The following is a 72089-nucleotide window of genomic DNA, read 5'->3' as shown; positions in this document are numbered from 1 at the left end:
AAAACAATGCAACTGATTCATTTTAACAGAGACATTATCTTAACAATACCTTGGTTAAACATGTAGAAAGAACTACAAAGCAGGATAGTACCATTCCTAACAAGTGTTGCAGTTTTGAACTAAGATTCAGTAGTTAATTAATTCTGAGAGTGGCATTGCTTAATTTTACCAGCGGCATTAGATTAACGAAGAGCATAAACAGTTCCAGGGGAGAGTGGGCACAACAACAGTATGTGCTTCCATCTACTTATAAAGGGGGTCATGCAGAGTTTGTTGTAACAAAGCAACAAGCATCATGTCTGGGTTGGTCCCATTTTTGTTCACTACTTAATGGGAAAAGACAGCAATACAATAGCTTCAATTCAACATTTATTTAAAACAGTACCAATACAAGTAGCACACTACACAATCATGTGGATGAAGGCCTGTACTGACCTTTCATGAGACCGACAAAGGTAAAATACGAATCTCGATCTCCTTTTGTGCAGTTCCACCAAAATTAAGCAAAGTCACCGGTGTGACATTCAAGTTGAACTGCACAAAACACTCTTAAAACATAAGTGTTTCGAGTAGCGAAGCAAAATGGAGCAATAGCAACAAGTTGAATCGATAGCACTGTTTTAACAGAGGCAAAAAAGGAAACAATTACTTGCCGATAAAGGAGGATGAAACAAACGGTGACAGAAAGAAGCATCTAACTTATCTTGGATGGAAAACAAAGTAGGACAGTAGCATTTCTAAAACGGTTGCATTGATTCATATTAACAGAGACATTCTCTTGAAACAACATTCGTTAAAACATGTAATTTACTTTTAACAGTGGCATTGCTTCAATTTTCCGGCGGCATTCTTAGATTAACAACAGCAAAATAGCTGTATGGGACATGCCAGCACCATGTGCGTCCACACGCATAAATGGGTGATGCAGAGTATGTAGCCAAGCAGCATATATGCGCTGGTCCCATATTTGTTCTCTTTGAACCTTCTTCCTATGTGAGGGCAGCAAATCTAGTCCTGCACAAACTACCCGACCCCCCAGTTTCTTTCCCTTTTCAACAAAGAGATCGGTTCCTTACAAATGTGTGTACTGGGTTACCCCCTTTTTCCCTTTTCGACCTACAAAGTGGCTGGATAGCCAGTCTATACTACTTTCCGCCCCTCCTTTCCTCATTGAACCACGTCCTAGATTCTTGCTCCAGCCCACCGCACCCTTCTTTCCTCTTTGAACCAAGACCTAGATTCGACTACAGATCGAAAAAGATCCACATGCAGCTAGAGCAACGATGGTTTCAAAGAAACTTATACCTTAGGGTCGTCGGGATGTGGCAAGGCGTGCGGCGGGAGGCCGGATCTGCCCACACTACGTACGGCAGCAAGGAAGAAGGGGTCGGTGGCCCTCCCGCACAGGCGCTGGGTGAAAGAGAACAGCGCAGCCGGCAGTGGATTGCCTCCCTCGCCGAAGGCGATAGAGTGAACGTTGCACCTCCTCCCCTTCCCGGTGCGATGGGATACGGACGCCTCCTTCACCAGCTGTGAGGGGGGAGAGAGAGACAAGAGGCCAATGCAGTCTTGTTTAGATCTGGTGAAGAGAGGGTGAGAGACTGTGAATATAGCAAACCCTAGCAAATGAACGCTGAGCCTCCAGCGTGTAACATATATGTAGTGCGGCGAGCGTGTGGAGAGTGCAAACCCTAGCGAACAAGCGCTGAGGCTCCCGCTTATATATATACTACTGTAGTACGGACTGAGCTCCGGTGCCTTCACTACACCTGCTTTTGGCTGTATAACAGGTGAGCCAGCCACATTTTGGGCCCACCTGTCATAAATCCAAAGGCAGGTGCACTAAGTCAATGAAGCTGCGTCCATATAGTACTCTCGTGTACTAATATATAGTGGAGTGGTTTTCTTATTCTCTCCATAACAATCGTTTTAAATTGTGTAAGTACGAAACGAAACTCTTTATTTAATGTACAGTGAAGAAAACTAGTATTACTTCCGATGAACTAACGATCCACGCCCATGCATCCTGGTCGCACTTCCTGTCCTTCACGTGTGGTACACTACCCTCCCTTAAGTGAACAACCACACATGCGCCAAATTATCGGAAACGTGTGAGAGTGTGTACAAATAAAGAATTTTAATTTCAATTATCGGAAAGGTTTGAGAGTATTACAAAGTTTGACTTCGGTCAAATCTAATATGCGGAGTAAATAAAAATGGAGGGCTACTACGTCCATCCGGGTTTTTAGTCCACACCATTTTTTAAATCAAAGTTAATAGCTGGACAAATAAAATTACAGGGGAGCTGGAGACAAAGTTGTGAGAAGGCTTAGAAATCAATACAAAACTTATGCTCTTAATACCAACGTCGATCCTTCTTCGAGGAAACATTTGGTTCATAGCCAATTGTGTGATAAAATTGCACCAACGTGAAAGACGACTACGTCTCCAACGCAACCAAGGTGAACTGACGAAGGATATCATCTTTGTGCATAACAAGCAAAGAGCACTGATGGAAGACAGGTTGTTTTTCATTGAAAATAGATCAGCTTCACCAGCCGACGCAACCATGAGGCGCAACCATGAGCATCGATAGGTCATCGTGGTGATGCATCATCCATTTGGCATCAAGTTTGGGTGAGGCACCTATGAAGTTCGACAAATCCTCACTGTGGTCTGTTTCTTCTCAGTAATCAAGCTCGAGGAAGGAAGAACCACGTGGCAGAGGACAGTGAGGCGGAACAACAATGGCCATCCAACTTTGTGCAGTTCCACTAAAATTGAGGAAGACATGCCCGGGTATGGAGACACGCATCACTGTTTCCAAAAATATAAAAAGGGTTAGCAACGACATCTCAATTGTCAATAAGAATTAATGAAAAGTACACCAACAAACAGAAGCATCATAATTATCTTGATGGGAACTAAACCAGGATACCCGAGAAAAAAAGCATTTCTTCATTTAACCAGTGATAGTACTACCACCATATGGACAATGACCGCACAACCACCATGTACTTTTTGTCGAAACAACATGTATACCTCCACCGAGGCATAAATCAGGACAACTTTTCAAGTGGCATTTCCTCTATAATAGTACTAGTATGTGATGTTGGACTAGCCAACGAACCCTAGCTACTATGCATGGGGAGCTGGGGAGTAGTCGCATAGAAGAAAACCCGCACGCAGCTACCTGGGGAGTTGGACCAGTACAAGAAGTTATACCTCAGGCGGGCGAGATGTCGTTTAGGCGGGCGGGATCTGCCTACACGACGGCGGCGAACAAGGGCGCGGAGGATCTTCGTCCGCGCCAGCGCCGGCTCCGAGAGGACGGTGCGCATCGTCTTCCTCCGTCGCCGACAGCGAAAACGTCAACGCTGCACCTCCTCACCTCCCGCAGCGGACGGGATTCGGCCGGATCTGTGACCACCAGTGAGGAGAGAGATAGAGTGGACACTGTCATCTTGTTTTGATATGGAGAGGGTGAGAGAGCGAGGCGCGAGAAACTCTATCAAACAAGAGGCTATAATGGAGTAAAAAAATCTCTCCATAGCAGTGGTTTTAAATAGAATACGCGCGTTCCCGGAAAAAAGAAACGAAAACTGGCGGACAATTTTTCTAACATACCAAGAAAGAAAACTCGACCAAAAACACGCCCCCGCTTCCAGGTCGCGAGAGTCGTCGCGCACACACACAGACATAGACATGCATATCCGTGTTTACGTAAAATTCCATTTCCATCTCCATCTCCAATCACATTTGTCTAACTGGCACATTATTTACGTTGTTAATTATATACGCAGCAATATTAACGTACAGCATCTCTTGTTTGCGCACGTCCGGACCGCTGCCACGGCCGGTCCTAACCAACCCGAACGCTCTTCATCACCCGCGCGTGCTTCCCGCCCGAAACGGTCAGTGCCGCATTCATGCCCGGCCAGAGCGGACGCGACCTCACTGGCGCTGGCATTGAAGTGGCGCGCCGGCCGAGAGAGCGTCACCCGCGCCGCTTCTGGGTGCACGCGGCTGCTCCGCATTCAAAGGTCGCAATAGCCGGCTACAACATGCATGTAAAAAGTTCTTGGGAGTCCGTGCTATAGCTAGCTGTCCTCCCCCAACTCGTCAATCTCTTCCAGTAGTGCTAGTACTCCATGGCGCGATCCATCGACAAGCAGGCGGGAAAGTTATCGTATACTCGGTTTGCGATGAGTGGCATGCCGAGCGACCGTGTGGGGTCGAGCCGTGGAGGAGGGTGAGACACTAACACGACAGACGTGATTTAAACGTTGGTTTTGCTCGATGGCGCAATCCAACAAAACGAAACGTTGGTTTCTCTCCGTTTCCATTTTCTCTCCGGAAAAACCGAAACTTTCCACTCCATTTTCATTCCTATTCCAAGGTTGCCCCGTTACAACATTCCATCAAATACAAAGGAAAACTAACACGCATGCTGATGCATCTCAATGATTCACAGATCATAGCCAATATTTACTTCACAACTAAAGAAAAAAGTTGTGAGAGCGTGTATGAAAGAAAAACTACTGATGGGGTCACTACGACTTAAACCCTAAACCCTAAACATGATTTAATTTCCTGGCCAGGTAGAACCTGTCGAACGAAAGACGGTCGGCACCCTCGGATCATACGATGCTTTTGTGCAGTTCCACTAAAATCGACCTGAGCATCCCTGATGGCAAAGATATTGAAGAAGTGTGATTAGAATAATAGTACTGGCACTAGTTCATGAGACATAAACTCATCACAAGTAGAAGCCGGTAGAAGTAGAGAAAGATCGACATGGAGATGGAGCTACGGCGGTGGAGCAAGCCGGCTCCAAAAGGAAGATGGACTACCTGGGACGTCGGGCTGTAGCTAGAAGGGCGGTTGGGACGCGGCATCGGCCCATACCGCGGTGACCCCCGATTGGGACGCACCGATTGTGGGTTGTCTCCCTCGCCGATGTCGACCGCGTCTACGCAGAACATTGTTCCCTTCCCCCAGCTGCGGGATCAGGCCCGTCATTCTATGCTTGTGAAGAGAGCAACCTAAGCAAGCAGGCTTGTAGCTTAGGCTCCTGCTAGTGTATATATAGTGGTTTTCTTTTTCTCTCCATATCAACCATTTTATATTGCATACGTGTCATTCAAGAGTGAAATGATGGTTGCTTCTTCCGACTAACTTACTGTGTGATTTGACTGCTCCTTAGTGGCCCCTACACGTACTCCCCCTACGTGTATGCAACAATCACACGTACACATGGACGCAAAAACGCGCGCGACGCCCTAATGCATGCATGTCCGAGCACACGACGGAACACACACGGTCACGCTCAAGTGCTCAACCTACACGTGCATGCACACACATACTCAGTCAGGGTGAGCTAGTGACTGTATAAACACCGGAAAATATATATATTGAGCGCAATGAGCGTATTATGAAGTCCACTGACCGTATTTTTACAAATATACAGTGACAGACAATGTATTTATCTCGTTTGAAATTAAGACAATATTAACCGGAGAGGAGGCAGTATGGACTAGCATTACTTTGCTGTGTCCCGTCAACTTGCCGAACGAGGAGAAGGTTGCAGGACGGGAGAAGCTTGCGCGCGGTGGCTCGTAGGACAAGGAGAAACTTTTGACTAATGCAAGCTCTCCCTCGCTCAGGCGGTGGACGTGCAACAATTAATTTGGTGTCAGATTGCCAGAAGCATACACTATACTACTAGTGCTATTATTGTTCGACTTCCCGAATAGGCGAACAGCCAAGCACAAAGTAAACAGGTCAGCAAACCTTGCGGCGCATCTTCGTGCGAACCGTGCTTGCTGCACTTTGAATGTGGCCGAGAGCTAGCTTGATGAAACACCTCGCTTCCTACTTCTTTTTTTGCGGGGTACCTCGCTTCCTAGTGACCAGTGTCTTGGTTGATCGTCCTAAGAATGCTTATATATGAATAAAGCTCTCTCATTTACCCGCAAAAAAGATTAAGCCATATTAACCAGAAAGGAGGGAGTATGGACTAGCACTACTTTTTGGTGTGTCCCGTCAACTCGCAGAACAAGGAGAAGCTTGCAGGACAAGGTGAAGCTCGCTTACGCCTTTTGACTAATGCAACCTACCCTCGGTGGACATGCATCAGTCCATTCGGTGTCAGATTGTCAGAGGCATACACTGTAGTACCCAACATGCGGAGTACCATCATTGTTCGACTTCACGAAGAGGCGAAGAGCCAAGCGCAGTAGTACGAGTAGTACTACTACTAGAACCGCATGGTGGAGCGTCTGTACTCTTTTTTTTAATCTCTGATAAAGTACACGTTTATTCCGGAGAAGGGCGGAAAACGGCAGCCCAACATGTAATGAATGATATCGATCAACCAACCATGCTCGAATATATCTTGGCCTCCGTGCGAGCCCGTCTGTGTGTTCTCGCTCCTCGTCTCCCTCAAGGAACGGCGGGTTGGCTCTTTGCCGTCAATTGAGATCGGTTTGCTCACACTCCTGTCCCACATGTCAGTGATATGCCAAGAGGAGGTGCGTTGACCGACTGGCCATACGCATACTTGGTTTTGCACCTTCATACTACTCCGTCACAGTTTACAGGGCGCGCTTCATTATGATGCATTTCTCTCAATGCATTTCCACCACTAGAGAGACTTTAGACGCGTTTGGTTTAATGCTCAATTAATTAGGGCGTGGTAACCGCAATCAAGTCCACAATTTTCTCTCCATGTACTGTACTACTACGGAGTGGAGTAAGTGCATGCATGTGTGTACCCGGGGTGGAAGCACTGCATGCATGTGTGTACGCATTATTCCCTCTAGTAATAGACGTCGTGCTATAACTACCAGTGCTATTTTTCAGGCCGATCGCTAGTCACCTTGGTCCCACAGATTTTTCTTTTCTTTTTTCTGAAGCGCGCTGTATAAACAGTGACGGATGGAGTAGTATGAGCGGATTCAAAGAAGAGCGTATTGATGGTTGCTTCTTCAGAGCAACTTACAGTGGGAAAGGTGGGGCTTATGATTTGACTGCTCATTACTCACTATTAATGCGGCGCAACGACCGGGCTGAGTCTCCCATGCGGTTGTGCACTACCCCCTCGGTTCTTAAATATACTCCGGAGTATTTGTCTTTCTAGAGATTTCAACGAGTGACTACTCAAATATTTGTCTTTTTAGAGATTTCAAATGGACTGGCACATACGGATGTATATAGACATATTTTAGAGTGTAGATTCACTCATTTTGCTCCGTATGTAGTCACTTGTTGAAATCTCTAGAAAGACTAATCGAATATTTAGGAATGGAGGGAGTACACATACGAAGGAAAATGAGTGAATCTACACTCTAAAATATGCCCGTTTGAAATTTGTAAAAAGACAAATATTTAGGAACGAAGGAGTATAATTTTGTGCATGGCACATGGACCCGGATGATGAAGAGGCTTCTGGCAATGCTATCAAGCTTCCATCATTTGTTTACATAATTGACGTACTATACAAATAATTTTCCAGCGACATGAAATTGTACAATGGTGTGAGCTTTCAGCTTTTGTTTCGCGTGTCTTGCCATCGATGCTCTTTCGGAAACAATAAAAAACTAACTTCCTTGCTAATGCATGTCAATTGTTAGTAGATCAGAGCTAATAATTACATCACAACTGAAGACAGAGTTGTGAGAAGGTGTTAAATTAAAATTGATCCATGCTTTCATTGGCAGCAACGTCCCCCCAGCTCTGTCTAAATCAACAAGGCATGTTGGGGAAAAAAAGTAGCTGTCTGGAGCATGCAACATTCCGATCATTTTGTGCAGTTCCACTAAAATAGAGCTGAGCGTCCCTGTCCAAAGATATTAAGTGTGATTACGATAATAGAGGACTGCTGATGAAACAATAAACACGCAAATAGAAGCCGGTCACCTTTGCAGTCTCTCTTAAGACTAACTAGTTGGAGAAGATTAGGCTCGGAGTTGGATGAGGAGGATAGAGCAAAACCAATCTCCCTTTGTGCAGTCGCACTGAAATGTAGAGACGTTGCCCGTGTGACATTTTAGTACAACTGCACAAAACACTCTTAAGAAAAAAGTGATTTGTGCAGTTCACCAAAAGGTCGCAATAGCAACGAGTAGAAAGGAAACAATTACTGGCCAATAACAGTTGATGACACATGCGACGACAAAAAAGAAGCATATTCCTTGTCCTAAGGGAAGATAACAACACGGTTGTGTTTGTCTAAAACGGTGTGAGGACGAGAATGCAATATGGAAAGTACGCCGGACAAGCTATGTTTTGGGCAAAGAACTATGGAAGATCCACATGCAGCGACGTGGGAAGACGGGCAGTGGAGCAAGGCCAGAGGGGATACCTGGAGGTCGTCGGGATGTAACTAGGTGAGCGGCGGCGGGCGGGATCTGCGAGCAGGTGGCGTAGGCCCTGCCGCGCCGGAGCTTGGTCAGAGAGAACGGCGTGTACCGCAGATCGGGACGTGCTGCCTCGGCGCCATCAAACGGAGAAATGATGCACTTCCTCCCTTTCCCCCGGCGGACGGGATGCGGCCGGATCAGTGACCAATGGTGAGAGAGAGAGAGAGAGGCCACCGCACTCCCTTCCCCCGGTGGACGGGATGCGGCCGGATCAGTGACCAACGGTGAGAGAGAGAGAGGCCACCGCACTCCCTTTCCCCCGGCGGACGGGATGCGGCCGGATCAGTGACCAATGGTGAGAGAGAGAGGCGACCGCACTCCCTTTCCCCCGGCGAATGGGATGCGGCCGGATCAGTGACCAATGGTGAGAGAGGTAGAGGCCACCGCAGCCTTGTGTGAGATACTCTGAAGAGCGACAAACCAGGCAGGCAGGCTCCATTGTATGTAGTGAGCGGACTACCTTTTTCTCCATAAAAATCGTTTTATATTCTGTGTACGTGCCATTGAGCGCTATAACTTTATTTAAAATAACGTGGCAACGCGTCAAGTCGAACTTTGTTTCGTGCACGCGTGGTACACGACCTCCCTAGGTAAACAACCGCTACAGGCGTTCAAATTAGCACGTGGGCTGCCATTTCGTAAAGAAATGAGCTCCACCGTGTACCCGCGCGGGTGTGGCTGGGCACGAAGCGTGAGTACGTGCATGGTGCACCTATTCTCTTCTTGTATACGTACACCACCTACGTGGGGTTGTGTGAGAGAGATACAAACCCAGGGAGATATAGTGTGTGGGTTCTTGAGAGTTTTTTTTTGGGGGGGGGGGGGGGGGTCAATCAAAAAATGTAACATATGCAATGTGTGTGAAATAGAGTCCTGGATATAACATATATATAGAGGGGGCGATCCACGAGAAGAGAGTGGAGGTATCATCGGCTTGAGGTGTCCATAGAATCGAAGAGAGGGATGATGTGTGTGTGTGTGCGCGCGATCGATAAAGAGTGCCATCGAATTTGTGTGTGCCCACGTCAAAGATATAGAGTGGTTGGCCTACTGGAACGTGAGATGGGACATGTGCAGTTTGTCTCTGTGGCATGGATACCTACCTGCAGCGCTTGACTATCGGTGTGTGGTGGGGGAAGAGGGAGGCCCAATTAACTATAGAGGTACAATGGTTGGTATATGTGTGGAGGAGGAGAGAGGCCTACCTCATGTATTAAGGAGATCGATCTGCCTCATGTATTAAGGGAGATCGATCGGCATCCATGCATATGTGCAGGAGAGGAATAAGGTTGGGAGAGAGACAGAGCTAGAGTGTTGGAGGGGGTGGTAGTGGATTTGCTTCTAACAAATGGTGGGATAGGCTTGCTAGACAAACGGAGGGCACGCCCGCAATATCAATAAGAGAGGAGATGGCTGCTTGTTGTCTGTGCACGTGCGTGTGAGAGACGGGTCAGGAGGCATGCATGAATGATGAGGGGGGACGATGTGGCTGTAGTAAGCAGACGTAACTACATAGGAAGATCAATCGTCCTTTGTTAGAGAAAGGAGAGACATAACTTGTGAGGTACATCGATCGATGGGGGGTAGTTAAAGTCGATCTAGGTATATGTTGGGAGATCGATCGGTATACATGCATGTGTGTGTTAGAAGCAAATGAGGCACGAGGAGAAGGATAGAGAGAGAGGGATGCATGTAGGAGGTGGTACGAGAGGCATACTATATCGAGGGGGAGGAGTGTGCGAGTATGAGAACGATGAAAAGAGTGGTGGGAGTGAGGCATGGACGGTGACAAGAGAAGAGGGGAAGCTTGTGTTTGTGCTAGGCACACCTGGCTACAGAGGCATATCGATCGATGTGTGCCGTAAAGAAGGAGCTGGGGGGCCTACACACACCGTGGGTGAACGACCTAAAGTGAAAAGACGACTTTGCGCGATGGAGCTAGAGAATGTTGAGGGAGGGTGAGAGGGATGCGGGCGTGTGCATGCACAAGAGAAAGTTCGCGCTAGCTACAAAGATAAGAGGGTTGTGTGGGTGTAAAAGATGAATAGAGATCATATATACTTCATTATAAAAAGCGAATTCGGATATTTGAAGAATTTATCATAGTGTTTCAAACCGACGCATGTGTGAATATATATAACGGTGATACACATGGTGTGGTTATGAACATGTTATACTACATTTAATATATTTTATCTCTACTCTTATAAAAAACGGAGTTGTTGATGATGGTGTGCCTGCCATCCTGCATTATAGGCCGGCCGATTTATATCTGGCGGATAGCAAGGAAACTATGATGGTTGAAGTTGGCAACAATCATGATTGTAGATTCTTATTGAAATAGAGAAACGAATTCAAATTTAGTTCGAATTGCAGCAGTAGTATAGACATTTGGAATGCACTAAAATGTTGGTATGAGTAGGTTACATGCATTATACAGCAAGCGAAAAAATTTAATCGGACATAACATGGATTCATACTCCCTCCTTCCATCTATATAGGGCGTAATGAGATTTTTAAGACCGCCTTTGACTATTGACAAGATTAATAGTACATGACATGCACAATGTGAAAATTATACCATTGAAAGAACCTTTCACAGATGAATTTAACGGTGTGCTTTGTGTAAGTTGCATGTCATATATCATTGCTCTAATATTTGGTCAAAGTTAGCATCAAAAAACGCATTAGGCCCTATATAGATGGAAGGAGGGAGTAGCTTTGAATAGCATTTGTATAGTAAAACGGGGCAAGACTCTCTCTTTGTGTGGTGTGAATAGTTTTATTTTTTTCATTTTCCTTTTGGTTGAGGGAAGTGCGAATTGATTTGGTACGTACAAGTACAATATTACTACACGTTAGGCTTGTCCCTAAAATTCAACCCACGTCTTGTTATATCCCGAAAATTCAGATATCGTGCTCCCAAAACTGGCGCCTTCACAACCCGCGCCTTGCTATCCCGAAATTACAACGCGCGCGAAAACTCCCTCCAGCTGCCAAATCCCGACACGCGAAATCCCCTTCTAACCCTGAGCCGAAAGGGCCGCTAGTTCAAATTGGTGGGGGGTACTTTTGTAACACACCCTACATTTTGGACAAGCGCGTCCCATTCGAAATCCCAGGCCGCCATAACCTCTCCGCTCCAGCCGCGAAACCCCACCCTCCTCCGTCCGCCACGTCACCGCTGCCCAGCCGGAGCCTCTTCCCCGACGACGTCATCCACCGCAACAGCTCGACGTCCCTCATCCACCTCCCCGGATGAGGATCCGTCGTCCATCTCGCCGTCCCGCCGGTTCAGCCGTCCCGTCCTCCACCTCCAAGGAGCTGCTCCGACGATCGCCTCGTCTATCGCGGCTGCTCTATCCCCACAGCGCCGCCTTAACCTGCTCCACCGGAACCGCAACATCCTCACCGACTCCTCGGATGAAGCCGAGGCCTACTCGGCGTCACCAAAGAGGTTGTACACTCATCGGATCGCACCTTCTCCTTAACTCGACCTCCCGGTGCCACGATGCTCCATCCCGCACCCCCATGGAGCGGCTACCTTGAAGCCGGCGCCGCGGGCGACATCTCCACGGCGGCTCTCCCCTAGTGCGAGGCCCCTTCGGCGGTGACGTCCATACCAGCCGGATCTGCTGCTGCTGCTCCGGCTCTTGCTCGATCGCTCGCTCGCCCAGCTGCTGCTGCTGCTCTTCCCCTCGCTCGTGCTGTTGCTCTGCTCCGATTAAGCCACACTTCAGTCGACTGAATCGACTTTTGGGTCAGTCGATTTTCAGGGGTTGGGGGGCTCGCCGGAGTTAAGGAAGAACCACCCGCAGCGGGGACGGGGCTCGCCGGAGAGGTACCCCACTATCTACCTTAGGGTTCAGGGTGGGGGGCGGGGGGCCTAGAGGGCTGGCCGGGGCGGCGGCGGCGAGTTATTTCGGGGTGGCGAGGCGGCGCTGGGGCCGGCGGTTCGGTCGGTGGTGGCTGGCGGCTCAGGGGGGTGCAGGTTGAAGATGAACTGCAGGCCCTCCCTAAACTACATGTCAAGTGCCTCTCTGCTACCATTGCGTTCAGTTTCGACAGTAGCATTCAGATTCCACAGTAAATTTCAGTTTCGACAGTTAAGTTCAGAGTCAACAGTTTTTACCTCATCTGTTGTAGTCAGGTGGTTTTTGGTGATGTTAATTTTACATCCATTTTACATCATCTATTGGAGATGCTATTAGAATCCCACTTGAGATTGACGATGTATGTCTTGTGTTACTTCAGCCTTCATGTCTTACGGCTCACCGGAGCTGCTCCAACGACAGAACGATCCATCACAACAGAGCAGTGCCCTGGACGCCGTCTACAGATTCCTCAGATCTCCCTCCACACCTCCGACGGCCACCTCTGCCTCAACTGCTTCAGCGACCAACCTAATGATGTTGAGGTCGACACGGCTACGGCAAAGAGGTTGTACACTTGTTGCATCACTTATTACTATACATTCACATCGATCCATTAGGGCTATTTTGGTTCAACGGAAAAACGTCGATCCACTGGTTGTTACCATCACTCTAAATTTCTGCATGCTCTCCTTACATAATCTCACCATATTTTTTTTCGTATGCATATCAGATATTGTACACAGTCATGCTGAACATGTAGAGAAAAAGAGAAGAGTTTTGCGCGGCAATACAATGTCATGCAGACATCGCTCCATGGTGGGTTCAATGGCAAACCCTCCCCACCCCTCTCCAGATTGTAATCCAGAGGAAGATATCTGTTCTGAGGCGGATTCAGACGCCGCTGACCACTCCTATTTACCCCCAAGGTGTTTGCTCTACCTTGGCATGATGATGTTAGTCATATCATGCATATGTTGCCTTGCAGTGCTTACTTTTGACATCATATATGTCATCTGCTTAGTTTAGACATGTTCTGTAATGCCACCTGTTTAGTTTCTATATCATATATGGGAATTATGCAGTCTCATGTCTTTTAGCCAGCCATAATATATGTGAAATGTGCAATGCCATCCTGTTTAACCAGGCATCATATATTTGAATGATATCTTGCCCATCATTTTCTTCATTACATTTCCATTTGTCGACAATGTTTGTACATTAAACTACTCTTCTTGTGAATCAGCCATTTGGGTGGGAGATGGAAAAATCTGGAGTGAAAACAAGGCCTTTAGAGCAGACAGTGCTACCTGTCGAAGCGGATCTCTTGTTGGGTCCCGATAGCTCCTCAGAGATGGATTCAGAGACAGATGACCAGTCCTATTCCCCCACTGAGGTGTATGCTCTAACTTGGCACGGTTATACTGCTCATATCATGCATACGGTGTCTTGCATTGCATAGTTTAGACATCATATACACAATATTCAACACCATGTTCTTAGTTCAGACATCAGAATTAAATGATGCGATCCTGATTACTTAGATAACATGTAGGTGAATTATGTCATGCGATCATGTTTAGTTGTTCATCATATCTTTGAATTATGTTATGCTATGCTATCCAGTTTAGATAGACATCATATATGTGAAATTATGTCATGCTATCCGTTTTAGTTAAACAATATACATGTCAACTATTTCATGCCCTCTTTTTTCCACACTATCTATTGCATCTGTCTCTCATACAATGTCTGTACATTCAACTATGTTTCCTGTTTATCAGCCATTTGAATTGGAGCGGGTGATGCCAGTATCTAGCGGACTAAAAACACGGTCTTCAAATAAAACAGTGCTACCTCTTGGTGGAGATAGCACGCCGGTTGTACATGCACAAGAACCAGCCCTACCACACATAACCCAAACTCTCGTAGATTGTACCACTACTGCGATGGACAGAGAACCAGCTTCACCCAATCTAACCCCAACCCCAGCCGATAGTAACCCAGTTCCTGTTGACACAACACCATCTCCACCACAGAGCTCCCAAACAAGAGCAGTTAGTAAGGCAGCTCCAGTGCCCAAAGGGCCAGTACTATCACGGCGAACCCCAACACCACTAGTTAGTACGCCTATTCCTGTGGAGGAAGCACAACCAGCTAGTCATAGTTTAGCATCTATCGCATTTGATGTAGTTAAATCGTATGTGCGTATCTTCCCATCTTGGAAATATTATACTGAAGATGAAGGAAAATGCCAGTTGCAGGTGTTTGTCCATGAGTTATGTGTAAGTAATGTTATTCATGGCAATTACTTTGCTTCGTCCCATACATCCTACCTCCATGATGGTTATAATACAGCAAATTTTCCCATTTTTCTCTATAGAGAAGAACCGATTTGGAAACTCAGGATGAGGTAACCTGTGCTAATACCTCTGCTATCTTCAAGAATGCTTGGTGGCAGTATCGGAATTACCTGAAGAAAACGTACTTCACCGGCAAAGAAACTCATCAAATTCCCTTACGTTCTCCTGAGACACATTTACTGGACGATGACTGGGAACGCCTTGTTCTGTACTGGTCCCGAACCAAGAATGTGGTAAGGTCTATGAGGTCATTTTCTATTTTTTAGTGTTATATTCTTGCGTCTTACTATACTCTGTTCATGTAGAACAAGTGCCTAAACCTGAAGAACAACTGTTCTAATTTAAGATTCCATTGCTATCATAGTTCAAAAAAGCGCTAGGCATTAATTGTGCGTTTTGCCACCGCCTTGCGCTTTACTGACCAAAGCGCATGCTTATGCGCAGTTATGCACAGATTATGCGTAGTTATGCGCAATGCGTTTTGCCAACGCCTAGAGCCTAGGCGCGCTTAAGCGCTCGCTTAGGCGCGCCTTTTTTAACTATGATTGCTTTGCTCTTGTATCGCTATATTTACTCATACAAACTTATTTTTAAATTGAAGGTTCCAATCGAAACTCCAATGGCACAGCAGGTATGTTCACGTATGTTTCTTTAATAGGTTTGATCTTATCAATAGCTCTGTTGATTTCAATTTCAATTGTGTATACAGTTGACTTTCATATCATGCACATTACTAGCATCACAACAGAGCCAATAGTGTTGTTGTACATGTAGACCCGTGGTACCCATCTGAAATCTTGTTGTGCCGTGTAGTTTCCCACGCTTTGTATTCTTTCACTGCTGCTTTGTCTTGAACTGATATGATTTGAACCGTGTCTCTATTTTGATTTGGCAAGACAATGCAGTGACCATAGGACATAGATATATGTTTGTTTGATGCTTTTATTATGTACTAGTACTTGGCAATAGAAGACTTGGTAGTTTAATCCTGTCCACCTTACTAATGAACTGGTTCACCGAAATGAGTTTCATATACTAGTACACGCTAAACTTGTTATGTGTCTGCTTGTTTCTTCTTTTAGAATGCTGACAGAATATTGGGGAAGAGTGCCTTATTAAGCAATGGTAAAGGAAGTAATGCAGATAAGGTTCAGGATAGTGACACATCCTTGTTGGTCTCCAACAAAGCTGATAAAACAGCTAAGGAAGACTATCTTGAAGACAGCGAGACAACCCCAAAGTCCTGTCTTGGTTTAGTGTTTGAGTTACTGGCCACTACCGCTTGCACAAGCTATTCAAACTCACTGTCTGAATCAGTTCGGTTTCTTGAGTCTCAACTACAAGCTGAAAGACATCGATCAGTTGTGCTGCGACAAGAAGCAGAAGGACTGCGGAAGTCCCTGGAGCATTCAGATGCATACTTTCTGGTGCAACAGCAAGCGTTGGAGGATTTTAGCGCCAAACAGGACAAAGCTAATCAGCTTGCTAAGCTTATTGCCAGCATGGTGGATACCCAGGATAACGTTTCTTGAGCTCTTCTGAAGTTGTTTCAGTTATGCTCTTGTTTTGCTGCCGCATTTATTTGAACTGGTGGCCAATTTTGACGGCTAGTGTATGTAATGTGCTGCTTTGTTCCCTATATTTGCACTGGTGGCGAACTTTGATGCCCAGTGGATGTAATATGTGTAATAGCGGTAATAGGCTAGCGTTAATTGCTTGCTTATTTATTTCCTTATTGTCTTGTTTAGTTGTTTGCTTGTAGTCACTGCAGTTCTTTTTCTGTTTTTTTCTAGTGGCCACAATAGCCTATTTTTGGTAACTAGGCCAAAATAATCATGGCAACACACGGACTGTTGTAACCATGGGCCTCCTGCAGGCCGTATGATCCATGGGCCTTCGTCCGGCCGTAGGATCCATCGGCCTTCTATACGGGCCTTAGGGTCCATGGGCCTTCTACGGGCCGTAGGGTCCATGGGCCTTCTACGGGTCGTACGATCCATGGGCCTTCTACGGGCCGTACTATCCATGGGCCTCATACGGGCCGTAGGATCCATGGGCCTTCTACGGGGCGTATCATCATTTTGCTAATCATGGGCCATACTATTCGTGGACCATAACGGGCCGTTAATAGGCCGTATTTGATAACTCTATGAAAACAGCCCAACGGGTTTTTTTGACATGAAAACGGCCCAACGTATTAACGGTCCGCAAACGGGCCGACTGTAACGACGGGCTGAATTTGGCCCACAAGCAGAAAATGACTGTAACGGGCCGTATGTAACTGAATGCTACAAATGAGCCCAAGAATCAATGGGCCCTGAGAAGGCCGAAAGATAACTTGGGCTGGAAACGGCCCAATGGAATAACGGGCCGTTAATGGGTATAAAGTGATACACTGTTCATTACGGGCCAGTTTCACCACGGGCCGTTAATGGGCCAAGTGTTACAAAGGTCCTCATATGGGCCGAAAGAAGTCATGGGCCACACATGGGCCGGAAGTTAAAACGGGCTGAATCATATTGGATGGCCCAGATGACGCTACTGGGCCTAATTCGGATAGGGCGTAACGGGCCCTGGGTTAGCGGGCTGTAAATGGGCTATATGTGAACATGCCGTTAACAGGCTTTCCGTGGGCCGGGCCGCCACCTTTTGACCAAGTCAAACGGGCCGGCCTTTTCACAGGAATGGGCCTCTGTTGGGCCGTGCCACGTGTCGCCGTATTATAGGCGCCTTCGGTCCAATGAGCGGATGACATCTGTCCCAACGGTGAGCCGACACGTGTTTCCTCCAGCCAATGATGATTTTACACGTGGAAAATCCCCATTGGTCGGGGCTGTTAACGGGTTATCGGATCCAAAACCCGACCCGATAGCTTAACGGCGTTCCGTTACGGTGGATGCCACGTGTCGGTCACCCTTGACGAAAGCACTTCTGTGACGTGCGATTTATCGTCATGGAAGTGGACACTTCCGTGATGATAATTTTGGTAATGTCATGGAACACTTCTACGACAGCACAGGTATGACTATCTTGATTTTGTCATAAATTTGTCATGGATGTACATGCATGACAAAAAATGCGACCTGCTGTGACAAACACGTATCATCACGGAAGTGTATTTTTTTTGTAGTGGTGCCGGGTTGTCATGCTTGCAGCAACCTGGGACTTGTAATTGCCTTATACTCATGAAAACTTCAACCAGTGTAGCCCCCAAGGGCCGGGTCATTATGTAATAATGAGCATGTACTTTGTAGATATGATCATATAAATTATGGGGCTCGAACCCACGTCCACAAGGTTAAGAGATTTTGTACTCTACCAACTGAGTAGTAGACCTTTCAATATAATGGATTAAGGCTTGTGTACCTTGAATTTTTGACAGGAGTAATTAGTAGCCCCGAAGGGCCGGCTCATTATAGTGTGATGAGTCGGGTCTTCAATAAGGTGAGCAAAAATGACTTTGCATTATCCCCCAAGTGCCATGGCGCATGCTGGCAGTGTCATGGGACTTGCATATTTGATGTAATCTCAACGTGAATAATGTAGCCCCCAAGTGCCGGGTCGTAAACCTGCAGCAACCCGGGACTATTCCTTGCATTGTAGAATAAATCTTATCCATTTATAAATAATATCCATTGCGCTAAAGCGACTTTGAAAACCTCAATCATAATACTGGTTATGGATAACCATAATAAATCCAGCCATTTTGGCTATTAAAGATTTGAATAATATAACCTGGTTTGAAAACTGGTTCCTGCAATATAAACTAGTATATCCATGCATATGATGATGCAATGATGATGCAGTGCATGATGCTATGTATGATGATGTATGTGCGTGATAACAGAGTAAGGGTAATAACCCATGGCGTATGAGCCGGACCAAGAGGGATATTTATAGCTATGCTTCAAATATGAGCAGGAAGCCCCCAAGTGGTTGGTGGCATTGAGCCATCAAGAGGGATATTCACAGCTATGATTCGAATACGATCAGGAAGCCCCCAAGTGACCATAAATGTGGCATTGCGCCGATCAAGAGGGATATTCACAGTTATGATTCAAATACGATCAGGAAGCCCCCAAGTGACCATACGTGTGGCATTGCGCCGATCAAGAGGGGTATTCACAGCTATGATTCGAATACGATCAGGAAGCCCCCGAGTGACCATAAATGTGGCATTGTGCCGATCAAGAGGGATATTCACAGCTATGATTCGAATACGATCAGGAAGCCCCCAAGTGACCATAAGTGTGGTATTGCGCCGATCAAGAGGGTAGTAACGCTATGTTCTCTTTGGTGAATACACCTATGTTTGAACAGGAAGCCCCCAAGTGACATATTCGGTCAAGAGGGTGGTAACGCTATGTTCTCTTTGGTGAATACACCTATGTTTGAATAGGAAGCCCCCAAGCGACCAATAAGGTAAGCCAATAAGGCATGATACCCATGTTTGAACCGCGCATCATGGCAGTAAGTTCTCTTGGCAACCTCTAATTTTTCCTGAGAACTCGAACCTGCGAGAGATGGATTCTTTTTGAACCGGAGTTTTAAACCGGATATTGAGAGCTTCAAAGCTTTTGCGAGAAAACATATTTCCCTTGAACCAGATTTTAAACCGGAATTCTTTATTTTGAGCCGGAAATTTTCTAACGACCTTTTAAATTTTCATCAATATAGCAGTAGTCTCCAGGGCCGGGTTATTTTTTTCCTCCAATGACCCAGAGTTCTTGATTCACTAATACTGGCCAATTCTGCCGAGTCATGTCATTGTAGCCCCCGAGTCTTAAGACGACTCGAGGAGTTGTCTTGAGATTCTCCATATTTGACCGTGATATAAACCGACATATAGTTGGATAGCAGAACGCTGTAATATGTTGAAGCTCGGCGGGTTAAAAATGACCCTGTATGATTTGTGTCAGTAGTCCGGCCAATGTTTCATCCCAGCGGGTTGTTGAAGTTTAGACAACCGTAGTAGTGGCAACTTGTGTGCCCTTCCATTGAAATATCCGGTGTTCGTTGAGCATTATGGCACAGTCAGACGCCAGCGCATGATAATGGTGGTGCGAGCTATATTTCCATGACACGGTCATCGCTCTTGCAGTGAGCAATTGTCCTGCATCAAAAACATCGCGAGCCAGAGTAATTGCTTTTAAAATGAATATATATTGAAAAATAGATAAGGCGGAAAGCACCTGGTATTTTTGTCGGACGAACGTAGACTGAGCAAATAGTCTTTTGTTCCCCGCTGGTGTCCATGCCCGTAGATCACCTCCGGGTCACGGGTTATTTCAGTCAGCCGGCTGTCACATAAGCACCCGACCCCCTTTTTTCATCCAGATCACACATGAGCATATGGATACTTTTCCTTTTAATTTTCCTTCAGGCGCCCATTCACAACTATCGGGGAGGGAGCAGAGCTAGAGTCTGGCACACGCAGGCGGGTCGCGGTAGAAACGAACCCAAGCCGGTGCTTTTATGGCAGCGAACTGCAGTGAGTGCGGCAGCGAAGTCAACCCGGGCAGCGTGGCGAACCGTTCGGGGTGGAGACGCCGCAGAGACAAAGAATGGGGTCGGCCACAGAAACAGCACGAGGCCGGGACGGCGAAGGCAGGGGTGCCTGCGCGGAGCAGCAAGGGTGAGGTGGCCCGCAGCCAGGCAGCGGGTTGAAGCAGCAGAAGCTCCAACTGGTGTGGCTCAGCGATGTCGGCGATTCAGCGGATGCCCGCGGAGGCGGGGCCGCGGTGGTCTTGGCGGCTCACTGCGGCGGCCGAAGCTGCCCGCGAGGTCCGCGCAGGGCCGGCTCGAAGCAGGCCGCAGTCAAAGTGAGCAGTCTGGACGGTTTGGATCTTGTCGAAGCCTCAGTAAATGTGGAGGCGAGCAGCGGAAAATGGCGACTCACGGCGCGGGCGGCTTAGAGTCAAGTCCGCGGGGAGAGCCGGCAAGGCGACTCGTGACGAGCTTGGCAATTCGCGGTTGTGGCAAACCACGGTTGAGACGGCCGGCTGACCCGGGTGGCTCAGAGTAGGCGAGACAGCAACTTGAAGCAGTTCTAAAACGGTTGTTCGACTAGCGGCGGGTTGGAGAGGCACCGGTATAGCGGGGCCGCGGCCGGGCGGCAGTCAAAAGCGGAGGGCGGCTCAAGACAGCAACCGCGACGGCGGCGGCTTGGCTCAGCGTGGCAGCGGCTGAAAGCGGGACCGCGGCGGAGTGTGGGCGGTGCAGGGAGCCCTGGCGGCAGTGGTGAACCATGGTGGAGGCAGCTCAGGGGCGCCGGCTTGAGGCCGGCACGTCGGGGGTGACCCTGCCAGGGCGACGGTTTAGTTCGCGGCGGCTCACTGCACTGGAGCCGAGACTTACGGGCACGCAGACGAAACCGCATAGGCTGAACAAAGGGGTTGCGGCGACTTGGCGCGTACAGGGGACCCGACAGCGGGCGACAACTCGCAAGGCCGCGGTGGCGACCTGGAACAGGCTCAGGGCCGCGGTGGCTTCAGTAGGAGGCAGGGACAGCGCGACGGGCGGCTCAATGGAGGAGCGACGTGAGGCCATAGCGGCTTGGAGGCCGGCGGGTTGTGGCAAAGGTGAAGTCCGGAGCGGGCGACTCGGTTTGGCACGAAGCGACTGTTTGACCCGGCCACCATGGGAGCAGAGCACGGCCAGGGAGGCCCGAGGCGACGGAGTCAGGGCCCGGCGACAGCGTGGACGACGCGAGCGCTCGGGAGCAAAAGCAGCGGCGGCTCAGCCGTGGGACTGGGTGGCGGGTCAGCTCATGGAGAGCCGGGGCAGCCACTCACCGTGGAGGTCGGCGGCTCAGGGAGGCGTGAAGCCAAGGCAGCCGGCGGCTCAGAGTTCCTGACGGAGGCGGGATGGAAACGCGCCGGCAGGCCCGCGGTAGCGAGGAAGAGTCGGAGTCAGGTAACCCATAGGCCAGCGGCAACTTGAAGTGACGAAGGCGAGGCCGTGGCCGACTCCGAGACGCTCTAGCGGCGAGTCACAGCGAGGCCGAAGTGGCAAACGTTGGTGATGGAGGAGGCGACTCACGGCAAGAGGAGCAGCCGAGGCGGGTCAAGCGACTAGCAGCTCAGCGACGACCGGAGGAGGTGACGTGTGATCCGTGGTGGCGGGTTTGAAGCAAGGTCGTGGCCGCACCAGCAGGGCCGCTCAGCGCAAGAGCGACGACCGTTCGGAGTAGGTCGCTCAGCAAAACATCTGAAGATGCAACTTGAGGCCGTGGGGGCGGCGACTCTCGGCGGGTGGCAACTCTCAGATGGCGGGTTAAAAAACCATGGCGGAGGCAGCTGGGCAGTGGCGGCGGCTCAACGCGTGCGAGGCCGAGCAACGAGAGGCGTAGTGCAGGGGGAAACCATCTGACAAAGGCAACTCATCAGCATAAGCAAGCATTGACGGTAGCTTGAGGCCACGCGAGTCGAGGGCGGACTCGCCAGGCAAAGCGCGGACCACAGCGGTAGAGGAGAAACCCGGGTCAACATCCAAGTCCTTCTCCGGGTCGTGCCCCCCGCTTTTTTTACTTCACTGATCCACGGTCTTTTTCCTCCTGACCACTTGCGTACTAGCAACAACTAGTACCGTGATGAATTGTCTGACTCCTCATGTAGTAATTTTAGGCCAATAAAATATTTGGAGTTGTGGATCAACTTGGCCCTCACGTGGCAGAGTACTAATTGAAGTAGTACGACTGCTACTGCTGGTTCGTATGAAGCAGATGTGCTTTCCCATTGTTTTGTCGGTTGGAGGAAAACAAAGATTACAGCGACTTGACCATAGCTCTGAAGTATACGTCTCATATCCGAGAGGGAAGAAACTGACGGCTCTGAAGTTTAATCATGACTCTGATCTTAATACCATGAACACCACCGGCTCCGCTCGAGGTTGTGCGAACCCAAGTTATCTTGCGTGATTGTTCCATGCCGGCTCTTCTTCATCAGAAAAGAAATTGTGAGCTTCTTGATCCTGGAAAGATCCCTCCAAGAACTCACCACCATCGTGCGCAGCCCCATGGTGGGCGCCAACTGTCGTGGATTTGTCACGGCAGATGTCCTAGTGCGAGGACTTAGTCGTGAGGCCAACGCGTCTATGTGGTAGCTTGAGAGGGGTATATCGGAATCGAGAGACGCAACACAAGACAAGGGTTTAGACAGCTTCGGGCCCCGGGAAACATCATCCGGTAACAACCCTACATGCTGTTTGTGGCTAGGTCTCATTATGATCATGAGGGAGTCGCCGTAAACCGGCTCTCCTAGTTGTGTCTAGCCTTAACGATTATTTCGTTTCTTACCTCTCCCTCTTGGGGTGCCCCGCCCCTCCTTATATAAGTTGAAGGGGCGGGTGATACGTCTCCAACGTATCTATAATTTTTTATTGTTCCATGCTATTATATTATCTGTTTTGGATGTTTAATGGACTTTATTATACACTTTTATATTATTTTTGGGACTAACCTATTAACCGAACGCCCAGTGCAAATTACTGTTTTTTTCCTATTTCAGTGTTTCGCAGAAAAGGAATATCAAACAGAATCCAAACGGAATGAAACCTTCGGGAGAGTGATTTTTGGAACAAACGTGATCCAGAGGACTTGGAGTGGACATCAAGAAAGAACCAAGGAAGCCACGAGGCAGGGAGGCGCTCCTGCCCCCCTGGGCGCGCCCCCACCCTCGTGGGCCCCTCGCAGCTCCACCGACCTACTTCTTCCTTCTATATATACCCATATACCCCGAAAACATCCAGGAGCACCACGAAACCCTATTTCCACCGCCGCAACCTTCTGTACCCATGAGATCCCATGTTGGGGCCTTGTTCGGCGCTCCGCCGGAGGGGGAATCGATCACGGAGGGCTTCTACATCAACACCATGGCCTCTCCGATGATGTGTGAGTAGTTTACCACAGACCTTCGGTTCCATAGTTATTAGCTAGATGTCTTCTTCTCTCTCTTTGGATCTCAATACAAAGTTCTCCTCGATCTTCTAGGGATCTATTCGATGTAATTCTTTTTGCGGTGTGTTTGTCGAGATCCGATGAATTGTGGGTTTATGATCAAGATTATCTATGAACAATATTTGAATCCTCTCTGAATTCTTTTATGTATGATTTGTTATCTTTGCAAGTCTCTTCCAATTATCAGTTTGGCTTGGCCTACTAGATTGATCTTTCTTGCAATGGGAGAAGTGCTTAGCTTTGGGTTCAATCTTGCGTTGCTCGATCCTAGTGACAGTAGGGGAAACAACACGTATTGTATTGTTGCCATCGAGGATAAAAAGATGGGGTTTATATCATATTGCTTGAGTTTATTCCTCTACATCATGTCATCTTGCCTAATGCGTTACTCTGTTCTTATGAACTTAATACTCTAGATGCATGCTGGATAGCGGTCGATGTGTGGAGTAATAGTAGTAGATGCAGAATCGTTTCGGTCTACTTGTCACGGACGTGATGCCTATATACATGATCATGCCTAGATATTCTCATAACTATGCACTTTTCTATCAATTGCTCGACAGTAATTTGTTCACCCACCGTAATACTTATGCTATCTTGAGAGAAGCCACTAGTGAAACCTATGGCCCCCGGGTCCATTCTCCATCATATAAGTTTCCAATCTATTTTACTTTGCAATCTTTACTTTCAATCTATATCATAAAAATACCAAAAATATTTATCTTATTATCTCTATCAGATCTCAGTTTTGCAAGTGGCCGTGAAGGGATTGACAACCCCTTTATCGCGTTGGTTGCAAGGTTCTTATTTGTTTGTGTAGGTACGAGGCGACTTGCGTGTAGTCTCCTACTGGATTGATACCTTGGTTCTCAAAAACTGAGGGAAATACTTACGCTACTTTGCTGCATCACCCTTCCCTCTTCAAGGGAAAAACCAACGCAGTGCTCAAGAGGTAGCAAGAAGGATTTCTGGCGCCGTTGCCGGGGAGTCTACGCACAAGTCAAGACATACCAAGTACCCATCACAAACTCTTATCCCTCGCATTACATTATTTGCCATTTGCTTCTCGTTTTCCTCTCCCCCACTTCACCTTTGCCGTTTTATTCAACCTACTTCTGTTCGTCTTTTCGTTTGCTTTGATGTCTTACTTGGCTCGTTTGCTCGTTTGGTTGAATAGTTATTTATTTATTGCTAAACAGAGAACCTAAGATCTATGGATCCTCATCCGCTTGCTAATCTTTTTAAGAGATCCAATTATGATGAACCAATTGCTAGTGAGTTTTGTGCACTAGATTATGTTTATGAAGTTTTGCTTGAAATTCGTGAATCTGAAAATTGTGATGACGTACTTTATGGAGTGATTCACGATGGATCTTTGAAGCATGATTGCAATGATGATAGTATAAATTCTATTAATGTCAATTGTGATTATAATATGCAAAACCCTAAGCTTGGGGATGCTAGTTTTGCTATGTCTACTATTTGTTGCAATGATCATGATTGGGGTGATTCTTCTTATGATCTTGAAAATTTATTTAAGCCCCATGATGAATATGACATTGATAATAGTGTTTGCAATAATATTGAAAGTGGGTTTGGAAGAGTGTCAACTTTAGATCCCACATATTTGGAGAATGTTCAATCTTGTGAATTTTTTGATAAAAGTGGGTTTGGAGAGGTCATGATTTTAGTTAATGTTAATCCCACTATTTTGGAAGAGTGTCAACTTTACATGCATGTGGATCATGTTGAGAATATTGTATGTGATAGCTATATTGTTGAATTTGATTATGATCCTACATGTAATTATTATGAGAAAGGAAAATATGGTTGTAGAAATTTTCATGTTACAAAATTACCTCTCGTTATGTTGAGATTGCTATTGTTCCTTTCTTCTTCCTTGCATATGCTAGTTTTTGTTCGCCTTGATAATTTGTTTGCTTATAAAATACCTATGCATAGGAAGTATGTTAGACTTAAGTGTGTTTGTCACATGTTTTATGATGCTCTCTTTGTGCTTCAATTCTTGTCTTTCATGTGAGCATCATTAAAATTATCAATGCCTAGATAAAAGGCTTTAAAGAAAAGCGCTTGTTGGGAGACAACCCAATATTTTTCCTTGCTGTTATTCAATAAATAATTGATCTAGCCTCTGGTTAGATGTGGTTTTATGTTTTAATTAGTGTTTGTGCAAAGTAAAACCTATAGGATCTTCTTGGATGATAGTTATTTGATCTTGCTGAAAAAATCAGAAACTTTCTGCTCACGAAAATAATTGTTGAAAATCACCAGAACCTGATAAAATACTGATTCCAATTGCAGTAGATCAATAAACAAACTATCTAGGTCTTCCTATTTTGGTAGAATTTTTAAGTTACATAAAGTTTGCGTTTGATACAGATTACTACAGACTGTTCTGTTTTTGACAGATTCTGTTTTTCGTGTGTTGTTTGCTTATTTTGATGAATCTATGGCTAGTATCGGAGGTTATGAACCATAGAGAAGTTGGAATACAGTAGGTTTAACACCAATATAAATAAATAATGAGTTCATTACAGTACCTTAAAGTGGTAATTTGTTTTATTTCGCAAACAGAGCTCATGAGATTTTCTGTTGAGTTTTGTGTTGTGAAGTTTTCAAGTTTTGGGTAAAGATTTGATGGATTATGGAATGAGGAGTGGCAAGAGACTAAGCTTCGGGATTACCAAGGCACCCCAAGGTAAAATCAAAGGACAACCAAAAGCCTAAGCTTGGGGATGCCCCGGAAGGCATTCCCTCTTTCGTCTTCGTCTATCGGTAACATTACTTGAGGCTATATTTTTATTCACCACATGATATGTGTTTTGCTTGGAGCGTCTTGTATGATTTGAGTCTTTGTTTTTAGTTTACCACAATCATCCTTGCTGTACACACCTTTTGGGAGAGATACACATGAATCAGAATTTATTAGAATACTCTATGTGCTTCACTTATATCTTTTGAGCTAGATAATTTTGCTCTAGGGCTTCACTTATATCTTTTAGAGCACGGTGGTGGTTTTATTTTATAGAAATTATTGATCTCTCATGCTTCACTTATATTATTTTGAGAGTCTTTTAGAACAGCATGGTAGTTTCCTTTGGCTATAAAATTAGTCCTAATATGATAGGCATCCAAGATAGGTATAATAAAAACTTTCATAAAAAGTGCATTGAATACTATGAGAAGTTTGATACTTGATGATTGTTTTGAGATATGAAGATGGTAATATTAGAGTCATGCTAGTTGAGTAGTTGTGAATTTGAGAAATACTTGTGTTGAAGTTTGCAAGTCCCGTAGCATGCACGTATGGTAAACGTTGTGTAACAAATTTGAAACATGAGGTGTTCTTTGATTGTCTTCCTTATGAGTGGTGGTCGGGGACAAGCGATGGTCTTTTCCTATCAATCTATCCCCCTAGGAGCATGCGCGTAGTGCTTGGTTTTTATGACTTGTAGATTTTTGCAATAAGTATGTGAGTTCTTTATGACTAATGTTGAGTCCATGGATTATACGCACTCTCACCTTTCCATCATTGCTAGCCTCTTCGGTATCGTGCATTGCCCTTTCTCACCTTGAGAGTTGGTGCAAACTTCGCCGGTGCATCCAAACCCCGTGATACGATACACTCTATCACACATAAACCTCCTTATATCTTCCTCAAAACAGCCACCATACCTACCTATTATGGCATTTCCATAGCCATTCCGAGATATATTGCCATGCAACTTTCCACCGTTTCATTTATTATGACATGCTTCATCATTGTCATATTGCCTTGCATGATCATGTAGTTGACATCGTATTTCTGGCAAAGCCGCCATGCATAATTTATCATACATGTCACTCTTGATTCATTGCCCATCCCAGTACACCGCCGGAGGCATTCATATAGAGTTATATTTTGTTCTAGTATCAAGTTGTAATCATTGAGTTGTAAATAAATAGAAGTTTGATGATCATCATTAATAGAGCATTGTCCCAAAAAAAAGGCCAAAAAAAGAAAGGCCCAAAAAAAAGAGAAAAGAAATAAAAAGGGACAATGCTACTATCCTTTTTTCCACACTTGTGCTTCAAAGTAGCACCATGATCTTCATGATAGAGAGTCTCTTGTTTTGTCACTTTCATATACTAGTGGGAATTTTTCATTATAGAACTTGGCTTGTATATTCCAACAATGGGCTTCCTCAAAGGCCCTAGGTCTTCGTGAGCAAGCAAGTTGGATGCACACCCACTTAGTTTCTTTTGTTGAGCTTTCATACATTTATAGCTCTAGTGCATCCGTTGCATGGCAATCCCTACTCCTTGCATTGACATCTCCCTAGCCCGTTGATTAGCCGCGCCAATGTGAGACTTTCTCCTTTTTTGTCTTCTCCACACAACCCCCATCATCATACTCTATTCCACCCATAGTGTTATATCCATGGCTCACGCTCATGTATTGCGTGAAAGTTGAAAAAAGTTTGAGATTACTAAAGTATGAAACAATTGCTTGGCTTGTCATCGGAGTTGTGCATGATGAGAGCATTCTTGTGTGACGAAAATGGAGCATGACCAAACAATATGATTTTGTAGGGATGAACTAGCTTTAGCCATGTTATTTTGAGAAGACATAATTGCTTAGTTAGAATGCTTGAAGTATTATTATTTTTATGTCAACATTAAATTTTTATCTTGAATCTCTCGGATCTGAACATTCATGCTACAATAAAGAAAATTATATTGCAAAATTATGTTAGGAAGCATTCCACATCAAAAATTCTGTTTTTATCATTTACCTACTCGAGGACGAGCAGGAATTAAGCTCGGGGATGCTTGATACGTCTCCAACGTATCTATAATTTTTTATTGTTCCATGCTATTATATTATCTGTTTTGGATGTTTAATGGGCTTTATTATACACTTTTATATTATTTTTGAGACTAACCTATCAACCGAAGGCCCCGTGCAAATTGCTGTTTTTTTGCCTATTTCAGTGTTTCGCAGAAAAGGAATATCAAACGGAATCCAAACGAAATGAAACCTTCGGGAGAGTGATTTTCGGAACAAACGTGATCTAGAGGACTTGGAGTGGACGTCAAGAAAGAAGCGAGGAAGCCACGAGGCAGGGAGGCGCGCCTGCCCCCCTGGGCGCGCCCCCACCCTCGTGGGCCCCTCGCAGCTCCACCGACCTACTTCTTCCTCCTATATATACCCATATACCCCGAAAACATCCAGGAGCACCACAAAACCCTATTTCCACCGCCGCAACCTTCTGTACCCATGAGATCCCATCTTGGGGCCTTTTCCGGTGCTCCGCCGAACGGGGAATCGATCACGGAGGGCTTCTACATCAACACCATGGCCTCTCCGATGATGTGTGAGTAGTTTACCACAGACCTTCGGGTCCATAGTTATTAGCTAGATGGCTTATTCTCTCTCTTTGGATCTCAATACAAAGTTCTCCTCGATCTTCTTGGAGATCTATTCGATGTAATTCTTTTTGCGGTGTGTTTGTCGAGATCCAATGAATTGTGGGTTTATGATCAAGATTATCTATGAACAATATTTGAATCTTCTCTGAATTCTTTTATGTATGATTTGTTATCTTTGCAAGTCTCTTCGAATTATCAGTTTGGTTTGGCCTACTATATTGATCTTTCTTGCAATGGGAGAAGTGCTTAGCTTTGGGTTCAATCTTGCGTTGCTCGATCCCAGTGACAGCAGGGGAAACGACACGTATTGTATTGTTGCCATCGAGGATAAAAGGATGGGGTTTATATCATATTGCTTGAGTTTATTCCTCTACATCATGTCATATTGCCTAATGTGTTACTCTGTTCTTATGAACTTAATACTCTAGATGCATGTTGGACAGTGGTCGATGTGTGGAGTAATAGTAGTAGATGCAGAATCGTTTCGGTCTACTTGTCGCGGGCGTGATGCCTATATACATGATCATGCCTAGATATTCTCATAACTATGCACTTTTCTATCAATTGCTCGACAGTAATTTGTTCACCCACCGTAATACTTATGCTATCTTGAGAGAAGCCACTAGTGAAACCTATGACCCCCGGGTCTATTCTCCATCATATAAGTTTCTAATCTATTTTACTTTGCAATCTTTACTTTCAATCTATATCATAAAAATACCAAAAATATTTATCTTATTATCTCTATCAGATCTCAGTTTTGCAAGTGGCCGTGAAGGGATTGACAACCCCTTTATCGCGTTGGTTGCAAGGTTCTTATTTGTATGTGTAGGTACGAGGCGACTTGCGTGTAGTCTCCTACTAGATTCATACCTTGGTTCTCAAAAACTGAGGGAAATACTTACGCTACTTTGCTACATCACCCTTTCCTCTTCAAGGGGAAAACCAACGCAGTGCTCAAGAGATAGCAGTGGGTTACATGTAGAGTCAAACTCGGATTAGGACTTAACCTATTCTGACGTCTTACCATGGGCTTCTTAACATCTCGGGCTTATTAACTCTAGGCGATTCTGTTACAGTCTGACTGTCTGGCTTAACATCTGCCGGCTTAACATCTGGCTTAACGTCTGCCGACTTACCATCTGACTTACCATCTGGCTTAACATCTGTCGGCTTAACATCTGGCTTAACGTCTGCCGGCTTACCATCTGACTTACCATCTGCCGGCTTAACATCCGACTTAACATCTGCCGGCTTACCAATGAAACACCAAGTCCCAACCGGGTCATATCTCCAGCCGGGTCATACCGCGGGGTATATCCCCGATAGTAGTCGTGTAGAGGATTGCGGTTTGCTTGATGATCTTGACGCGTGGCACGACGAAGAGTGTTCGATGTCGGGGTATTTGAGCCGGAGATAGTGTCGTCGGAGTGTCAACTTGAGCGGCTCCGTCTTGAGTAGGATGAAGAGGTAGAAGAGCGGTTGACCAACAAGGCACGAATCTCGTCCATTCTTGCATTGCTCTCTTGCTTTTGTTCGTCGAGCTTGTTGTCGAAGTAGTCTCTTGCACGTTGCTCGGAGAGTCGCAAGTCGGTGGCGAGATGGTCGATGTGGTCGCTCATTGCTTGTTGCTCTTGATGTATAGCTCGTTCTACACCAAAGAGGTGGATCTTTGTAACGTAGGAGGACATGTCCTCGTCTTGCTCGATGAAGAGTGGGTTGGTAGAAGTACTTGGCCTATCCATCATTTCAAGCAAATATGTGAGTGGTACAAAGAGAAGAACTTATACCAAATGTACCTTGACCGATGTTCAAGATGGATCAATGATCACTCAAATGTGAAACAAGGAAATAGCACAATTGGTACCAATTCTTGTCGGTTTCTCACACCTACACAAGTAAAAGCTTATAGTGGAGCTTGGTTAGGATGGTGGCACAAAATTTGATGCAATTGTTAGTGAGCTTCGGTAATGTTGGAAAAGATTCACAAATGTGCAAATGCAACAAGTAGACCAATAGCAAGATATGGTACACGGAAAGACACACGCAAATAGATAAGTGGGGTCGTGCAACCAAGGAATGAGCCAAAATGTGGAAACCACGAAAATGCTCTTGTTGCACAACACTAGAGAGACGCTAGCACGATTGCACAATAGGCGGATACGAAACTTGTGCATAACCTACTAAGCAAAAATGCAACAACTTCTATCCCAAGTATGTTATATGTATGGTATTCCAATGATATGATCCAAGATGATTGAGTATGACAATCTTAATGTAGTATGATGCTATGGTTCTTGCTTATAAGCTCTTTGCTTATCTTTCCTCTTTGCTTAAAATCTTGGTTGGCTCTTTCTCTTTGGAGCTCTTTTCTCATGCAAAACTTCACGAACCAAGATAGCAATTGTATATGCGATGGCAACTTTGTGACACAAGAGATGATACCAAGATATGCACCACGATGATATGGTATGTATGCTATGGGAAGTATGATCACTAATGTGCACAAGTCACGTTGCCGGCAATACTCAAAGGCTGGTCTCGATGGGAAAATTACGCAAAATGGGTTATGGGGTTATCAATGTAATGGCAAGGAGTAGACAAAGATGTCGTCGAGATTACCGTCCTTGCTTACGGTTGATGGTGTCAAAATTGTCGAAGTGGTTGACGTCGAGTCCTTGACGAAGATGAGTGGCGGTGATGTCGATGTCGAACCGTTCCTAGTTAGCCGAAACAACCTAGGAAACGATGAACCACAACTCAAATTCTCAAAACCAAATGTGTCCAAATTGTGTCAGAGTGCGTAGCGGTTGAGCTATGGTGGTTGCGAAAAGCAATGGTGGTATCGGGGTGCGTATGCGGAGGTGGAGGTGGAGAGGTTGTGGTGGCCGAACTGAACTTTTTCAGTTTAGTCAGGAAACGTCAGACGCCCGGTGGTGGAGCGGTCGTCCGGTCGTCGGACGTCCGGTAGCTCGCGGACATCCGGTGCCTGTGCGATTTCGGGCATGGGATGAACAGCTAGGGTTCGAGGTGGAGGTGACAAAATTGGTCAAATCCGAGCGATTTTGTGGATGGAAATGGATAAAACAAAGGGAAAAAGCTAGATCCACTCGTGGCAAAGCAAATCCATGGATCAAATCCAACAAAACTTCATCACACCAACAAATCTAAAAAAATTGGGGCTATTTTTGGTGGGGATTTTCGAAATTGGGGAAGAACACAACAAAATCAAGCTATAAAACGAAGAGGGGAAGCTCCGAAATCGTGATCAACGTGGCTCATGATACCAAGATGATGTAGGGTGGAATCCTAGATGGCCGATCTTTCATGAAAGGAGCAGATCCCAACTAGGAACACGAAGAACACGAGGGGAAACACGAGGAAAAACACGAGAGAATCACTCAAACCAACAAAATATAGTCACACATATGCTAGATCCTCGAAACACGAGAGGAGATACAAGATCCACGATCAGCAAAGGACGATACAAAGGTAACCGGATCTTCTCCGTGAGGAGGTCTTGATGGGGGTCTTCTCCGTGAGGAGGTGTTGAATCCAACGTGGATCTTCTCCGAAGAGGGGCCGCGGTCTCTCTCGAGGAGTAGATCCGTATGGATGAGCGAGGCTCTATCTCACAAATGAGCTATCACAACGCTAACCCTAACCAGGAGGAGGTGGAGGAGTATATATAGTCTAGGTCCACGAAGGGGTAAGTGGGAGAGGGATACACGTGCCTCGGGCCCGATCTCTGTACGCAGACAGGTACCGAACGTCCGCTGGGGACCGGTCGTCCGATGGCTCACGGGCTTCCGGTCGTCCGGTGTTCGCCGGACTTCCGCTATTTCCGTTCTGTGAAGGTGACGTCGGACGTCCGGTGGCTTCGCACTTCCACTAATTTCGGCTCGGGTGGAGTGGTGTCGGATGTCCGGTCCTGGCCGATCGTCCGCTGGCTGGAAGGTGAGGCCGGATGTCTGCTCGATGTAGCTTAAGTTGGCTGGGTCTTGGACAGGTTGGGCTTCAGGCGTCGGACGATCGGTCCCGACCGGTCGTCCGGTGGTTGTAGCTTTCGTGGCAGCTCTTCTTCTTGTCCTTCACGCTTGATGTCCTCGTCGTCTTGTCCGTTGGATGTAGATGTTCCGTGGCTTTCCTCCAAGTACCTGATCACACATAGTGTTTCCGCTTGAGGTAGCAACCATGTCTCATGCATAGAAAGTGGTAGTTCGGAAAGGAGCGAGTTCACCTTATCTTCGATACCCTTTGCTCGGGCTCTTGTCATAGGTCCAAGTGGTGTCGTGGGAAACGTAGGTAGGTCCATGGGGATGACCTTGGGATACTCCGCATCAACTTACCTTGGTCCATCAAGTATTCTCGAGATTTTAGTGTAATATCAAGTCAACATTGTTTAGAAAACTTAGGCCATTGAATAACCTCAGCAAGAACATTTATACAGAGCGAAGTTGATGAGGAAATGACTACCTTGGATACGATCAAAAATATTGCATACATGCATATTTGTCAGGTGATTTCTAGTGCAAACTATTCAATAATCTATTTATGTTATCCAGAACAAAAATACTTCACACACTTTTATGTTTTGTCTAATTGCCTGTGTATGGGACATTTGTACAATCCATATATGAAGATAAGGCAAAAGGAGAAGTTTAGGTTCTGTTCAAAAAGTCCTCTCACGTCACTTTTGGGCCAAGAGAAGATAGAGTCCAAGTCTCTCACGTTCTGGATTCAGATTCGGACTGCACAGACATACCTGACTCAAAACGCCAACAACTTTTTCATACGGACTCCGAATTGGGTAATTCTTTTTTTGTTGGAAAGTAGATTTCGTCCTCTTTCCAACCCAATTGGATTCCTACTATTTATACATCAAAGCTTAACCAGCCTGCGGATTTTCCTACATCGAAACCAATTAACTCTTTTATGAGGTAGTTATTTCACGCATGCATTTTTTCTGATTACCACCATCCCCTTATAGCAGCACCCCTCATAAGCACCCCTACTTTCTATCAAGAAGTTGAATCTTCATCAAATGTTAATGTCTCATTTTCTTCCTTGACGTCTGAATCCGTATACTATTTATTTTCATGGATATAGGGTGCTTTGCTTCCATTATGGTATAGATATTCTGCCATGTCGTTTGTAAAAACGTGTGTACTTTGTAGTATCCAATGTATCGTGCACCTACGTCTTCTCGCCGTATATTCTCAATTGCAGATAAGGCTTCGAAAACAACGACCACGTGCAAGATCTTGGCTATTTACTTAAGTGACATTGATGGTAGCTATCTGCAGGCTTTCTTCAGCCACCAGCTCGGCTCTGACTATGGCTTACCCATTGATAATCTACATTGCTTATGGGCCAGTAGGCTGGTATGTTCATCTATTATTGGGAACTCCTCTTTGCATCTGAATTTTGGCGAAATAACAATTCTATTGAGACCAGATGCATAATCATGGAGGAAGCTCAATTTTCAAGGCATAAGCCTGGTAAGCTATCCCAAAAATTGAACAACCATCATGCATATCCATATGGGAAGGGAGTATTAATTACTAACCAGAAGAACTTAATGCTACAGAATGGTCATTATGTGGTGCCGAAATAAAAGGAACTGATTATAACTTGGAAGATTATGCATACCTAAAAGAATAACTAAGTAATGAATGTTCAAGCATCAAAAACTTTTCGACTGGATTTTCCTTACCACACATCAAGTCAATCTTAACATTTTCCCGACCCCATGTCTTCTTCCTTCAGCAGCAACTTAGAAGATTTTTGCAGATAGGGTAAATCATGAAGCAATTGTAAAAGAATCTGAAACTATTGTACTTAACTATAGAATAAATACAAGACGAACAAAAGAATGATGTGAGTCCAGAAAGAAGTCGAATAATTCGTGGCAATTTTAGTCTATGATGTGTAAATAGTCCAGAATATAGTCTGCTTGGCCAGCGAGCTAGTGTCACCGCACCATTTGGCAACCTCACCCCTTGAGCAACATCACTCTGGACGCCTTGCCTGCTATCAACCTAGTGCTTCTTGACGGTCAACACGGCAAAGCCCTTGATGGCTGCATGTTACCACATGGCAGCAGAGGCAAACTACAAGTAACAATGATAGTCCAAGAAGAACAAATAAGATGATTATGAACTGGTCCTTCTCTTGCTTACCTATCTTGAGGTGCATGTTGCCCGCATATTTGAGAATTTACATTGAGGAAATTAAATCTTAAATTAGATGAAAGCAAGCTATATAAACAAATATTTTGCTAGCTCAAAATGAATGGTAATTTGTAGCGTATCACGGAATGAATACTAACTTAAAAAATGATGCCTCTAGTAAGATATGCAAGGAAAAGGTGCATACATTCGACAGATTCCATGAATCGAGTACATAGTTGCTAATAATTTGGTAGGGGTAGGGCACAATTTAGGGATCAAGAAAGAGCATCCAGTTGAATCTACATAACGGATATGGAATCATTCAGAACGACACCAAGCTACGAGTTGAGTGAGTGATTAGTTAATGGGGGCTTGTGAAGCTAAGCTAGGTGTGGTTAGTTGGGGGTCAAGTGTCCTCTTATCTGATTATCTCCCGGATGAAATCGGTCAGACCCAAAATTGCCGTGCACCCATCATAGTCTGACAAAGTCTGTAAGACAAAAAATGCGAGTACTCATCATCTGCAGCCCGTGAGGAATTAGTGATTTGCCACTGAATGACGGGTAAACCAAAATGGAGCTGAAGCATCTTCAGAGAAGCACTTGCCCTTGAAAATATACAGCCCACGCTAAACATCTTTCAACCTTTTCTAAAAAATGATGACAGATCTACTGTGCCCCCTTGCTAGCACACTAAAACACCTAAAACTGCCCTCAAAATCAACATTGAACAGTCGTGGCGCTGAATAAAATAAATCAACAGTACTTCCCCCAAAAAACATTGATCTGGACATGAAACTATGTGGATAAATCAATAACGATCTTGGTATGACTATGTGTGTACCTGCGTGTGGTCGTCGTGACAAGGCAGACTTTTCCATCCACGGCAATGAGGCTGAAGCACCGGCCTTTGACGAGAATCTAGAACTGTTGACCGGAGGTAGGGGAAGGAAGAACTATCCGAAGAGGCGCTAAAGGGGTGCTCTCCCTCACAACTATTCCATGGCCGACCACCACAGTGAGCTGACCATCAGAGATGCAGAGACCCCTTGACTGACAACCGGCCAGCATCGGCGCATTGCCACCGCGCTCCTCTCTGCTCTCCCTCCTCTACTTCATGGCTGGCACAAGGGGATGGGATGAGACAGACGGGAGGCAACCCCTCTCTTCTCTTTCAAGCGGGTCATGGAGCTGCATTTTTACATGAGATTACAGGGAGCTAATGTAGTGATCAATTATGAACTATTTATTCGGTACAACTTATGTCCAGAGAGTAACTCCACATATGGCATGAAACAAAAAACAATTAAAGCACAACTCAAAATATGTTTAAGCAAAGCCTAGGATGAACCTTGGTGCTAATACATAAATTATTTCTATAAGCAAATGTAGATAAGACTAAACAACCCGTACTATAAATATCAAGGACCTGCACAGTAACACATGGCAAATTTGGCTCTAGAACACTACAATTGCATGCCTTCTGTTCCAGGTCAACAAATGAAGTTTGCCTAATACAATTAAAATTATGTGGCAAATTGCTGAGCTAATTCAAATCTGATGAAGTAAGATAAATTTATAAATCAATGAACAACATCAAGTGTTACAAGGGCTGGACACTTGTAACCGATGCCAGCAGCCTTGATACTTTTGCGACACTTCTCATCCTGCTTTACAATTCCTTCAAGCATCCTCTGGTGCTCTTCTATTGTTTTATCCTAGTAACACAAAACAACTTATATTAATATGCATCATAAAATTTTGCATTCCAGCTGTAGTTAGCAACAAAAGTTTTGCATTCCGTTCAATTGCTACCCGATTAACTGGTACAAATCCCTTCCGCACACCTTTCCATCTAGAAGTGATACACGATATGGACATTGTAGATCATAAGAATTATGTTCTCATTTTAATCAAAATGCCAAAACAGTAACTATGTAGAGCTATATGTTACAAAGTACAGGGAAAGAAAACTATAGTGCTGTAAGAGTTACTGCAACCTCTGTATAAAGTACACAAAAAGAACAAGGATTCAAGAATAAATACATGCACGCAAATGAAATTTAACACCAGAAGCTTGCAAGTTCTTGCAAGAGCTTACCACCAATGCTTCAGTGATGCACTTATCGATGCAGTGGTATATATACCAACTCATATTACTGTCACACATCCTTGACTTCATAATCTAGTTTTGACATTCACATATCACTCATTATGCCTATTGATATATATTTCTAAGATGACTTACATTTTGCAAAAAGCAATCAGCAAGTATGATGCGGAGCATCCTATGGACATCACCATGTCAAGAGTCCGTTCGGCAAGTGACACGTGCAACATCTACTTCTCATACATAAAGGTGAATCTTCTCCTTTACACGTGTTCACTTGACCCCTTCAAGGATGGTATACTACTTGACACTTCTCCCGTGTGCATTCATAGGTATTGTCGGAGCTTCACGGATGTCGAGGAGGAGTGCAAGCGCCAAGAAACGACTACACCATCCGCGAGGAAAGCATGGAAGAGAAGGAGGAAGAAGACCCAGGACGAGCGGTACTACCGCCCAAACCAAGCGGTACTACCGCTAGAGGCCCCCAAGCGGCACTACCGCCGAACTTCCGCTCTACTGCCGCTCAACCCGACAAACTCCTGTGCTCGAGCGACCCGGGTCCGGTACTACCGCCCAGTCCAAGCGGCACTACCGCTTACAAGCGGTACTACCGCCCTCCCAAGCGGTACTACCGCTCTGCCTGTGCGCAGCCACGGGCCTTTGGCCTTGTATCCCTCTCCCACTTACCCCTTCATGGCTAAGACTATAAATAGACCACCTCCACCTCCTTTCTAGGGTTAGCAAAGTAGTAGCTCATTAGAGATAGAGCTTTGCTCATCCATATCGGATCTACTCCACGAGAGAGACCGCGGCCCCTCTACGGAGAAGATCCACCTTGGATTCAAGACCCCTCACGGGAAGATCCCCTCGTGGATTCAAGACCTCCTCATGGAGATGAACCTTACCATGTGTCTTTCCCTTTGTTGTTCATGTACCTTGTGGATCTTGTGTGTTTGATTGTCTAGTGGATGTGTGATTGGACTTGTTCTTGAGTGTTTCCCCTTATGATTTCTCTTAGTTCTTCCCCGTGTTCTTCGTGTTCTTCGCGGGATCCGCTCCTTTCGTGAAAGATCGACCGTATAGGGTTCCACCCTACATCATCTTGGTATCATGAGCCACGTTGATCACGATTTCGGAGCCTCCCCCCTCGTTTTCTAGCCTTCTTTTGCTTGATTTCGTCCTAAATTCGAAAATCCCCACCAAAAATAGCCCCAATTTTTTTGTGATTTGTTGGTTTTGATGATGTTTTGTTGATTTTGATCCATGGATTTGCTTGGTTTCGAGTGGATCTAGCATTTCCCCAAGTTTCCCCATCTTTTATCCACGAAATCTCTCCAATTTTGACCCCGAAATCATCCATTTCTGCCCCAAAATCGCGCCCCGATTCGATCTGCGAAAAATCCCGACACCAGCGGTACTACCGCCCCCCTAGAGGTACTACCGCTTGAGCAACACAAGCGGTACTACCGCCCTCTCCAGCGGTACTACCGTCCCTCCCAGTTTCAGCGTTCCGAGTTTCACCATTTCGGCCATAACTTCCACATCCGGAGTCCGATTTTCGCGTTCTTTAGCTCGTTGAGTAGCTATGGACATCCCCCATCCACCTGGATAGGTTCCATCACCATTTGACCCCATAATTTTTTTTGGAACTTTGGCATCTTTGCCTAGGGCTTCCACCACATCCTCCGCATAACCAACACCGACTTCCGCAACCTAACCATTTTTGTTCCCCGTCACATTTGAGGTTGTTTGAGCAGTGATTTGAGTCTCCTAAGGTGTTTCGGCTACTTAGGGACGATTGCTTATTCATCAACCACCACCATACACTTCCGCCATCTTAACTTAACCAATTTTGTTTGTGTTGTGAGTTGTGTCTCCTAAGGTGTTTCGGCTACTTAGGGACCGTGCTTCCAACTACGACACCGTGTATAATCCACTACCATAACCCCCACTTCCGCATTGCGTCTCAAAACCCATCATTGCATTCCCGCAATACCATTGAGTTTCCGCAACCACCACCGCTTTCCCGCTACCACCATTTGACATTTGTCATTGGAGATTTTGAGTTCGCGGTTTTTCCGTTTCCTAAGGTGTTTCGGCTACTTAGGGACGCGTATCCATCATCTTGGTATCTACATCAAGAACACCGCCACTCATCATCGCAAAGGACGGTAACTTTGACGACACCATTGTATATTCCCCTTGCAATTGCATTGATAACCCCTTAGCCCATTTTGCGTCACTTGCCTATCGAGACTAGCCATTTGAGTATTGCCGGCAACGTTACTTGTGCACATTAGTGATCCACCCTTCCATTGCATACATACCATATCATATTGGTATCATCATATCATCCCTTGTGTCACAAGATTGTTCCCGCATATACACAATTGCTATCTTGGTTTGTGCATTTCGCAAAGTGGCCATATATACAAAAAAAATAAGAATAAGCTTTTAAGCAAAAGAGAAAGAGCAAAGAAGCTTGTAAGCAAGTGCCATAGCATCATACCACATTGCATATAAGATTGTCATATCCGATCATCTTGGATCATCTTGATAGAAACATCGGGAACCATACATATATAGTATACTTGGGATAGAAGTTTATCCATTTTGCATATCATAGGTTGTGCACAAGTGTCGTATCCGCCTATAGAGCAATCGTGCTAGCGTCTCCCTTGAGTTGTGCAACACGAGCATTTTTCGTGGACTCCACATTTTGTGCTCATTCCTTGGTTGCACGACCCCATTTATCTATCCGTGTGTGTGTTTCCGTGTGCCATTCTTTGCTATTGGTCTACTTGTTTCACTTGCGAATTTGTGAATCTCTTTCTACATTATTGACTCTTGCTAACATTCTGCATCAAATTTTTGTGCCACTATCCTCACCAAGCTCCACCATAAGCCTTATTTGTGTAGGTGTGAGAAACTGACAAGAATTGGTACCAATTGTGCTATTTCCTTGTTACACATTGAGTGATCATTGATCCATCTTCAACATCGGTCAAGGTACATTTGGTATAGTTCTTCTCTTTCCCCCACTCATATTTGTTCGAGTCTTGTGATGGATAGGCAAGGCATTTCACCTTCGGTCTACAACAACAACGACGAGTTCGATGCCACGAACAACTCCAACGACGCCAAGATGGATGATCAAATGAAGGAGCTCAAGGTCCTCATCAAGTCCTACAAGAGATCTTCCTCATCTTCGAGAAGACGCTCTAGTGCACACCCTTCCAAGCTACCATCTCCGGCAAGATCACATCGGCATCGACACCATCACCAACAAGAACGTGAAGGTCAAGAGCTCATCACCAACAACCGCTCAACGACTTCACCATTTCCCTTGGCATCTCCGCCAAGCAACTACAAGGAATCTTCGCCTACGGACATACAGCATCTTCGCCCACAAGTACCTCAAGACTACAATCAAGAGAAGCTCCCCAAGCTCAAGTCCACGACTTCCACGAGCTACTACGACCTCGACACCGACCACAAGATTCCTTTCTATGGGACTCAAGAACCCGAGGAGTATCTCGAGTGGGAGCGCCTAACGGACGACTACCTCAAGCTACATCAAGTTCCTCCCGAAGATCAAGTGAAGTGCTCCACAAGAAACTTCCACGACTACGCCTCGACATGGTGGCTTCACACACCTTCGGAGATCTACGACATGAGTTGGCCCAAGACGAAGAGAGCTTTGCGACGAGAGTTTGTGCCTCCAACCTACATGGAACAACTTCTTCGCCAATTGGAGAACACCATCCAAGGATCCAAGTCCACCGACGAGTACTTCAAGGAGATGAAGATTGCCTTGCGACGAGCCGGCATGGACAACCCCATGTCAATGAAGTTCCACTTCATGATGGGATTGAACAACGACATCTCCAAGACTATCTTCCTCGAGAACTACAAGTCCCTCGACGACAACTACATTGGTGCTCTCAAGGCGGAACAAGAACTCATGAAGGCCAAGGCTTCTCCACCCCAAACAAACTTCTCGAAGACCAAGCTCAAAGACGACGAGCATGAGGCTAGTACCACCAAGATGTCCAAGCCCGACGAGCTCCAAGACGACGCTCACAAGTTTGACTTCACCGCCATCCCTCTTTGTGGCATTGATGGTGCCGAGTCTTCTTCGACTCTTTTTCAAGACGGTGTGGCGACGACTACGACTACGGAGACCTTCAAGGACCAAGCTTTGGAGGCGAGCGACAAGGTGGCGAGCAAGGATGATGCTTCCATCTTAGGAGGCAAGAGTGATGATGTGCCATCTTCGGCCTTCATCAACGGCGATGATGAAGAGATGATCGAGCATGGGATTTCCCCTTCGGTCATGGAGGAGAGTGATGATGCGCCATCTTCGGCCTTCATCCATGGTGACGGCGATGAGATGGTTGAGTATTTCACTTCGACCACGACGACGTATGATGACCTGAGCGACTTGTGCCACCATATTGAGAGTGAGAGCAAGTTCACCACTAGCCCCATCTATGATGAGTTTCCCCAATTCCCATGTGAGGAGAGCCACAACCCCCACCACTTGAGTGAGATGAGTGACTCCACCGTATGTGAGATTGAGTGCACCTACCTTGAGGGCGTGAGTGAACCACCACATAGAGAGAGTGTGATAGTTGATAGGTCTCGTGAGGCCATTTGCACTTCTAACAACTTGACCTCTACCTCTATTGTGTCTTCTCATTTGGTGCTAGGTCCCATATATGATGACGCGCCGACTCGCGATGACTTCGTCCTTCCTTTGGACAAGACGATGGCCATGGTGGAACATGATGCACCCCCCACATGGTTCCATCAAGTTGATGATGATGACCACCATTTGGTCTTTCCCACCTCACCTACACCACTTGAGTGGAATGAACAAGGTAACATAGGTGAAGGTGATGCTCTAGTCCCACTAGTAGACATTCTTGACATTGATTGCTTGCATGATGTTGATCAACCTATTACCATGCTTCATTCTAGTATGATTTCCCCATGCGATGATTTACCCATTTATGATGAGTTTGATGATTGTCATGTGGAGTCTATTAGTTGTGATGCCATGTTACATAGGATTTCTTGTGACAATTCTCTAGGTCACATCATGTTTGACATTCCGCTTGACTTTTCATATGCTATGCATGAGATCAATCATATGTCATATTTGCAATCTCTTCATAGTGACTATGCATATGCCATTAAAATAAACCCAATTTGCACATATGGCATAGATGACAAGCCCATGGTTATTGGCATTTGTTTTTCTTGTGATGACATTGATATGCTTCCTTTGCATCATCTATCTCATATGCCATGCCATGACCACCTAGCTTCGGATATGCATTGTTTTGGATGTTGTCCATTTTCTCGATATGATGTTTCCATTTTTGCTCATGAGGAGACCCCCATAGTTTCCTCATACATTTTAGGAGATTTTGATTCATCCCATCCATTGCATGATCCTCATACTTATGGGCACAATATGCTTCCCATGAATAAACATGCTATTGATGTGCCATATACTTCTATGCTTAATTTGCATCCCCATCGTGTCATACACAATAACTATTCTTTCATGATGGATGACATGTTCTTATACCATGCATCAAATTTCTTTGAGCGATGCTTATCTTGTGCTAACTCTCACGTGCACATGCACATCATGATGGATGATGTGTACATTTACCACGCGCACAATTTCTTTGGTTTGTGTCCCTTTTGTGTAGGTACCCATGAATACTTGTCAACTTCGCAATCCCACGAGTTGACAAAACGAGCTCTAGAGAGCAATGATGACTTGGGATCCCATGGATTGCCTTTCCCACCGCTCTCTTCACGCGAAGTCTTCGCGCATCTCTTCTACATTGCCCTCACTTGGCTATGGGTTATTGTCCATTACATATTATATGCCCATCTTGCCATGTTCACTTTGCATGATATGCTCATTCCTATGCCTTTGCCATGCATTTGTGACCCATGCTTTGCATTACACTTGATGATTGATTCTCATATGTATATGTGTATTTGCAAGCTTGGTGGAGATATCACTTGTTATTGCCATGTTTGCTTGGTACCCCATGCCTATGATTATACTATGATCTTGCTTTGTGTTCATGCTTGCGATATGTCATGTGCATTGTCTATGCCTATTATTTGCTCACATGACATGATTAACATGATTTCACCTAGTGTGTTGCATCTTCGCTCCACTAGTTTGCATGACTTGATTACTATGTTTGCTTGCCTTGTTGCATCACCCATGATTCATACTTGCTCGTTTCATGCGGTTGATGTCAACCATCTACATGCTTTGCACATGATTGTTATTGCTTCTTGTCATATATCTCCATGTGTTGCATCTCTCATGCTAGATGACTTGCCATGTATTGAGTGCAACAATGATTATAGTCTTGCTCATGAGATTGCCCCCATAGCATTCTCACATATATTTGGAGATTTTGACATATTTCTTGTGAAGCATGCTTGTCTTACCTCTTTGCACCATATACTTAGTGACATGAATATTGCCATTGTTGCATCATATTATTCATGCACTTGTGCTTCTAATGGTTATGTGCAAGAGAAGAGAACCATCATGATGGATGATGTGTTTATCTACCAAATGCATACATTCTTTACTTTCTTTTGTGCATGTGTAGGATACTTGGACTTTGTGTCGACTTCCGCTTCACGTGAGTTGACCATTCGAGCTCTTGAGAGCGAGCCTCATACATCCTACCACGACTCGCTTCTACACCGCTTTTGCTTGTGTTTCGGCATTGTGAAGGACGCACAAGGACATGCTTTCAAGGTGATATCCTTCTCTTTTGAGAACCTCCAAACCATGAGCATGGATATTGTGGATCATACTACTTGTGTTGCTTGTACCATGAGACTTATTGTTCATCTTGGACCACTTGATTGCACACATATTAGAGATCTTGCTTCGACTTGTCATTTTCACCGTTCCATGCATCATGATATATATGCCTTGTGTGTTGCATCCAATTGTTGGATTACTTGCTCCTCTCACATGATTGGTCGCAACACTGTCAATTCTTCACATATGCCATGTCCCATTGATTGCTACATGCTTGCCTTGATTGCCTCACACATGTTGAACAATTGCTCTTTCTATTGTGTTGAGTGCCACACTATGTTCACTACGCCCTATGCACATTATGCTCGGATTGTCTTGCACTTGACCTATGTGTTTAGACATCTCATTTTCTTTGGTGTTGTGAATGATTCATATGCCTACCATAGACCTTTCATTGAGCAATTTGTGAACGCTTGATATGACCTTGAGGTAGATGCTTATTCTCTTGTCAAACATATTTGCCTCTCTACCTCCCATTTGCATACTTGTTTCCATGTTGTCCTTGATTGTGCTCAATTCATATACTTACATGCCATGTCACAATCCTTTGTCAAACCATATGCTACGCTTGATGACAACACTTGTTTGGTGCATCACCTCTTGAATGCTTGGTTTTTCACTAACGCTAACTGCATTTGTTTTTCCAAGTGCTTGTTCTCCTTGCTCCTTTTGAAGGAATCACGAGACGGTGCGACATTGGAGAGTGCCCACTTCAAGCTTCAAGATGATGAGAACTTGGTGATCGACCACTCCTACATGGCGACGCCATCTCTTTCCCATGGTGATTTGGTTTTCGATCCGAGGTCGGATCTTTCCCAAGGGGGAGGGGATGATGCGGAGCATCCTATGGACATCACCATGTCAAGAGTCCGTTCGGCAAGTGACACGTGCGACATCTACTTCTCATACATAAAGGTGAATCTTCTCCTTTACACGTGTTCACTTGACCCCTTTAAGGATGGTATACTACTTGACACTTCTCCCGTGTGCATGCATAGGTATTGCTGGAGCTTCACGGATGTCGAGGAGGAGTGCAAGCGCCAAGGAACGACTACACCGTCCGCGAGGGAAGCATGGAAGAGAAGGAGTAAGAAGACCCAGGACGAGTGGTACTACCGCCCAAACCAAGCGGTACTACCGCTAGAGGCCCCCAAGCGGCACTACCGTCGAACTTCCGCTCTACTACCGCTCAACCCGACAAACTCCTGTGCTCGAGCGACCCGGGTCCGGTACTACCGCCCAGTCCAAGCGGCACTACCGCCCTCCCAAGCGGTACTACCGCTCTGCCTGTGCGCAGCCACGGGCCTTTGGCCTTGTATCCCTCTCCCACTTACCCCTTCGTGGCTAAGACTATAAATAGACCACCTCCACCTCCTTTCTAGGGTTAGCAAAGTAGTAGCTCATTAGAGATAGAGCTTTGCTCATCCATATCGGATCTACTCCACGAGAGAGACCGCGGCCCCTCTACGGAGAAGATCCACCTTGGATTCAAGACCCCTCACGGGAAGATCCCCTCGTGGATTCAAGACCTCCTCATGGAGATGAACCTTACCTTGTATCTTTCCCTTTGTTGTTCATGTACCTTGTGGATCTTGTGTGTTTGATTGTCTAGTGGATGTGTGATTGGACTTGTTCTTGAGTGTTTCCCCTTATGATTTCTCTCCGTTCTTCCCCGTGTTCTTCGTGTTCTTCGCGGGATCCGCTCCTTTCGTGAAAGATCGGCCGTATAGGGTTCCACCCTACATCAAAGTATTAACACCAATATTCGTTACCACAATGAGCTCGCATCATTACTTCCTTTCTATTTGCAAAAATGAACAGCATAAAACGAGCTGTGCAATGCAGTGGGAACAAATAGCCTGGTAGTATTAAGCAAGTCTTTGTAGCCTGTTGGGAGGGTTTATCACTGTAAACAGTATTCCATGACAGAGAAACACAAAGTAGACATCATTTGCCCAAGAATATACAATATTAACCTCATTGGGTGGTAATTAACATGTAGTCCTAAGCAGAAGATGAAGGCTATGTTTCCGTAATCAAAAAGCAAAAATAAACAGAATTAAGAAGCATAGTTGCAGTGATTACAATTTAGCATGATCTTTCTCCAGTGGGATAGGCACAATTTGCAGAGTGTGCTCAAACAAGAGATGGTTATTCATCTCATCAGCTACAATCTTGGCCACCTGATACACCAAGAACATGCCAGGAATTTGTAAGCAGAAAACAAACATATAGTGTGCCCTGATAATCTGATATATCCCAACGCACATGCTTACCTCAGGGTTCTCAAACACAATAAATCCATAATACTTGGACTTTCTTGTCTAAATATACCACCAAACAACAAGTAAGATGCTCGCAGAAACCTGCGGAAATCAACCAAACCAACAAAGTCGGCATCAGGACCAGACCCCTCACACACCCTGCGCTTCTCTAAGCTCTGCTGACAGAGACGAACCTTGCAAAGTGGTCCTCGTAGAAGCCATGGGGGATGTGGCCGATGTAAAGGATGGTAGCCGTGTTCTCTGGCTCCTCGGGCTGTTTCTCCCGGATCCTCTGCTCTTTCCCCTCTAGCGGCTGCGGCAATCACTACACAGCCTCAGGGACCACGACCAAAAGGAGATGTGCGTGTGTGTTTTCTCTATTGGGTTCGATTTGGTTCGAAGGGGAGCAAAGCACGCACCAGGAAATCATTCCCCTCGCCGGCCCGGGGACAGCCCGAGCGCGTCTCCTCATGGGATTTCCGCTGAAGTGACCCCTTACGTCCGCGGCGGCGGCGATCCAGTACCGTGGAGGTGATCCCGTACGTCGGCGGCAGCGAGATCCCAAGAGATCCGGCGGCGCCTTCTATGTGAGGTCGGCTGCGGCGATCTTGGGGGATCAAGAGACGACGGTGGCGCGACGATCTTGAGGGGCTCGAGAGACAACCGCGGTGCCGTTTACTCGAGGGGGTCGAGAGACGACGGAGGCGGCGATGGGAGGGGATCGAGAGGAAGGGTGTTTCGTGCGGGGTGTTTTTTTTCGTGCGTGGGGTTGGGGTGGTGGGATGGACGAAAAAACCAGTTGAAAAAAACCCGGATGAAAGTGGTGGGACGAAAATAGTTCGTGCGGAGTATTCGGCTTCTTCATCCGTGCCCCAAACTGTTTCTTTTCTTATGCCCGTGCGTTGCAACGGGTAAAATAAATTGGCTAGCATTTTTGTCAATGTCGCTACACCAAAATGCCTACCAGTAACACGACATCCGAACAATGACAGGCGGCAGAGAGTCACCAATGTTCAGAAAGAAAAAGGTAATCCTCGGCGCACGACATGGACACACAACCACACACATCCATGTTTCCTTCCTTGCATGTTCCTTCCAGCCTACACACACAATCCTTCCTAGTAAGTTAATTCTTTTAGCCCACGTGTCCCTCTTTGCAGCGTGCACCAAGTCCCAAATCAATCCTTGGTTTCATCATGAGTTTAATCACCCTCTCGTCCGTTGTCACCTTCCCATTTTCTAAGTGTCTTATTGATATTACAGTCAACTTGCTAACCTATATAAACGGGTGGGAATTGTCTTAAAGGAGGAAGTTGGGTTTATTTCACATGAAATATCGATTTTTTTAGCATACTGGACCGGTGATTATGTTTTTCTCATGTGGCTCGCGACGCAGAAAAGCCTAACAACTACAGTATTATTTGATGTTCAAATAGGCCTAACGATTTGATTAAAAAAGGCCATGCAAGCAGCCTTTAGTAATGTATAGAAAGGCATCTTGTCTGTTAAGGAACATGTGCTAGCTCACTTGGTTAACTCAGGTCTTGTCTATTAATGCATAAATATTTCCCATGATTTTAGGGCGTGATTTTCCCCATGATTTTAAGTTGATAAAAATATATCCTAAGTTGATAAAAAAAGTAATCTAAAAAAATCATCTAAATATACTTAAGTAGGATATTGTTTTACATATTTTATTCTAACAAATACATTGGTATAATTGGAATTTCAGAAAAAATAGAGCTACTACAACCTACATTACCGTACCTATTGAACATCAATTAATCAAATATAATGAATGAACTAATTTGTGCATTAATTTGCGCAGATCCGGAGACTTCATGGCTCATTCATACCATATACAACGCTCTAATTTATTCTCTCTCATCGTACTGATTCCTTTCCTTCCGGGCTCATTCATGGCGCCATGCAAGGCTCTGGGCATTTAGCATTTAATTCCTTTCCTTCCCGGGGTCTCAATCATGGCATGGAAGGATTCATTCTCTTCCTTCCTTATTTCTCTCTCGGGCTGTTTGAAACCCCGCTCTGCAAGCTCTCCTTATTATTGATATCAAAGAAACTCGAAGACATATTTAAATTAGGATGATTGAATGTTAAAGTTCGAGGCGGTACTATTAAAACAGTGAATCGGCCCTCTTTTCCAAGGATCAGAGCATCACCGTACTGGTGGACTTGGCCAGGTACTGAACAGAAGGTCGCCGGTTCAAGTCTTCGTACGTGCAATTACTTTTTGCCAAAAAAAGAGAAAATTGTTGGGCCAAAGCCCAAGTCGCCCGCGCCTTGCCCTGAGGTGGGCCGGCTTGGTTTGATTTTCGAAGGTCAGGCAGATGGAGCGTTGTCATGAGCTCCCCAATTTAGTACCACCTTGTTTATATATTAAATATAAAATCATCAAAACGGGACGAAACCAAGAATATCACCTTTCTTTAATAGTAGGTATAGATTTCTTTACTTTTTGTCCTTTCCCTTTTTGTCTTTTTCTTTTCTCTAGTTCCTTTTTCGTTTTATTTTTCCGTTCTTTTGTTTTATTTTCTCCCTTCTCAAATTTTATGATATTTTTTCAAATTACATGAACTATTTTCAAAATCGATGAACTTCTTTTGAAAATAGATGAACTTTTTGAAGTGAACTTTTCTTCAAAATTGTTGAACTTTTTCCCAAATTGGTGAACTTTTTTTCAAAGTCGATGAACTTTTTTCAAATTCAATGATCTTTTTGAAATTTTTTATGAATGTTTTTCAGAATCGATGAACCTGTTTTCAAATCCGATGATTTTTTTTTCAAAATCAATGCACTCTTCAATTTTGACAATATTTTTCAAAGTTGTGAACTTTTATAAAATCAATGAACTTTTTTTCAAACTTGATGAACCTTTTTCAAATCTGATGACTTTTTTCCAAATTGATGAACTGTTTTTTTAAAATCGATGAATATTTTTAAAGTTTGTGAACTTTCCTTCAAAAATGATGAAGTTTTTTCAAATTCACGATATTTTTCCAAATAATTCGAAAATCTAAGTGATACAACAGACAGCATTATGCAATGAATAACGCGGCCCCGCTTGTTCATATATTTCTGGCGCTATGATGTATTGCTAGTGCACAATGGTTCTTCTGGTTAATCAACTAGCCGAGTTCGATTCATGGAGACCAGCTTTCTTTTCGAAGTTTTGTAAGCTTTTTGCAGTTTCGAAGTTTCGCGGGCCGGCCCAAGAGAGCTGCTGTGTGCGCCCAACACAGGAGCTTCCCATTAGGGGCACTCGCAAAATGCTCTCTCATGGGCTACTTCCTTAAGAGAAGCAAGAATCGCAAAAGCCCTCACAGCAGCCCAAGCAGTGCCAAACCTAGCTCGCACTCGAGGCTATAAAACACCTCCGCCGCCACGTCTCGCAAACCCTCTCTAAAACCCTAGCACTCCGCTCCCCTACACTCCCTCCTTGCCTCTACGCCGCCAGCGGTCCATGGGCAAGTCAAGCAAGAAGTCCGCGGCCCCTACTGTCGTGGCGCCGGCGGCCGTCCTTACCAAGGGGAAGGCCGGGAAGAAGCGCGAAGCCGATGACGAGATCGAGAAGGCTGTAAGCGCAAAGAAACAGAAGGCTGCGCCGGCAAAGGCGGTGCCCGGGCCCAAAGAGGCCGCCAAGAAGGCCAAGAAGCAGCCGCCGCCCAAGAAGGTTGAGAGCAGCAGCTCCGAGGAGGAGTCATCCGAGTCCGAGGAGGAGGAGGTATTGCCATCTTTGCGCGCTTCCTACTTTTGCTGTTTCCTCTCTGTTCTGCTCATGTGTGCTTGTTTGGTCAACATTTCGTGTATCATGGTTAATGTTCAGTGCGATGTAGTACTAATTTCTGGACGTGGCATAGGTTCTTTGCAATAATTTTTTAACATCAGGTGGCCATCGGCAATTCTCTAGTGTCAGAGTAGTAATCCTTTGGAAGCTAATTGCTCCGTGACAGATATATACTGTATTATACTAGTGCGTGTATTTCTAGGGAATACTACTACCCTTTTATGATTTTTTGTCTGTATTCACGATCCATGCTTCAGCACTAGTACATCCGCTACTGAGCTCTGCATTATCAGGTTCCTAAGAAGACTGCAAAGCCTGTCAAACACGAGTCTTCAGATGATAGCAGCGACGATTCCTCCTTTGACGAGGTATAACTTCACCGTCCCAACTCAAAAGATGTCTCCATTTAACGCATCCTAATTATCTTCTTTTTCCTGTTAATTAAGGAACCTGCAAAGAAGCCTTCTGCTAAACCTGTGACCCCAGCTGCCAGCAACGGCTCGAAGAAAGGCAAGCCTGAGAGCAGCTCTTCCAGTTCTGAGGATGAGTCCGATGATGACGAGGTGAATATTTCACCTTTTAAGTTTTTTTCTTGCACTTGTTAGTTTAATTTTGAAGTTATTGAAACAAGTAAATTCGACTATTTTCACTTCGAAATATATTTTGCCAGGCCATAGTAGGATATTTATTCTATTCTCGTGGTTATGGTTAGTTTCTTAGCTGACTTAATGCTGGTCTCTTCATTTCCCAGAAACCTGCTGCTCTGGTAAAGAGAACACCAGTCATCGAATCTGACAGCTCCGAGAGTGACTCAGATGATAGCTCAGATGAGGTTAGTGCACGTGTGGTTCTCTTCTATGCATGTTTGCAGTGCTGTGACTGAATATGTCTTTAGGATGTTCCTGCCAAGACTCCTGCTGCTGCTGCCAAGAAGGTAGATTCTTCAGACAGTTCTGAGTCGGAGAGTGAATCTGAGGATGAGGTATGCAGTAATTATGTTTTTGAAGTCTTCATTGGTTGTTTCATAAATTTTATTGACATATTTTCTCAAACTTTGTAGGAGAAATCAAAGAAAGCCGCACAGGCCACCAAGATAGCTCCTGCAGCTGCTAAAAGGAAGGAGGAGTCCAGTGATTCCTCAGACAGTGATGAGAGTGATGAAGAGCCTCCCCAGAAAAAGCAGAAGGTTCTACTGCTTGTTTCTATTCATTTTACGTCACTAACTTTGTAGATTATTAATCCGTTGTTTACACATTTTCCCTCCACAGGATGCTGCGAAGGTTGCTCCTAAGTCTGCCAAAAAGGACAGCAGCAGTGATGATGACAGTTCTGATGAAAGCTCTGATGATGAGCCTAAAAAGGTAAGCTGGGGATTTCAGAAAATTTAGAATGTCGAGAATAGATATGTAGCATAATAGTATGCTGCCGTCCAGCTGCTAAAAGGAAGGAGGAGTCCAGTGATTTCTCATATTTTTATTTTATCTCTTATCTTAATTTTTCTGTTCTTCCAAGTTTCCATCTGAATTGGCATGACTGCCCTAATGACATGTTTTTGTGTGAAACTTTGCAGGAAGTTACAACTGCCACAAAATCACAGAAGGAAGAGGTATAACCTGTGCACCTGATTTTATCCTGTAGCCTTTCATGTACATGTGATGTATGTTTTGATATATTTTACAGCCTAATACTCCTGCTAGCAACAAAGGTCAGGCAACAGGGTCGAAGACCCTTTGGATGGGGAACCTTTCCTTCAATATTGAGTATGATCAAGTGTAAGTTCCCTGCAGCAGATATGTTCATCATTATTCTTTCAACATTCATAATTGTTAATGTTCTTGTTTCTGTTTACAGGAAGCAATTTTTTGCACAAATTGGAGAGGTCGTTGATGTTCGCCTGGCTACCCATGAAGATGGCCATCCCAAGGGATTTGGTCATGTTGAGTTTGCTACGGCTGAAGATGCTCAGAAGGTAAATGTTTCTGTTTTACTCCCTCAGCTCATATTAGTTGACGTATTTCAGTGCTAGATACATCTGTTTGAGTGTCAATTAATATGTGACGGAGGCAGTATTTGACATCAGTTCCTCTTTATGTTAGTTTTAGAATTTATGTACGTACCTTAGTAGATACGCTTCTTTGCCCTTAATCTATAGTGCTTTAGTATCTAGTTATATGTGTGATTTCTCAGTTCTAGAGTTTTCACTGCTATAACGAGACATTCTGTTTTCAAGTACTGGTTGTTTCTGACAGAAATATGGTACATTTTCAACCACACGGGTACCAGTTGATTCTAGATATCCAAGTTTGTATACCACTTCAGCAACAAAGTAGACACATTACTTCCGCTAATAAATCTCCGTTTCTTTTCTTCAGGCGCTTGATTCGTTGAATGGTGGAGATCTAATGGGCCGTCCGGTGAGACTTGACATGGCTGCTGAAAGAGGTGCGAGCGCTCCTCGCACCAGGTACTGTGAATATGATCACTTGAAATTAAACATTTATTTGAATTGCTCTGAAAGCTTTATTTCTTTGTATGTTTAAATTTTTGTGTGACTGCAGGGATGGTGGATCTTTTGGAAAACCAAGTGGAGGTCCCAGCCTCTCAGTATTTGTCAAGGGTTTTGATTCATCTCAACAGGAGGATGCTGTAATTTCTTGGTTATCTTGTCTCACATTTTTCTAGGCAATTGTGTGCCTACCTTCTCTGAGTTCTTCATTGTGAATTCTAGATTCGGAGCTCTCTTCAAGAACACTTCTCTAAATGTGGAGAAATCACACGTGTCTCAGTTCCGATGGATTATGAGAATGGTGCAAGCAAAGGGTACTTCAGCGCTAAACCTTCTCTAAACATTGTATCCTTAACAAGAACACTAGGCAAGCATCAACATATTTGTTACAAGGGTCCTGTCGTTTTGATATAATTAAAATAAACAACCTGGTCTTATCCTTATAGCGTTTGTAAATTGACAAATTATACTCTCTTGATGTAACTTTGATAAATCAAGGGATACTTCAGCGCAAATCTTCTCTAAACATTATATCCTAAGTGAATTAAAATGAAGAACCTGGTCTTGTCCTAAGTGAATTATATCCTAATAGTGTATTTGTGTATGTTTTATGTGAATTCTGCAGGATAGCTTACATGGATTTTACTGATGAGAGTTCCTTTTCGAAAGCACTTGCGCTTAGTGGATCTGACCTAGGTGGCTGCAACTTGTATGTTGCTGAAGCTAAGCCTAAGGGTCAATTTGGTGGCGTTGGTGGTCGATCTGGTGGCAGAGATGGTGGCCGCTCTGGCGGTGGCAGGTTCGGCCGGTCTGGTGGTCGTGATGGCGGTGGCAGGTTTGGCCGGTCTGGTGGCCGTGATGGTGGCGGCAGGTTTGGCCGGTCTGGTGGCCGTGATGGCGGCAGAGGAGGCGGCCGAGGCTTTCAGAGCAGACAGAGTGCTGGCACAGCTAGCGCCGGTAAGAAACCAGTCCCTCGAGTAACAAAAATATAACTTGTTTGATGCATGCTAGAAATTTGTCGGTATAGCATGGAAAAGACTAGCGTGCAAACTTTGGTTGGTTCTTTCTCGGGAGTTGTATGGATTTGCTAACTAACTCTTTCCTTGTACATTATGCCTTGCAGGGAAGAAGACCACGTTTGGTGACGATTAGAAACTGTTTGAGCCACAAAATGGTCTGATGCAACTGCCGCGTGTCTAGACGACTGTATCCCCGTGTTTCCCATTGTCCTAGTGGACCTAGTATCATTTGTCTGTAGTATTTTCTTGCCGCTATATGTTGTAATGCCAGAATTCTACTATATATGTTAACACCTAGTGTTTTTTAATACTTCCTCTATCCAAGTATCCAAGACTAGAAGTGGTCAGGCATCTCCTATAAAATAGCCAATCATTAGTACCAAACAAACCAGTGTCCCTTGATTCTGATGATTTGAGGCTCTTCTCTTATAGCCCGAGCCTAATCTACACGAGCCATGCTGTGGTTTCTTCCTCCTGATTCTATTTTTTTTCTTTCTGCATTCTAGCTCCATCCTTCATCTCAGCTTCCTGTTTCCTCAATCATCCTCTTTTAATTTTGAACCATACCTTTACAAATTTGAGGACGCACTACTAATTAGGGATTGTTTGGTGTACGAGGATCTAATCTTCTACTAGCACGTGGTCAATTGTTTGTACTGATCGACTTACTCGCTCCCGTCCTTTCTACGTCTTCCTCTTTTCAATCTCTCTATTTTCCATACTATGTCTTCCTCTTTTCGGTGCTAATTAGCAGCAGCGCGGTGTTGTAAACCGTGTTACAGATACAGTTATAGCAGTAGATTAGCAGCAGCGCGGGCTAAAAACGCACGCTGATGCTAATTAGCAGCAGCGCGGTGTTGTAAACAGCGCTACAGATACAGTTATAGTAGTAGCGCGCCCGAGTACAAAAGCGCTACTACTAAAATTCCCACGGCTTAGCCGATAGGCTGCACATAGTAGTAGCGATCTTCGCTAAACCGCGCTACCGCTATTTGCTTTGTAGCAGTGCGTTTACGCTGAGAGGTGCTACTGCTAAAGTAAAAATAAAATTAAATAGAAATCAAATAGAAAAGTAAATGAAAATGAAAGAAATACAAAAAGATGAAAGGAAAAAAATAAAATGTAAAGAAAAATAAATGAAAAAGTGGAAAAAAGAGAATGGTATAGCAGTAGCGCGTATCCAGGAACGCGCTGTAGCTATGTTAGCAGTAGCGCACTTCCTGAAACGCGCTACTGCTACTTCTGACTAAACCGCTCGATTCGTTTTCCCCAACGGCCACTTCTTCCGAATCACAACTCCTTCGCTGTCGCTGCCGCCGTCGCCCGTTGGCCGCCGCGCGCTCTCCCGCCTCAACGCAGCCCCCGACCCCGGATTCGACGCCGCCCCCGACCTCGACGCCGCCTACCCCTCCCTCGCCGCAGTCACCGTAAGGCTGTGCCTCTCCTCTCCCCTACCCTCCTCTCTCTCTCTGCTAGGGCAATTTATATATGTGTTGATGCTGTGTTGATGTTCATATGAACCCTAGGTGTTCATATGAACCCTAGATTTGTTTAAGGCAGTAGGCATTTTTTAGCATTTAGGAAAAATGATTAGCAATTTTTTTAGGAAATTAGCTAGGGCAAATTTTTATGAAAATGCCTAAACAGTAATTTCATTTGCATATGTTATATGATATATGTCATTGATGTTCATTTGCATATTCCATTATTGAAGTGGTTCGATTGTGCCCAAGTGGCTTTGTTGTTTCCAGGAAATGAAGCCGAGTGGCCTATGTTTTGCCGGAATGTTGATTCATTTCCGTTCCGGTAAATTTCAGATTCTCGATTTGTCCACTTTTTAGCAAAAGTCATGCCGAAATTTTCCGTGAATTTCGGCATGACTTGTGCTACAAACTAGGACATATCGAGTGCCCGGAATTTGCCGCACCGGGAAGGAGTCAACGTTCCTGCAAAGCATAGGCCTTTTTTATGTCATTATTCATTTTATTAGGTATAGAATTAATTGACTAGATTTAATCGTAAGAACTAGTTAAATTAATAGAACTAGTTGAACATGTCACATTTGTTGTTATTTTTTTAGTTAAAGCAATTTTTCGCGCATCGACGTCGACGATGCCTATCCCGCATCCTCGTCGTCGAGTCGACGGAGGACACCTGCGTCACCAGATGGGCCATGTCCGGGACTAGGCTCCGCCGGGGTGGTACTGGGAGGCGCTACCTACCGGGGGGCGCAGGTTGGTGAGGAGCCAGCCTGTCGTTGACCCAAACCTTCTTTGGTGGCGGTCGCGTGGGTCAGTGACGGTCTAGAGGCTCGAGGACCCAGCGGAGGTGGTGCGTCACCGTGTCAGTGAGGAGGACGCGCACGTCCGTCGCTACTTGTTTGCGTTGGAGCACAAGTTCTCCAATACCTGGCAGGTTCTCCAGGGATCTCACTGGAGCTATGATCCTGTGATGGTTCCTTCTTTTTGGGTGTCCACCGCCCGTGCCGATACCCGTCGTGCGCTAGGGTTTTAGTTGTATTAGTGATGTTATATGTATGATACTATTCGAGATGTATTAGTGATAATTTCGACGATGTACGGACGCATGAGATGATTTACTTTTGCTTATTGAATGCATGCTAATTTGAATACTTATTTATTTTATGATTTGGTTTTGCTTATTGAATGCTCATGTCAATATGATCCTATAAAATATTTTGAGTATCCTGGAGTTGTCTTCGATCGATTTTCAATTAATGTTTCAACTATGAACATAGGAAATGTCTGACAACGAAAATGATTTCGGTATTTGCAAATACTGCGAAGACGAGCGCGGCCTGTGCGACAGAATCTTCCTAGATGATGATAGGCGCTTCAGCATCAAGCTGGACGTGAACTTCGAAGTGGATACAGTAAGTCACAACGACAAATCTTTTTTCGTAATTAAGCATGACATCTGCTTCATTTCCTTCAACTTATAATTTATTTTTTTTACTATTCTACTAGCGTATCCCCTGCCATGCAAGAGTTTTTGTCTTGGATAAGATAGGTTTCAGTCGTACTATGGAGGTAAAGAAAGTTTACTTGAAGACTGAGCATGGTTATATTTTCCACGCAAAATTATACAACGCAGACGACTACACCTATTTTGGATGCAAAACTTGACGAGCACTATGCAGGACTTATGCATTTGAGCCTGATATGGTTATCACCTTTGATATTCGTCCGGAAGATGATATTGAAGGTAATACCGACATCTGGGTCGATGTGCAGACGCCTCCAGTTATACCATTATGTGAGTTTCTCAACCATATTTATGTCTTCGATATTGTTTATTCAAAAATAGTTGACAACTAATTTCTATTGTCAGCTTATTTCGGTTCAAGCAAACATGTCCAGCGCTTGGTAGACAGGACCTACTACTGTCCCGGGGCTGAACTAAACTGCGAGGAGCTAAGTCATTATGTTTCATGGCTTGAGGATCTTGATACTGTCAAGACAAATTTTCTTCTTGCACTTAGAAATGTTAGTACTGAAAACGTGCGACCAATAGTGTTCGTAATGAACTACGGTCACATCTATTTAGGAAAGATGGTAAGATTTTTACTATTTGTCCTCAGTGCATCTTTTGCATACATTATTTTTTAAGCTAAACTTCATTGCTAAGTATGTTACTATACGATGTTCTTTAACAGGGACTCCCGATGAATGTTGTGCCTCATGGGATCGAGACTAATGGTACCATGAGTATTGTTAGCTTACGGCCAAGATATCCTACAATGCACTTTAGTGCATTCAGGATTTCTAAGAGCGAGGAAGTCTTAATAGTGAAAGACTGGACCAAATTTGTGATGGAGGAGCACAGAGAAGTACTAGGGGTAGCAATGAGAAGCGCAGCCCACGATTAGGAGACAGGTTCATCTGCATGCTCCAACTTGATGAAGGAGGAGAGCTACACATGTTTTATGTTATTTTACCTGAAAGAGAGCAGCAGGAGTGATTAGCTAGCTAGAAATGAGTTTGAAGATGATGATGTGCTACACTATGAGTATGATGATTAAATAGCTAGTGTTGGTGGTAATGACTATGATGATTATTATTAGCTAGTGTTGGTGGTGATTAGATAGCTACCGCATCTAGTGTTGGTGGTGATTAGCTAGCTAGAATGAGTTTGAAGATGATGATGTGCTACACTATGACTATGGTGATTAAATAAATACTGTTGGTGGTAATGACTATGATGATGATTAAATAGCTTGTGCTGGCGGATTAGATTCAAGTGGAGGTAACATGTGGTGCACATCGAAAGTACTACTAGTCCAAACTAGATCAAGTTTGGATTAGTAGTATACTTTTGACATGCACCACATATTGCCTCCACTTGAACCTACTCCACCTTCATTTGACACACTGTTATGGACATAATGATATAAACCTCATAATTGGTATTATACCAAAATTTGTATAACGGCGTATAAATACACTAAAAATGAAAAAAAGAGTACTAGTAGAGATGGATAGTAAACACGCTACAACTAGCTAGATTAGTAGCACCGCGGGACAGAACAAGCGCTGCCGCTATGTGTCTTAGCAGTAGCGCTTGTCGCACGCGCTACTCCTAAGTAATAGCTGTAGCACCTTATTGGTAGCGCGACTGCCCGCGCTACTAGTGGGCATTAAACCTGCGCTACTACTAGGGTTTTCCCTAGTAGTGTCTCTTTCCAAATTTCTTTCCATATCACTTATTTCCCTTCAATTCCTTCAGAAATCCAAATACTTAGCCAAGCGTGTTGGGTGAGGGGCTTGGGTGGAGGTGGAAGCGGAGGCGGTGGTGATGGGCGGAGGTTGTATCGGCAATGGTGGCCTCAAGGGACTTGAGAGCTTGCTCTTCGTTAAGGTATAGTGTTCGGGAGCGTTGGTATGTATCTGACGGGTGATGGATAGTTTGAAGGCGAGGGCTCGGCAAATTGTCCATACTTCCAATGACCAGCGGGTGGCCTATGAGGAGAAATTTGTGAAGGGCAAGGACGGGAAACATGATTTTGGTTCCTGGCCAAGATACTCGGCCCCTCTTCCAACGGTAGCCATGATTGGGGGATCGCTACCTATTCTCGTTAAGGTGGCCTCGACTGAAGATATGGTAATGAAAACTGAAATGAGTGTATCGTGGTGTGTACAGGCCCCAGATGAGATTCATGGAGTTTGAATCTTGTGTCACATTTGATGGTAGGACGTGTGCTAGGCGATGTATTAGTGGGGGCTGTTCTTCATTTTTGCTAGGGGAGTTCTTTTCTTGAATCCTGAGTTTGGATCAACTGTGTCTAACGAATTATGACATTGTACATGAAAAAGGGTGTGGCGTACTCTTCGATTCCGGAGGTTGGTATTCCCCTTTGTGGAAGGGAGGTGTGAATTGATGGCTTTCAAATGATACTTTGCGTGAGGCACATCAGTTCATTGTTAGGTTTCAAAGAGGATTCTAGGAGATCACTTGGAGGAGGCTCAGTATTACACAAATGCATAACCGATGAGGAGAATGTGGCACATGGTAATTGCATTGTTTGGGACATGGTGACACACAAGGATAATATAGTAAAAGGAGATCTGCAAAGAGGAATAAGAAGGAAAAATGAGGGTATGAAGGAAAATGGTGTGCCTTCGAATAAAAGGTTTTACATGCTTTCCGCTAGACATGTGGCCGCACCAGTTATGCGGAAAAGGCATGTGTTGTAGTGCTCAAGAGAGAAGATCAGGAATTTGGACCATGGCTAAAGTTTGTTCCAGTAATGCAGAGAAGCTTTGAAGATGATGGTTGGTCAGGAGGTTACGAGTGGAAGAGTAGTAGCTGGATCTATAGTCTGGGAGGTCGAGGTACTCATAATTACAAGTTGGGCTTTGATGGGAGTTCGTCGGACAGTGGAAGCTAGTCTCTCATGGCACAGAGAAAATGGTTTGGGTGCCAGTGTGAACAAGCAAGCCACTTGTGGTGATGATCTTGCGGTTACCAGCCCTCTGAAGTTAGATAATGGTAAAGATAGAAATGAACTGAGCAATGACGAGGGGGCACGTAAACAATTGGACTTGGGGGGAAACGAGTCTGGACAAGGCACGTGGAAGAAAAGAATAAGGGGATAATAGGGGATGAGTTGGAGAAATCAGAACTGAGTGATTTGTCGTGGGACGGGATGAGAGGGGAAGATAAACTTAATGGAGTGGATATTGTGCACTCAACAGAGGTGAAGAATAGTGGGGCAGTGACGGAGGGATTCGGAAACTCAACTAATGACGCTAAAGCAAGGCTGCTGAGTCGGCCATGCAATCCCCAATGAAGATTGTAGCTTGGAACTGCGAGGGAATGGGGAATAGGCCGACTTTTCATGGTCTTCTGGATCTCCATAAGGAGGACCCTGATATTTTATTTTTGTCGGAGGCCAAGCTCGATAAGAAGAGAACGGAAAAGTTTAGGATGATGTTGAGCATGCCGCATATGTTGGCAAAGGGAAGTGATGGTAGTAGTGGCAGATTAGCTATATTCTGGAAGATGACTGTGTAAGTGCATCTAGCGCCACCCCTGAAAGTGCGTTATATCGACTAGAGGGGGGTGAATAGGCGATTTTTACAAATTCGTCACTGAGGAATTTCAGGGTGAGGAAATTTCTAAGTCACGAACAACTAGGAGCGGAATAAGTACTCAGATGTAGGCATACCAGAGCAGTAGCACAATCATCATGATGAAATGAAAACAAACACAGAGTACAAGTAGCGTAAACACAGGATAAGCAGGCTGAAGACAAACTGACTGAAGAAATAGGATTGAGGAAATTGTGAAAGTCTTCAGTCAAAGTCTTAAAACAGTAACAATCAAGTACAACAGTATCTGAATGAGGAAATGAAAGGGTTGAGGAAATAGAACCAGTAGCTCGGTGAAGACAATGATTTGGTAGACCAGTTCCAACTGCTATGACAGTCGTATGTCTGGTTGGAGCGGTTAGGTATTTAAACCCGAGGACACACAGTCCTCACCGTATTCTCCTTGAGCTAAGGTCACACAGACCTCGCCCAATCACTCGTGGTAAGTCTTCAGGTGACTTCCAAACCTTCACAAACTCGGTCACTCCGCGATCCACAATTTCCTCTTGGATGCTCTAGACCATGACACCTAACCGTCTAGAGGATGCACAATCCTCTAAGGTAACAAGCATCGGTTCCACATAGGAACAATCTCTTCAGTGATGCTCAATCACTTTGGGTTTGTTAGTGTTTGGGTTTGGGTTTTCCTCACTTGATGATTTTCGCTCAAAGTCCTCGGAGGATGGGATACTCTCAATGACAAGTGTCAGTTTCTCTCGGAGCAGCCAACCAACTAGTGGTTGTAGGGGGCGGCTATTTATAGCCTAGGGAGCAGTCCGACATGATAAGACATAAATGCCCATCACTGATGAAAGGATCGATATAGTTGACTAGGAGGGGGGGGGCGTGAATAGGCAACTAACAATTTTTAGCTTTTCTTTACCAATTTAAACTTTGCATTAAAGTAGGTTGTCTAGATATGCAACTAGGTGAGCAACCTATATGATGCAACAACAACAAGCACACAAGCAAGCAAGGAATGTAACACAAACAAGCTTGCACAAGTAAATGCACGAGATAACCAAGAGTGGAGCCGGTGAAGACGCAGATGTGTTACCGCCTTCCTTTTGAGGGGAAGTACGTCTCCTTTGGAGCGGTGTGGAGACACAATGCTCCCCAAGAAGCCACTAGGGCCACCGTATTCTCCTCACGCCCTCACACAATGCGAGATGCCGTGATTCCACTATTGGTGCCCTTGGAGGCAGCAACCGGACCTTTACAAACAAGGTTGGGGCAATCTCCACAACTTAATTGGAGGCTCCCAACGACACCACGAAGTTTCACCACAATGGAATGTGGCTCCACGGTGACCTCAACCGTCTAGGGTGCTCAAACACCCAAGAGTAACAAGATCCGCAAAGGATTAGTGGGGGGAATCAAATTTCTCTTGGTGGAAGTGTAGATCGAGGCCTTCTCAACCAATCCCTAAAGAATCAACAAGTTTGATTGGCTAGGGAGAGAGATCGGGCGAAAATGGAGCTTGGAGCAACAATGAAGCTTGGGGGTGAAAGAGGTGGTCAACTCGGAGAAGAAGACTCCCTTTATATAGTGGAAGAACAAATCCAACCGTTATCCACCAACTTAGCCTGAAAAGCGCGGTACTACCGCACCGGAGACGCGGTACTACCGCTAGGGCACACGGTACTACCGCAAGACATTGCGGTACTACCGCCCATGCAGTAGACTCCAAAGAAGCCCTGATGCGATGAAGCAGAGGGCGGTAGAACCGCTAGCGCGGTACTACCGCTCCCCCTTGCGGTACTACCGCAAGGCAGGGATAGTCCAGATTTGGGAAGGCACAGACATATAAAAATACATCCGTGGCAACTTCCGCTGAGTTGGGATCTGTGCAAAAATCCGACACGGTAGTACCGCATGCCTGGAGTGGTACTACTGCGTAGGGCGCGGATGTAAAAAATTACATCCGCCCCTACTTCCGCTCATGTTGCTGTGCCAGGCCAGGGCTCATGGTACTACCGCACCCATGGGGCGGTACTACCGCGTAGGGCGCGGATGTAAAAAATTACATCCGCCCCTAAAACCGCTCAAGCGGCTGAGCCTGGCTAGAGGACACGGTACTACCGCTCCCAAGGAGCGGTACTACCGTGAGTACCTGCGGTACTACCGCGCCTACAGCCGGTACTACCGCAAGGCCCCGCGGTACTACCGCTCCGAAGAGCAGTACTACGGCGTGCCTCAGAACAGCAACACTAGAAGTCCTTCATTTTGCAAAGACACGGAGAGACGGAGGATGCTCCAAAGAGCCAAAGGAAAGAGGGTGCAAAAGGAGTAACGTGTACGTGATGATTCCACCCAAACCTTTCCAAAGCGGACCCCCTCTTAATAGTACGGCTTTCCTACGACTCAAATCCACCGAAAAGAAACGTAGAGAAACGCCGTCTTCAATAGTCTTCGAGGGGCATCAAATCGTCTTGTGCCTAGTCAAGATATGTTTGAAATACTCAATGCACACGATTAGTCCGCAAAAGCATTGTCATCAATCACCAAAACAACTAAGGGATAAATATGCCCTTACAATCTCCCCCTTTTTTGGTGGATTGATGACAATACGGGATTTGCACAAAGGGAGATAAAAAGAACATGGGAAAACCCCACAACTATAAAATATAGACGGACTCCCCCTAGATGTGTTATATATAGAGAAGTGCTTTGGACTGCACGACACACATACTAGGATCAACACTCCCCCTATATTTTATAGTCAAGGCATATCTTGTAAAGATAAAGCTAACACTAAGCAAGATAATAACTACGAGCATAAAGTAAAGAGGCACAAGATAGCACAGGCTCAAGAAGGTATGCTAGAGTGCATATGTCTTACACCATATGATAGAAAGGTCTCACAAGCACAAACCAAACCAAAGCAAACGCGGTTCAAACGGAACAAAATGAAAGCAAAGCAACAAGACGACACGACACCTGACGCGCAAATCCTACACTCTCTCCCCCTTTGACATCGAGACACCAAAAAGGCAGAGAGGACACTGTAACGCCCCGAGACCGACGCTCCAGACGCTTTCCATGTTTTGCATTGTTGCCGCTTGTTATTTTTGTTTGTTTCATTCATCATAGCATCATTCGCATTGCATCGTTGCCGTCATTGTTTTTAAAACTTGCATCCGCTCATAGTTGCCGCGTCCCCCCTTGCTATCGTTGACCGTTTCGAGACCAACCACACTTGCAACGTTGCTCCTTGTTTTCTCTCTTGTCTTCTTCGGGGCCTTTTGTCAGACACTTTGTCTTTGTCGACCCCTCTCAGACCACCCCTCGCGCGCGTCCGAAAATTGTCCCGAACCCGACCCGGGTTGTTGTTACCGATGGGTCCGGATCATCCCCTAACATCTATAAAACATCATCGTTTTCTTCGTTGGACTCTCCTAGCTTATTTTTCTTGACCGTCCGATTTAAATCGGAGGGACCAAATATCCCCTAACCTACATTCATCTGCTATATATATTAGTCTAACCCGAGACCAAATCCCTGATTTCTAGGGATCCTCCTCGCCGCCGCCACTCCACCGAATCCCCCTCGGGATCTCCCTTGCCCGATTCACCCAACCAGCGCTCTCCCTCCTCCTCGTTCCAGATGCCCGAGCCCCCAATCCAAAATTCCTCTCGGCCTCCACCATGTAGCCTCCTCCCTCGATCCATCCTACCAGCACCGCTCGCCCGATTCCCCCTGTCACCACAAGCCACCGGAGCACCAGGAGCCCTCCAGCCCTTGCTCCAACGCGCCTCCTACCCCGAGTTCCTCTCGTGCTCCTCCCATGGCGCCCTCGTTCCCGAGCACGTCGACCCCGCTGCCTCGAACTCCCGTGCCGAAGCACCACCTCGCGCGCCTCCTTCCTCAAGCAGGAGCTCGACCTGCTGCTGGCGACCTCGCCCTCCATCGACCACGGCAAGGACCGGCCTCGTCCAGCTCCTCTCCTTCCCTGTCTTTCTCCCTCACCTCACATCTCTCCCTCTCTGTTTGCTCGAACATGAGAAGGAGTTTCTCCAGCAGCGAGCGCCCGAGGCCTCCTCCTCGACCCTCCCCGCACGAACCCCATCGCTGCTCGTCACCATGGCCGACCCTGTAGCAAGCTCCGCCGCCGCGCCATCTGCAGGCGCTCGGGCACGAGCTCGCCCGCGCCCAGTCTTCCTCCTCGTTGCGCGGATCCAGGAGGCTTGACGTTGCCGCTCCCATGCATCGCCCTGTTGCCGCGCCTGCATCGCCCTGTCGCCGCCTCCTTGCTCCGCCCTCGCCGTTGTCCCGCCGGTGAACAGCGTCGTCCTCGCCGCCCCTCCTGTTCGTCTCGACCGCAAGTCCCGCGCCTGCTGGCTTCCTCTGCTTCGAGCGACAGAACGAGGGCCTCCCCGTCATTGACCCGATCTGGCGCCAGCGTAGAGAAGCGCCAAGGCCCAGCTCGCCCTTCATCTCGCCTTCGCCCGTTGACCGCGGCCCAGCGTGCCCTTGCAGGCCTCCCTCTCCACCGACCTGGGTCGAGCCCATGGGTGATGTTTTTTTTCTTGTCTCCGCGAATTTAGTAATTATCCAGGATTTATAGATTTGCACAAAAGTCCCTAGTCTTCATGCATATAATAACTCATCAACCGTGCATCGGATTAAAATGATTTATATATGTAAAATGCTTAGAATTTCATCTAGTTTCATAATATTCCACTCTCATCCATGTTTAAAATGCTGTTTGTTTAAATTTGCTCGAATGCCATGTTAAAATGATTTATTTCATAGCTTAATAACCGTAACTCGGAATTTAATAAACTTTGTATGTAAATGGGGTAGAAAAATGCATAGATTAACTTGGTGCACTTTATTTTGCTGTTTAACAACATTAAAATTGTGTTATGGCAGAACAGTACCAAATCTAAAATATGCATGTGGGGATTTTCCGGAATTGTTGTTTGTTGTTCCGGCCTCATTTAAACTTGCCTAGATAGGTAGTTTTATTATGCCTCACCTCTTGCCATGTTAATCAACATTTAATATTGTTGGGTACATAACCGAGAGAGAACTAAATAATTGATGTGGTGTTTCGTCAATATGCAACTCGTTGCATATTGAGCTCCACTTAATTTGTAGTGTTGTTTGTTGCACTTTGCCATGCCATGCCTCATTAAACCGGACATGCATCATACTTGTTTGTGCATCATGCCATGTGTATGTGGTGGTTGTTTACTATGTTGTTTGTTTCTTTCCGGGTTGCTTCTCTCGTTACCTTCGGTTTCGTTCCGGAGTTGTGAGGATTCGTTCGACTACATCCGTTTGTCTTCTTCATGGACTCGTTCTTCTTCCTAGCGGGATCTCAGGCAACATGACCATACCCTCGAAATCACTTCTATCTTTGCTTGCTAGTTGTTCGCTCTATCGCTATGTTGCGCTACCTACCACTTGTTATATCATGCCTCCCATATTGCCATGTCAAGCCTCTAACCCACCTTTCCTAGCAAACCGTTGTTTGGCTATGTTACTGCTTTTGCTCAGCCCCTCTTATAGCGTTGCTAGTTGCAGGTGAAGATGAAGTTTGTCCCATGTTGGAACATGGATATGTTGGGATATCATAATATCTCTTATTTAATTAATGCATCTATATACTTGGTAAAGGGTGGAAGGCTCGGCCTTATGCCTGGTGTTTTGTTCCACTCTTGCCGCCCTAGTTTCCGTCATACCGGTGTTATGTTCCTTGATTTTGCGTCCCTTACGCGGTTGGGTGATTTATGGGACCCCCTTGACAGTTCGCTTTGAATAAAACTCCTCCAGCAAGGCCCAACCTTGGTTTTACCATTTGCCTATCACCTATTTCTTTTCCCTTGGGAGTCGTGCTCCCGAGGGTCATCTTTATTTTAACCCCCCCGGGCCAGTGCTTCTCTAAGTGCTGGTCCGAACTGAGTAGACTGCGGGGCCCCCTCGTGGAAACTCGAGGTCTGGTTTTACTCATAGGATGTCTCATCCGGTGTTGCCCTGAGAATGAGATATGTGCAGCTCCTATCGGGATTGTCAGCACATCGGGCGGCTTTGCTGGTCTTGTTTTACCATTGTCGAAATGTCTTGTAAACCGGGATTCCGAGACTGATCGGGTCTTCCCGGGAGAAGGTTTATCCTTCGTTGACCGTGAGAGCTTATAATGGGCTAAGTTGGGACACGCCTGTAGGGTTTTATCTTTCGAAAGCCTTGCCCGCGGTTATGTGGCAGATGGGAATTTGTTAATGTCCGGTTGTGGAGAACTTGACACTTGACTTAAGTAAAACGCATCAACCGCGTGTGTAGCTGTGATGGTCTCTTTTCGGCGGAGTTCGGCAAGTGAACACGGCTTTTGGGGTTATGTTTGACGTAAGTAGGAGTTCAGGATCACTTCTTGATCATTACTAGTTGACGACCGTTCCGTTGCTCCTCTTCTCACTCTTATTTGCGTATGTTAGCCACCATACATGCTTATTGCTTGCTGTAGCTCCACCTCACTACGCTTTCCTACCCATAAGCTTAAATAGTCTTGATCTCGCGGGTGTGAGATTGCTGAGTCCTCGTGACTCACAGATTATACCAAAACAGTTGCAGGTACCGACGATACCAGTGCAGGTGACGCAACTGAGCTCAAGTGGGAGTTCGACGAGGACCTTGGTCGTTACTATGTTTCGTTTCCTGTTGATCAGTAGTGGTGCCCAGTTGGGACGATCAGGGATCTAGCATTTGGGGTTGTCTTCTTTTCTTTTGGTTCTGTAGTCGGACCTATGTGTGTACTCTGATTGATGTATGATTTATTTATGTATTGTGTGAAGTGGCGATTGTAAGCCAACTCTTTATCCCATTCTTGTTCATTACATGGGATTGTGTGAAGATGACCCTTCTTGCGACTAAACCACAATGCGGTTATGCCTCTAAGTCGTGCCTCGACACGTGGGAGATATAGCCGCATCGTGGGTGTTACAGACACCTATGACACAGGTGGTAGCTCAGGCTGAGACGATCACTCGTCGCGCTCCTCGTCGGTCTCGGCAGTGGGAATGGTCTCCTCCTGCTCCTCCTCAGAATCAGTCCACTTGTAGCCCTGCTTGGCCATCCAAGCTGCCTCTGGAGTGATATGCTTCTCTGACCCGCTGGATGCCTCCTCGCCAAACGTCCTCAAGATCCTCTTGTCGCGACGGCGACTCTCCTTCTGAGCAACATGAGACCGGTACTGGCCCTTGGCCTGCATGCAGAACAAAGCCTTCATCTTGTTCTTCAACTTCTTAGCCCAAGAAGGCTCAGAAGATGAAGGCGAGTAGCCAACAGAGCTGTCCTTTTCAGCGTCCTCCTCAATCTCATCCTTATCCACATCCATCTGAGCAGCCGCTGCCTCAGCACGGGTAGTAGTGCTGGCCCACTGGGTCTTGACACGGAGCTTGATGGGCTCATGACGAGTCCAGTCAGGGGCAAGAAACTCATCATCGGGATACAACTTCTCCCAAGTCTTCGAGATCAACAGAAACAGGTAAGGTCCATAGATGGGTACCTTACGGTTGAACACCGCAAACTGAAGCTCGCACCACATGATATGTGAGACATCAAGTGGTTGCGTCTGAGAATGGCGCGCCTCCTCACAAATGAGCATCATATCCACAAGATAGGCATGCACCTTGTCCTTGTCACCAATGCATGGCAAGAGGGAGTTGCAGAAGATGCGATACATGATGTCAAGGAATGAGTTCAGCACCCATGCCTTCTTGCCACTGGGAAGCAACTTCTCAACATAGTAGGGTTGAAGCTTGTTCTTGTTGGCTGACTCGGGATTGGCATGAGGGCGTACACCAACGGGCGTGTTGAGCCCCTCATCAGGAACCTGAAGCAAATCCATGAAGTCCTTCCATGTAGCAGTCATCCGCTGTCCGTTGGTCATCCAGGTCATTATCCATTCCTCAACAGGATGAAAGTGTACCGAAGCAAAGAACTGAGCCACAATCTCAGGGTTAAAGTCCAGGTGGAAAGAGATCACATCCTCAATGCCAAACTGCTCCACCAGATCCAAAGCCTCACCAATATAGGCACGATGCTTATCCTGCCTCATATGATTCATGTCAATCCAGTGCACGTCCACATATATGTTCTGCTTGGCCTTGATCACATCCAGATAAATGAGATTCTGCTGCTTGGTCCAGAACAGATCATTCCCTCTGAAGTTGGCACGAGGATTCACATAGGGGTTGATCTTCCTTCGAGTGACAAACTCCGCAAGTGGTATCTCATCCATGCCCATGGAGGGTTCCTTGTTCTTGGTGGCGGTGGTCTTGGTCCTGCGTTGGGGGGCATTGGAGCCCTCTGGAGCTTCATCTTTGTTGCACAAACGCTTGGAGACCGTGTCACGGCTAGGATTGGAATGGAGTGCATGGGCACCGGAGCCACCACCTACGACACAAAAACACAAAACCACGCAAGAGAAGCGAGAAGGATCAATGCAAAGACCACAGCAAAACAGGTGAAACAAGTAGAACTAGCATTGCGTAATTGCCACGTGAGAGATTTGACACCAACGGTAGTACCGCATGTATGCGCGGAACTAAAATTTTAGTACCGCTCCTAGTCACGATAGTACCGCGCCAGGATGGCACGGTAGTACCGCGCCTTGGAGCGGAAGTAAAATTTTAGTGCCGCGCCTCGCGCGGTAGTACCGCTCCTCTCAGGAGCGGTAGTACCGCACGAGTGGTGCGGTAGTACCGCACGGGGCCAGATCCGAACCACAAACGGATCTGAGCACAACCGTGACAATGAAGCAGTACTACGGTTGATCAAATCTACCAAGGGGCAACATACCAAGTACCATCTCTATGCATCACTACTCTCCTACATCCTACTCTTGCAAAGATTTGGCCTAAAATCTCAAGAACAACATGCATCTCCCCAAAAACCTAGAAGAGAAAGAACGAACAAAAGAGAGAGGGATTTCGGGAGAAACGTTGTTCCATGGCAAGAGGATGTGGTGGGGAATGATCCCACCGGACGGAATGCGAGGAGAGCGGCCGGAGACGGAGATCCGGCGAGGTTCTCCGGCGCCGTTCTTGGGTAGGAGAGAGAGACGACGTGGGGAAAAAAGAGTTGAATGGGTATGGGGGAGTTGGAGCTCCCCTGCCCGCTCTTAACCCCCACACGCTCGTGACTACGCGGTAGTACCGCGTGTCATCGTGGTAGTACCGTCCGGGCGGAAGTACCGCACCGTGGGCGGTAGTAAAAAATTACTGCCGTGCTGCGTGCGGTAGTACCATGCGCAGCTCCTGCGGGAGTACCGTGGCAAGCCGCGGTAGTACCGTGGGCCCGGGAAAATGCAAGTTTCAAAAACAGAGAAGAAAAGGGCCTTTGCAAAGCAACCTTCAAGCGAACGGACACACCAAAGAGCTAACCCATGAGACAACACACACAAGCTCGACATGAAGAAAGGGAGGCAAGAGGCAACAAGGACTAAACACGCAACACAACCTCTCCAAAGAGAGGGCGATGGCCGTGTAACGCCCACGATGCGGCTATATCTCCCACGTGTCGAGGCACGACTTAGAGGCATAACCGCATAGTGGTTTTGTCGCAAGAAGGGTCATCTTCACACAATCCCATGTAATGAATAAGAATGGGATAAAGAGTTGGCTTACAATCGCCACTTCACACAATACATAAATATAAATCATACATCATCCAAAATACACACATAGACCGACTACGGTCAAAATCCAGATGAAAATAAGACAACCCCAAATGCTAGATCCCCGATCGTCCCAACTGGGCTCCACTACCGATCATCAGGAAAAGACACATAGTAACGACCACGTTCCTCGTCGAACTCCCACTTGAGATCGACCCCATCATCTGCACTGGTATTATCGGCACCTGCAACTGTTTTGGTAGAATCTGTGAGTCACGAGGACTCAGCAATCTCACACCCGCGAAATCAAGACTATTTAAGCTCATAGGAAAGGAAGGTGTAATGAGGTGGAACTGCAGCGGCAATAAGCATATATGGTGGCTAACATACGCAAAAGAGAGCGAGAAGAGAAGCAATGGAACGGTCGTCATCTAGCAATGACCAAGAAGTGATCCTGAACTCCTACTTACGTCATTCATAACTCAAACCGTGTTCACTTCCCGGACTCCGCCGAGAAGAGACCATCACGGCTACACACGCAGTTGATGTATTTTAACTAGGTCAAGTGACAAGTTCTCTACAACCGGACATTAACAAATTCCCATCTGCCTCATAACCGCGCGTACGACTTTCGAAAGATAATACCCTGCAGGGGTGTCCCAACTTAGCCCATCATAAGCTCTCACGGTCAACGAAGGATAAACCTTCTCCCGGAAAGACCCGATCAGTCTCGGAATCCCGGTTTACAAGACATTTCGACAATGGTAAAACAAGACCAGCAAAGCTGCCCGATGTGCCGACAAATCCCGATAGGAGCTGCACATATCTCGTTCTCAGGGCAACACCGGATGAGACATCCTACGAGTAAAACCAGACCTCGAGTTTCCAAGAGGGGGCCCCGCAGTCTACTCAGTTCGGACCAACACTCGAAGGAGCACTGGCCCGGGGGGGGGGGTTAAAATAAGATGACCCTCGAGCTCGCGAAAACCCGGGGGAAAGGCTTAGGTGGCAAATGGTAAAACCAAGGTTGGGCCTTGCTGGAGGAGTTTTATTCAAGGCGGACTGTCAAGGGGGTCCCATAAATCACCCAACCGCGTAAGGAACGCAAACTCAAGGAACATAATCCCGGTATAACAGCAACTAGGCGGCAAGAGTGGAACAAAACACCAGGCATAAGGCCGAGCCTTCCACCCTTAACCAAATATATAGATGCATTAATTAAATAAGAGATATTGTGATTTCCCAACATATCCATGTTCCGACATGGAACAAACTTCAACTTCACCTGCAACTAGCAACGCTATAAGAGGGGCTGAGCAAAAGCGGTAACATAGCCAAACAACGGTTTGCTAGGAAAGGATGGTTAGGGGCTGACATGGAAATATGGGAGACATGATATAGCAAGTGATAGGTAACGCGGCATGTCAATAGAGCGAACAACTAGCAAAGCAAAGATAGAAGTGATTTCGAGGGGTGGTCATCTTGCCTGCAAGGTTCTCAGAGTTGTCGAAAGCTTGAACCTCGTAAGCGTACTCAACAGGTTCCTCATTCACGAACTCGTCTTCCGGCTCTACCCAAGACAAGAACACAAGCAACGGAACCACAATAAATCACGAGAAAAGCACGAGCATCATGATGCAAAACATGTATGATATGCAAGATATGATATGCGATGCATATGCGTGCTCCGGAAGGGGAATGATGAACAAGGCAGTAACTTGGCAAACCAAGCATGCCACTGGAAAGATGAGATGATTTCGGTCGAAATCGATATGAAGATCACCGGAAACGGATGCACGGTTTGCAAATGGCAAGCAAAACAAGAATGACACGAATCTGCGATTAACAGCATGATAGCACATAAAATGCAATAAGTAACAATGCTACAGCACTCCAACATAGCAACAAAGCATATGACAGTAATCTACAGGAGATGCTTGACACAAGATGAACACTGAGCTACGGCTAGTTCACAACATAACAAGCTCAAACAAGCATGGCAAAAGTGCAAAAGATAACAGGTTCACAGACTTAGTGAAATTACTGGACATGG

The 72089-nt window shown here is 45.7% G+C and overlaps 1 protein-coding gene and 1 pseudogene across 2 annotated transcripts; one reads left to right on the top strand and one right to left on the bottom strand.

Annotated features, from left to right (window-relative positions):
* Nucleotides 1-36802: 36802 nt before the first annotated feature.
* On the bottom strand, nucleotides 36803-48394 carry LOC109755036 (uncharacterized; annotated as a pseudogene).
* A 1419-nt stretch (nucleotides 48395-49813) lies between these two features.
* On the top strand, nucleotides 49814-54113 carry LOC109755037 (uncharacterized). 2 transcript variants are annotated; one of them, XM_020313917.4, is made up of 15 exons: nucleotides 49814-50215; nucleotides 50572-50646; nucleotides 50725-50841; nucleotides 51030-51110; nucleotides 51174-51260; nucleotides 51339-51464; nucleotides 51547-51639; nucleotides 51849-51884; nucleotides 51959-52050; nucleotides 52130-52247; nucleotides 52651-52742; nucleotides 52837-52924; nucleotides 53007-53098; nucleotides 53410-53741; nucleotides 53908-54113. In XM_020313917.4, exons 1-15 carry the CDS (start codon nucleotides 49955-49957, stop codon nucleotides 53934-53936), a joined length of 1719 nt encoding a protein of 572 aa, XP_020169506.1. In that variant the 5' UTR covers nucleotides 49814-49954; the 3' UTR covers nucleotides 53937-54113. The 2 variants fall into 2 exon arrangements, with proteins under 2 accessions (XP_020169506.1, XP_020169507.1); XM_020313918.4 differs by having other exon boundaries at nucleotides 49847-50215; nucleotides 51189-51260.
* Nucleotides 54114-72089: the final 17976 nt, after the last annotated feature.

Source organism: Aegilops tauschii, chromosome 7 (assembly GCF_002575655.3).
Source record: "Aegilops tauschii subsp. strangulata cultivar AL8/78 chromosome 7, Aet v6.0, whole genome shotgun sequence".
NCBI classification, from domain to species: domain Eukaryota; kingdom Viridiplantae; phylum Streptophyta; class Magnoliopsida; order Poales; family Poaceae; genus Aegilops; species Aegilops tauschii.
This window is presented reverse-complemented; position numbering and strand designations above follow the sequence as displayed.

Bases quoted from the DNA above. Each gene is read 5' to 3' on its own strand.
- LOC109755037 (XM_020313917.4), top strand. From the start codon at position 49,955: ATGGGCAAGTCAAGCAAGAAGTCCGCGGCCCCTACTGTCGTGGCGCCG. The intron at 51,640-51,848 runs GTAAGCTGGGGA...GAAACTTTGCAG, and splicing joins CTGATGATGAGCCTAAAAAG to GAAGTTACAACTGCCACAAA. The intron at 52,051-52,129 runs GTAAGTTCCCTG...TTCTGTTTACAG, and splicing joins AATATTGAGTATGATCAAGT to GAAGCAATTTTTTGCACAAA.